The sequence below is a fragment of the Eubalaena glacialis genome, chromosome 10 (assembly GCF_028564815.1).
Source record: "Eubalaena glacialis isolate mEubGla1 chromosome 10, mEubGla1.1.hap2.+ XY, whole genome shotgun sequence".
Lineage (NCBI taxonomy): Eukaryota > Metazoa > Chordata > Mammalia > Artiodactyla > Balaenidae > Eubalaena > Eubalaena glacialis.
Window position 1 is genome coordinate 83755285 of NC_083725.1, and position 71167 is coordinate 83826451.

Consider the following 71167-nt stretch of genomic DNA (forward strand, 5'->3'; position numbering starts at 1 on the left):
TGTGTGTGTGTGTGTGTGTGTGGTGCTAGGGATCTCGAGGGCCAGGGGGTGTGTGTGTATGTGTGGCGCTAGGGATCTCGAGGGCCAGGGTGTGTGTGTGTGTGTGTGTGTGTCGCTAGGGATCTCGGGGGCCAGGGTGTGTGTGTGTGTGTGCGTGGTGCTAGGGATCTTGAGGGTCAGGGTGTGTGTGTGTGTGTGTGTGTGTGTGTACAAAGACGGGGGTACAGGGAGTGGAGGGGAGAGGCAATCACACAGACCCAGTTTTGCTCAAAATGCTCCATTTATTGCTCTATTCAATGACCATGAGCAAATTATAAAAAGACACCAAATGTCTCTGTCTGCCGTGGAATAAATATTTAAAGTCAGCAATAAAAACACGTGGCTCCAAGATAACACATGTTGCCAAAGAGTCATGCACGCCCTGCTGACGGGCTCTCAACACACGCATGGACATGGGACACACGCAGAGCTACACGCGGTGAGACTTCTGGGAGGGATTTCCCACAGTGACACCGAAAAATGTTTCACACATATCTGGGGCCGAGTCCCCACCCCACCCTCGGAGCTCCCCCTCTCCCACCGTGGCCCAGGTCCTCTAGGTTCACTGTCCCCATCTGTCCCCTTCCTCCCTGATGCCTCGCGAGTTGCTCGCTGCCTCCTGCGGGCATCTGACACCCAGAGGCCACCCTGGCTGCGATACTTCTCCCCCCACCACCACCCAGAGACCTCTCCCCCAGCTGAGATCTTTCTGCCACCCGCTCAGGAGCTCCCTGTGCCTGACCTCCAGGTCCTCAGGCCCCCCGTCCTTATCCTGGTCCCAGTAACTAGGGGCAAAGTGCAATCTGCCTGTTGGGAGAAGTGGGGCTGGGGGCCGGGGGCAGGCACCTCTGCCGGGGCCACTTGGGGGCTGGAGCTCATTACCCCTCTCCTGGGTTGAGGAGACACAGTGTCCGGTACAGACAGCAGAGATGGATGGACAGACACAACACGCTGCGGCAGGACACGTGGAGTGCGGCACGGAAATGTTTTGGATCAAGTAGCAATGGAACCATCATTAAAAACTGAGGCCCCAGGTCGCGCAGCGTGGGTCAGGCCCTGGGGCCCTAGGCCTGGCCTGGCACACCCCTCCCCCACCCTCCCCCACTCCCCAATATGTACAGTAGGAAGAGCTACGTTGGGGGGGGGGCAGGGGCCAGGCCCAGGCTGGGGGGAGCAGACTGAGGAGAAGGAAGCGGGAGGGGCAGGGAGCAGGCTGGACCCGAGGCAGGGCCCTGGGTGTGGCTGGGATGAGGGCCCAGACTCAGGCTGGGTGGTACCCAGAGGACCTCGGGGAGGAGTGTGGTCACTCGGGGGACGGGCGGGACAGCTGCTTCTCGTAGAGGCTCATGACGTGGTGCACGAACTGGTACTGCTCACACGTCTGGATCATGCCGCCCCTGCCCGGCAGACGCACAGTGGGGACGGGGTCATGGAGGGACCTGCCCCCAGACCCCCAGAGTGCCAGTCATCTGAGGCTCATCAGGGACTCTGCCTTTGTGCAGCTTAGAGAGGCCAACCCTGGACAGCCACTCCCCCTCCCCCTTCCTGTCCCTCCCAGCTCTGGCATAGACAGCGGGGACACAGGTGACATGTCCCACCACTCTCGGCCCCTGCCCCTGTGTCCACCAGCTCTGTTTCTCTCCCCTCTTCATCCAGCCACCAACTGTCTGGACCCGGTTCCTCTACCCATCTGTCCTCCCCACTTCCTGTCCGCCGGTCAGTCCCCGCGGGGTGTGTCCCCCTAACCCTCACCCTATGCACACGTCAGTCTCTCTCTGCTGCCCCCAGGGCTCTAGCTCCCCACGTGCTCAGCCCCCTGCCCATGGGCTGACCTGTCCTGACGGAGCTGGCACGTGGTCTTCAGGATGTCCACCACGCCCTCGTGCCGCAGCTGCTGGCAGCAGATGCTAGTGGCGATGAAGCAGCCCGTCCTCCCAATCCCTGCACTGAGGGCCGAGGGCGTGGGTGGGTGAGGGGCAGGGCAGCCTAGGGGTGGGGGAAGCTGCCCTGCCCTCGTGGGTGTCTGGGGAGGACCCACCTGCAGTGGACGACGATGGGGGCGCAGCGGGGCCCCTCCTGCTGGGCTGCCTCCTCCACCTCCTGCACCAGGTGCAGGAGTGGGGGGGCCCGGTCTGGGGTCTTCTGGTCGGGCCAGGATGTGAACCAGTAATGCTTCAGGCCTCGCTCTTCTGTCCCACTCTGTCCAGGACACAGAGGCCCACCCCAGATACACGTGAACTCTTTGAGCCCACAGATCAGCCCAGAGATGGAGATGGGAGGGAAGGAGGAAACACACAGGAGGGAGGCCACAGGGAGTGGGGCCTCGGGCCTCTGCCATCTATACCGCATCACCCAGCGGCACCAGACAGAGACCCGAAGCTAGGTGGGCAGCAGGGGCTGGTCAGCAGCGACAGCACTGGTCTTCACGTGGGTTCTGCCCCAGCAACTCCAAGATCATCCAAGAGAGGTGAAGAGTCCCTTCTCCAATTCACTCCTGTCTCCTGGTCACCCCTTAACAGCCCAGTCACCTCCCAAGAGCCCTGGGACCCTTCCTCTTGCCTCAGTATACTTCCCTGCCCACCTCCAACCCCAGCAAGTGTTCCCCTCTCCGTGCTATCCTCTCCACCACCACCGCCTCCACTTTGGTCTTTATCATCTCTCGACTGTGTGAGACCCTCCCTCCTCCTCCCTGACGGCCCCAGCTCCATAGTGTCAAAACGGTCTGTCTACAGCACAGGCTGCTCTCCTGCTCAGAACCCTTTGATGGCTCTCATTGCTCTTAGAATCAAACCCACCCTCCCCAGTCTTCAGCCAGGCAAATAAGACACATGGTTCAGTATCTACCCTCCAGGCCCAGCTCCTGCTCCTGTGAACTTGCACTTGATTCTCTTGCACTCCAAATGGTTTGCAGATCAAACCTCTGCTTCCCCCACCTCCTCCACGTATACACACATAGAGCTATTCTATCTTCCACGCCCTTACTTTTACTTTCTCTCTGCCTGGAATGCTCTCTCCACTTCTTTGCCCCCTAGCCAACTCTTACTCATCCTTCAGAACCCCATTCAGCACCACCATTTCCAGGAAGCCCTCCCTAAGCACCCTAGCTGACAAAGGGTCCTTCTTCTGGGCTCTTACCTATTTCTATGTCAGTACTTACCATTTTATAGGTGCTCCTTGAGGAGAGAGTCCAGGCTTTGGACAGCTCTGTGTTCCCAGTACCCAACCCAGAACCAGGCTCAGAGCAGGTGCTTGTAAAGGTTTATGGACAGAAGTAAATACCCCCAAGCCCCAAGCTGTCCCAATTCTTCCCTAACCAGTCCGGCAGCACTGAGAAGATGAGACAGCCCCAGCATATCTTCCCGGGGGAAAAAAGAAGCTGGTTCCTTGCACTCCTGCGTTATCTGGCTGTGGCAGCTACCATGGCCTCTGCCCTCTACCTCCTGGCCCCTTTCTGCCCGCAAGCAAGCCTATATCTTGGAGATGCTTAGTTGGGCACTGTCCTCCAGGGGCTGAGTTCTCCTTGACACCCCCTCTTTCACCTTCTCCAGTGGGAGGGGGCAGCTCAGAGGAACAAGTCTCAGGCCCTTGACATCCTATCCAGACCCTGTGGCTGCCAGCATCAGTGGACCTCCTAGGCTGTTTCTGGATAGGATGTCAGCTTCCTGGCATCCAGCTCACTTCTTACAGACTTTGGGTTATTACAGTGGCACCACTTTCCCCAAACATGGGTCATAAGATTTCTCAAAAACAGAACGCACTAATTCTCCTGACTCCAAAGGAACAATCTCTTCTCTTATGCTGAGCCTGGAAGAAGCACAACTTCAGGGTGGGAGGATACCTCCCCCAACTCTTCTGGGCTGTTCTGTAATTGCTCATATTTTGTATGTCTTCTTCTCTCTCTCTTTTTTTTTTTTTCCTTTTTCTGTGCAACCACAACCTCCCTGTGCAACCCAAGTGCAGCAAGGAGTGCCTGCCCTCTGGTGGACGGTGTCATACTACAGGCTGGAAGCTCAGGTAAAGGGATGTTTCTAGGCAGGATCTCAAAGTTCAGTTATAAGGACAGTGCTGGAAGCTGCTGAAGCCCCCTTTTCCAGACAGTCCTGGCCTTGGGTACATTTGAAGCAGAGCTGGAAGACATTATGAATGACAGTGTGGATGGAGAGAACCTAACAATACGAAATGCACTGAGGGTTTGGTCCTTCTTCTGGCCTCCAAGTCTATTCACCACTCTCTCCCTCGTCCCTGCTCATCAGTAAATCCTGGGAGTGACACACGCCTTAATTTCAGCTATCATGGCCTCTGGGACCCTGTTGGCTGTGGAGTCCCCCATCTGCCCAGCCCAGTCCAATCCCAGGCCTCACCCTGAGAGCAATGAGTCGGAGCCGGTAATCCTCAGTGTGGATGACTTTCTGCACAGTGATCTCCACGCCGTCGTACACCACCTGCTCCTCCGGCCAATACTCGGTGCACTTCTGCAGGGGCCCAGATCAGGCTGTGATACTCCCAGCACCCCAGCCATACTCTCCCCAATACCCCTCCCAGGCCAGCGGGAAGAGAGGTAACAGGGCAGTAGGTTTGCAGTTAGAGAGTTCAAATCTCAGCTTCATAACCTGTAAGTTACTTCCCTTTTCTGAGCCTGAGTTTCCTCATCTGGAACATGGAAATAATACCCATTTTGAAGGACTTTTATGGGAGTTCAATTAAATGGGCCGTGATGAGTACAGAAGTAGCCAGCCTCAGGCCTGGCAGGCTAAGCAGCAGCAGAGCATCGTGTTTTAGATCCTGAGCCCTGGAGGTGGAGAGGCCAGCTCCAGCCTCTGCCTCTGACTCTCTGTGTGGCTCTGAGCAACTGACTTAACTTCGCTGAGCCTCACATTTCCTCCCCTTGGCAGGCAGTGAGGTGAACATACCAACCTCACAAAACTGCTGTAAGGATTAATATGGAAACAAGACGCTTAGCTCAGGGCACAAAGCAGCAGACATCTGGTAAGGTACAGGGGTGCCTACCTCGTTCATCTCCTCGATGTTGGTGATCATGACAATGATGGGCGTGTGCTCCTGCCACACCATGCGCCAGAAGTCGCCAACTGTGCTGACGATGGGTCCCTGAGTGGCGATATACACCTTCTCTTCCCCACCATAGCCCTGCGGCCAGCCAAGGCCAGGCCATCAGGGTCAGACGCCGTGCTCCTGGGGCCCAGTCCCCACACTCAGGCTCTTCCCGGGGGCTGGCAGGAGCCACATGGGCTTAGGGACAAGCCTAGAGGATGGATCCCATTGACTCGGGCCTTCCTTTCAGGGAGAGGCCATCGGGATGGGGCTACATACCCGGATGTAGTTGGCGTTGATGTAGGAACTCAGAGGGTCGTCAGGGTCTGGTGAGGTCAGACACACTCTGCTGTGAGGGTCTGGGGTGGGGGAGACAGGTGAGGCTGGGATTTAACGTATGCAGTCCCCCTGGTGCAGAGCCCACTTTATCTGGCCCATTTCAGGGCACCCACATTTCTTCTGGAACTTGAAGTTCCTTCTTCCCTTGCCCAGAAGCAAAACACTGACCCATCCCTGTGGCCCACTCAGGCAGGTGAGGCCCAGGCTGAAGAGGACAGTACAGAGAGGGGCCTTAGGTCTCTCCCTCTGTAGGATCCATGCCGCCCCTTGCCATGTGTCCCTTAAGCTGCCCTGTCCTCACTGTGCCTCATGTTCTGGGGAGGAGAAAGCTAAATCAGTAAGAAATTCCCTAGAGGATGCATCCTGGACAGCAGGGCTGAGTTTGAGTATACACTGTCCCCAACGTGCCGTGTAAGCTTGTAAAGCACATGGCCTTTCTAAGCCTCAGTTTTCTGATCTGTAATATGGGGGTAAAGATGCCTACTTCCTAGGATTGTTGGGAAGATAAATGAGAAAACAGATGTGAAAGTGCAATGTTAAACTGTAAAGCACTTTATAGCTAAGATTTGGGTAGGACGCTGAGGGAGAATATTACTATGAAAGGAGTAAAGTCTTCCACGTCTGAGATGAGATGGCACACACGTGCACAAGGGTTCCCCCCCACCCCCATCTATTCACATGTCAAATCCCATAGCAGCAGATTCTCACAACGTCCTGCTCTTCTTCCTGGGTTTGTTTTGTTCCAGCTAGAGCCTCCCTGTATTGACTAGTCTGCTCTGTGAGCCTACAGAAGCTGGGATTGAGCCGGCAGGTTGTGGGGTGGGCAGGAAGCTGGGGCCCGGGGCTCTGGTCTGACTTTGTCACCAATTGGCTGTCTTCTCCCTTCTCTGGGCCCCAGGTTCTCTTCTGTGGAGGGAGGTCTGGACTAAAGGCCCTGCCAGTGTGCCCCATATGGGGCTCTCAAAGGCTGTGTGAGGAGCGGTCAGGAGCCTACACCACTGACCAGTAAGGCTGGGTTCAAGTCCTGGCAGTGTCAGTGTAGGCCATTTACTTAGTTCCCCTGTGCCTTCTCTGTAAACTAGGGACATTCCTTCCATCACAACCTCACTCATCTTGTAAACGTTCAAGAGTAGATGTTAATGAGTCCTCAGACCCATAACTCGGCCCAGCATATGGTGAACACTATAGGGCACGTGTCTGCTGTTATTACTGCCATCATTACAAGTTCCACTATAAGCTAACAGCTCAAAAGAAGGATCCCACGAAGTGAGGCAGTGGCATGGACATATATACACTACCAAATGTAAAATAGATTGCTAGTGGGAAGCAGCCGCATAGCACAGGGAGATAAGCTCGGTGCTCTGTGACCACCTAGAGGGGTGGGATAGGGAGGGTGGGAGGGAGACGCAAGAGGGAGGGGATATGGGGATATATGTATATGTATAGCTGATTCACTTTGTTATACAGCAGAAACTAACACACCATTGTAAAGCAATTATACTCCAATAAAGACGTTAAAAAAAAAAAAAAAAAAAGAAGGATCCCAAACCCGGTAGATGAAGTGGGACATGACACCCACAAAGCCTCCCCTCTCTGGCCCTTTCATGCCCCGGCCCCAGTGCTTGAGGTTTGGGCAGGTGATTGGGCGGGGAGGTGGGGACAGGGCAGCTCCTGTGGAGGAGGGAGTGGAGGGGTGTCAGGTATGGGGAAGAGCGAGGGTAAATGGAAGGAGGCTCTGGGTGACCAGCGGGAGAGAGGCGCGGGCAGCACTGTGTGGGCCACCTCCCTTCTCCTCGTGGTGCCTGCCCAGATTAGGACTCAGAAGTGGGCACTAGACCCCCTGGCTAGACACCAGGGCCTTTGATATTAAAGAACCACCGTGAGAATGGTGATGGTTCTATTGACCCTACCGAGCGTGGACTCTGAGACTGACATTGTGCCTGAGCATGGGGGCTCCTAGATCAGCCAGGCCCGGTCCCTGTCCCCTACTGCTGGGCAGGCGGTCGAGCAGTGTATGGCCTGTGAGCACTGGGGACGAGGGAACAGAGGGGACTTGACTTGGCTCAGATGGAAGAGGGGGCACCTGGGTTGGGTTTGAAGGACCAGTAGAAAGCGGAGTAGGGAGCACCGCTCTGTCCAGTTCAAGTGTACAGGGCCAGGTGGGAGCTGGGGAGAGATGAGGCTGGAGAGGAACCAGCTGGCAAAGGGTCCAATAAACCATGCTTATAAGGCTGGACCTCAACCCGAGGATTATGGGGTAACAGTGACAGTGTTTAAAGAGGAGAATGACATGATTAGTTTTCTGTTTTGCATCATTTTGGTGACAATGGTAGAAGATGGACAGAAGGAGAGAATGTGGGACTCAGGAGACTACTTACATTACTGTAATGATCCACATAAGAAGTGTCAGGGTCAGAGGGCTGCCCTGCCCAGCACAACTCCAGGGGGCACTATGTCCATGCAGTCCATGTAAATGGCACCCCTGGAATTGCGCAACATGCAAGTCCGACCCCCCAAAATCACTGGGCAACATGGAAGCCCTCACCCCAAAAAAGTAATTTGGCAGTGAAGTTGGAGAGGGGGAGCTAGATTTGAGGGATATTCATTCATTCATTCATATAGGTGCAGCTCCCCTGCATCTTGTCCTCAATGCTGCCTGCTGGGTCACTCTGTACTGGAACTGTCCATGGATCTGTCTCTCTCACTAGACTGTGAGCTCCCTGTGCACAGAGTCTGTGTCTCATTCATGTCTGAATTCTCAGGCCCTGGTCATGGTGTAGAATGAATGAGAAAGCAAACCTTCGGGTGTCCTGGATCTGAGAGGGGGCTTTGCCATCCACCCCAGCCCGGTCTCTGAAGGCACAGGGTCAATTCTTGCTGGCCACAGAGAAGGTTCTCTGTTGGGTTTGGGGACCTGGAGGCTCAGGGCATGGCTGGAGGCTGGATTCTTCTCAGGAATCCAGTGGGGACCAAATGGAGTGATGGCCTGGCTCCCATACTCCCCCAGTGGCTATTCTGAGTGGCCAGCAAAGCCCTAGATTGTGGGGTACCCAAACCCCTCCCTCCAGGTTGGGCTGGGTGGGTGGAGGGCAGCAAGAGGAGGGAAGAGGTGAGCAGCCCTGAATATTGCATCCTGGCCTTAAATGGTGCTTTGTTTAACCGGAACTACCTAGACACTGTGTAACCATAGCAACCACAAGTCGATATTTTAAAAGTTAAAAATAAGTCATGACATCTTACATGTTGTTGGAGATGCTAATGGCAAAACTGCTTTTTTAAAGCTTCGTTACTCCATAAACTGAGTGGAATAGGTTTGTGGATTTGCTTTCAATATATCACCCCCTAAGCTAGCCCTGGGGCCTGGGGCCAGAACTTGGCAGGGGTGACAGGCAGATAGGGGCTTGACGAAAGTTACCTGAAAATGACACTCCAGGGCTAAAAGAGGAATATCAGGTCGCCTGGTCTAACTGCCCCCAAAGGGGGAAAATCCCTATCAGACCTTCCAGGGGACTGCTCATGCAGTCTAGCTTGAATACCCTGACTGATGGGGAGCTTACTACCAGACAGGCAGCTCATTCCCTTATGGGGTGACTCTGCCTGTTAGAGGACTCACAATCTGGCCAAACTGAACTCAAGGTAGACAAAAGAGCCCAATTCTGGGGTCACAGGCCCAGTTTGAAACTCAGTTCTGTATGTCTTAGTTGTGTGACAGTGGATGAGCCACTTATCCTCTCTGAGCCTTAATGTCCTCTCTTTAAAACCTGCCCATTCTGAAGAGACCAAGGATGTGAAAAGACTGTTCAGCCACCATGAACTGTCTAGGAGCTGCTGTTATTGTTCCTCTTTCTCTCTGGGCTTCCACAGGGCAAGGGTCTGGAAAGTGCTGTGTGAAGGAACAAGGAGCCCTCTACCCTCTAAAGGGGGTGTTTCCCTTCACTGGGTACCTGCACCCTCTGTCCCCTCTCCTCGTGACCGTGGAGGCCCACTCTGGGGTTAAGGCCTTCCTCAGGGTGAAGAGGCACCCAGGTGAGGGGGAGCCTGCCCCCACCCCCTGGGGCAGTGAGTACTCACTGGGAAGGATGGTTTTGTACCGGTTCTTCCGCACCAGCCCAGGGATGTCATACTCTTTCGGATCCACAAAGTTCATGGGAATTTCCTGCAGGAGGACATGGGGGTGTGAGCAGAGGTGGGTTGACTTAAGTGCATGCATTCATTCAACAAATATTGACTATTAAATGAGTTAGTGCACATAAAAAGCATCTAGAACAGACCTGGCACACGCTGAGTGCATAATAAATGTTATTATCACCATTGTTTATTGGGGGCCAGCCTGGCACATAGTAGACACTCAAAGAAGAACAGAAGAAAAAGTGACCTGGCAAATCACTGCCTTCTTCTGCACCCTGTGCTGCAGCCACACTGAGTGGTTTTACTGACCCGTGTTCCTACCCTGCGTGTCTCTACCTCAGGACCCTGGATAGTGCTGCTCACTCTGCAGTAACATCCACCCCATCCTCATCTTCTCATGTCCTCCTGTCCATCATAAATGCCACCTCCTCCAAGAAGCCTTCCCTGATTCTCCAGCAGGAAAGGAGCCTCCTTCTGGGCCTCCCAGAGTTGTATTTGCACCTCCCAATCACTCTCTATGTCAAGAGTTCCAAGTTGGAACTTCTCTGCCTGGAATGTGAGGTCTTTTCCAATCTGGCCTTTCTTCACCACCAGCTGCTCTGAAGAGACCCACCCTCCAGTTGTGCCCACCTCTTCCTGTGGCTAATTTGTCAGTATCCAGCTAGCCTCCAGGTCTGAGCTCACGGCACCCAGCTTGTGGGGAGCACCAGTCCCACCCCTCTTCATCACCCCAAATCCTTCCCAGCCTTTAAGGTTCACCTCTTCCCCCCCACCCATGTTCTCTGGGATGACTCCCCAGTGTCTGTCTTCTCTTCACGCCCCTTCCCTCTGTCCACACGCTTTAGCACCTGACTTCACATGGTTTACGGTGTTCATTGTTTGTGGACACACTAAGTGTGTGCTTTGTACGATGAGGATCATAATACTTACCTTCTAGGGTGGTTGTGAGAATCAAAAGAATAAAAAGCATGTGCAGAAGCGCCCATGGAGTGGGTGTGTGGGCACCCCCTCTTTCTTACTCTCTGAGCAAAACTGACAATGATCTACTGAACCGGAGATGACAAGGGGATGCAAGCCCTTTCCTCAAGGGGAGGTGTGGCCATGGGAATGGCAGCTGAGGCTGGGTGGTCGAGGAAGGCTTCCTAGGGGCCTCCAGGGTCGGGGATGATGACAGGGAAGGCACCGGGGCAGCGGTGGGGGGTGGTGCGGGACCCAGTTTGAAGTGGACAGTCCCTGCAGGGATGGGGATATAAGTCCGGAAAAGGAGTCGTTCAGCTCAGGTAAGGCAGGCTGTGCCACATTCTGGAGAATCTGGAGCAACGGGTCAGAGGGTGATGGAGGGCTTCTCAGAGGGGAGAGCCATCCGGTCCAGGTAGGGAGCAGGGTGGCCTGGGGCGAGGGGAGCTGTAAGGGAGGCACACGGGTTCTCCATCCCTCTGGCTTCTCCCAAGAGGGACACTCCCCAAATGCTCATGGCCTCTTGCCCGTTCCTACCCACAGAGGTGGGTGAGTTACCCAATGAGTGTGTTTGACTGAGGAACCGGGCTTTCGGGCCCCAGCCCCTTCCTTCCTCCTTCTTTCCCGGCCCTCCTGCCAAGAAAGAATTATAGGGCACCCCTATGAGGTGAGGCCGGCGATGTGCCAGCACCGCCCGGGGTGGGTGGAAAGTTTGTTCACTCTGGTGGTTGGTATTAGGAAGTTCCCTACTGCTACCTACCTAATCCTCATGTTAAACCTAGCCTTTATCTGCAAAAATAAAGGTGATTTTGTGATTTTCCATGTCTTGGCTCTTAACTGGTTGAGTGCTCAGGCAGGTAAAACAGGGGTGTCATTTATGGGCCCCTTAAAGTCCAACAGGAGGCAGCTGGAGGCTGTTGCATAAGTCTAGAGGGCAGGTGATCAGGACCACCCTAAGCCTGCATCACAGAACTGGAGAGATTTCAAAGGAGGACGAACAATGTTAGGTGATGTCAGGCAGGGGGAGGGTGGGAAAACGGGAGAGTCAGAAGAGAAGGCTTTCAGGAATTCCCTGGCAGTCCAGTGGTTAGGAGTCAGTGTTTTCACTGCTGGGGCCCAGGTTCAATACCTGGTGCCTCGCGGAGTGGCCAAAGAAAAAAAAAAAAGAAGAGAAAGCTTTCTAAGGCTTTCTCAGGCTTTCAGAGCACAGTCCTGGATGATAAAGACTTGGGAACGCCACAAACACCAATCACCCCATGGGCGCTTTGCACACGTTCTGCATCTCTTGAATCCTTGCAACACCCCTGTTATTTTTACTCCCATTTTCGGGATGAGAAACTGAGGCCCAGAGCGAAAACAAGACAGTAGGAGAGGTGAGAATGAAATGATGCTCATCCATCAGATGCTGACTTTGGGGTACCCCGCTCCAAAGTCTTGCTGGGGGGATCAACATGAGTAGAATGGGCTGCCCCCTGCAGGGTAGCCAGCTCAAGGGGACTCACAAAGAATTCTGCCTGAAGCAGGAAGGGGTCCAGGGCCTTCTCGTGAAGCTCTTCGGCCTGGAGGACGCGGGAGGCGCTGAGCAGGTACTCGCGGGCCGACTCCTCGCGTGGGGACATGAGATAGCCGAACCCCTCCTCATTGCAGCCCGGGGTGCACATGTCCAGGGTCAGGGAGACGTTGGAGCCCCTCCTGGAAGGACCGGATAAGGAGGGGTGAGTATCAGGGTCACGGAGGGCCATCAGCTGGGGGCCTTGGAGCAGGAGGATGAGGGAGGGAGGGAGAGATGGGGGTGGGAACCAGGTGGGCTCCAGAGAGAGGAGTGGGTGTGACATCACCCCTGACACAGGGGGCGTGAGGCTCAGCCCCGAGGCTTAGGCTGCCTGCGGTGGAGTAGCTGAGTGTGGCCTCAGCGCGGTTCCCAAGGTTCAATGCAAGGCCCCTGAGCACGGTCCTTCCCTGCACTCGCCTCTGCCACTGCTGGAGGCAGTTCCCAGCCCTGTGGCCCCAGGAAGCTCACACAGAGGGTGCCTGTCTGGAGCAGAGAAGCAGGGCTCGACCTTCTGTATACCAGCCCCGGACCGGCAGTCTGCAAGGACGCAGAATCCAGGAGAGGCCCCGGGAAAGATGGGGTCCCAAGGGCAGCACAGCGGCAGCGAAGATGAGCAGACAGAGCAAACCCTACTGTGTTCAGGGCACAGAACAGCAAAGCCCTCGTGACATAGAAAGGGAATCTGAGTCCCACAGCGGGGACAAGCATGGCCCAAGCACACAGTGAGGGGGTGGCAGAGCTGAAACAAGAAGCTAGGTTTTCCGAGTCCTCGTCCAGTGCTCTTTCCATGACATCATGTGGGCAACTCAACCGTGGTGTGATCTGGTTTACCCAGCCAGGCCCCGAAAAGAGAGTGTTGACACCTCCCAACGTGTGCTCTGCGGAACACTATGAGACACTATAAAAGAGAGCTAGTGGGAACCTGTACAGCACAGGGAGCTCAGCTCGGTGCTCTGTGAGGACCTAGATGGGTGGGATGGGGGTGGGGTGGGAGGGAGGTCCAAGAGGGAGGGGTTATAGGTATACATATAGCTGATTCACTTTGTTGTACAGCAGAAACTAACACAACATTGTAAAGCAACTATACTCCAATAAAATATTAAAAAAAAAATTGAGTTCAAACAAACAAACAAAAAAAGTTGGGTTCTGTGGTCAGATGACTTTGAGGAATGCCACACACTCCCCTTAGTCAATCTACAATGACTACAAGCATGTTAAAGGTCCCGACAAGTCCTGCAGTAAAGAAACCTATCCAAACCACAAGTGTACATGTGAGCGTGCACGTATGTACACTTGTGTATGCCCATGTGTTTGTGTGTAGTAACAGCATTTCTTAGCGTTCACCTTGGGGCATCCTGATCTATGTGAATCAAACCTGGAGAGGATGTGTCTCCACTGGTGGGCTTATGAGCTCAGCTCCTCCCTGGGCACTGGGAGGCAGAGTCAGGCATCTGCCCTTCCGATCGGGAGCTGAGAGCTCCAGGGCCCACAGAGCCCACCTCTCCACTGCACCCACCTCTCCTGCAGACCCATGGCCTTGACAGTCAGTGAGGCAGGGTCGGCCTCAAGCTTGATGTCCATCACGCAGTCAAACACAGGTGTCTCAGGGACAGGGTCCAGGTCCAGGAAGTCATCCTCGACCTTCTCCTCCATCCACTCAGAGTAGGTGAAAGAGGGCTGACGGCTCACCGACTGGCGCCTGTCCTCGGGGGGCAGCGGGGTGGGTGGCTCTGGGGGAGTTCTCAGGAGGTGCCACACCTAGTTGGGGGCATATGGCATCATGGACTGAGGACCATTCTGGCAGCCCCCCTGGGTGAGGGGGTGCCCATGGAGTTGAGCCCCCTGCTCCTCCATGTGTCTGGAGCAGCCCTACTCTCCTGGGAGCTGTCTGCATCGCACCACCCCTCACCTAGATGGGAGGCTCCACCCCCACCATGTCCTCCTGGCCCTCTCCATCCCCAACCCTCAGGTTCTTGTGGATTGAAGCCTTCTTCGTGGGGTTGGGGTAGGGTTCCTACTCCAGTCTTCTCCCTGCCTCAGCCCCTTTCCCCAGCCAAGAACACTGCAAACCAATTTTGAGAAAGACGGCACCTCTCCCCCCAGGCTGGGCACATTGGTGGAAGGAGACGGGTACCCCATCCTCAGCCCTACCCAGAATGTCTAGTCTGTAGGCCAAATGGGAGAAGGTGGGGATCGGGCCTCAGGGTCACGGGAGGGGAGCACGGAGGTTGGTTCAGGAGGAGCCTTACCAAGGTGGTGACGAGGACCACGGACAGAGAGACCAGCAGAAGATTAGGGACGTCCCAGGTCCCAACAGCCAGCCAGGCCTGGGGAACATCAGACAAACAGGTCAGGGTGATGGGGGGGTGGGCAGAGTTCTCATGTTTCAACAGGGATAAAATCAAGGCTCTGAAAACTTTGGACCCGGTCTGGGTAGGAGACAGGGAGAAGCACTTCAGGGGCCAGTAAATATCTCCTGAACTCAAAGAAGCCCCAGGCAGGGGTTGGTGGGACTGGAGGCCCCCAAGCATTCCCTCCTACCCTGGGGCTCCCTGGAGCTTACTCACCGAGGGTCCCAGCTGCTCCAGGAGTGCTAGCACGGAGGAGATGAGGTCTGTGGCATTTTGCGACCAGATGGGGCCGTAGCCGCTGAGCCAGAGCATCCCGCAGGCGAGCTGGGGCGGCCGGGGGCAGCACACTGAGTCTGGAGCCTGGGCTCCTTGCTCCCACATACCCCCATCTCCCCACGCTCGAGAGCTCCCCTTCAGCCTCAACCTGGCCCCCCAAGGTCCAGACTGCACAGCTGGGGCAAGGGCCCGGGACTTTTCCCTGGAGAAAAGCTGACTCAAGGGAGCCAAGGGAAAGCCCTTCCCAGAGGGGACCTTCCCACCCCACCAGGTACACACTTAACAAGGACAGTCTCCCAGAGATGCCTCCAGAGACAGGAAGTCCTCAGAAGGACCCCTGTGGGGCCAGGGGCTTGGGAGTGGGCCTGTGGTCCTGCTTCTGAGTTCAGGGCGTGAGGGGCTTATCCATCAAGGCTGTGGCTCAGAACTCCAGCCTTCTCCTCACACCAGCCCGAGGGCTGGAGTCACGAGGGACACCACAGAGGCCCCTCATCTTTCTGTGTCCCCAAGCGGCCATCTCGGGGAGGAAGTGGAGGCCGTCCCTCAACCCGCCCTCCCTCCAGGCCCCGCAAGGCCTGTGATGTCCTTACCAGGAACTGGGAGGCAGCCAACAGGCACAGGCTGCTCCTGACGGTGAGGGAGTGGCTCCTGGCGCCTCGAGGTGGTGGCTTCTGAGCCGGCTCTGAGGGCGGTGAAGGAGGCGGGGGCAGCGGCATCTCTCTCTGCAAGGCCGTGGGCCCCTCGGCCTGGTCCAGCGCCTCCATCCCTACCGGCTGGGGGACACCTGCGGAAGGTGGACACACGGCCGGTGATCCGGGCCCTGGCGACCCCGGCGGACCACTCCTTCTGGGGTTGCCGTGGCTTCCTCTCAATCCGGGATCAGTCAGCCTGGCTCCGCTTCCAGCAGTCACCCTCGATTAGCAAAGCAATATTCACCTACCTTCGTCAGAAAGAGCTAAGTGTGGGTGGACAAATTATTTCTCTTTGATTTCTCCAGTAACAGAGTTAAAATGGCAGGAGGTTTTTCAGGGAGTTAACGTCGTGGTGTTTACACAGCTTCATTCTTTTCCCTTCCTTAAGGAAACAAAAAACCACCACCTCAAACTCAATTAAAAGAGAGAGGGAAAAAAAGGTACAGCATAACCAGGCCGTGACCCTGAACAGCCCACCCACGCCTGCCCTCTGGGTTTTTGTCTCTCATGCTCTGCGCCGACTCGGTGTGTGTGCAGGGGGGGAGACGCTGGACACTTGACAAGGTCACAGCCCCGTGCCCCTTCCCCACCTCAAGACCCCACACTGAGGGGGGATGGGGGTGGTCAGGATGGTGTGGAGGAAAATCTCGGTGTAGCAGAATTGATGTCAAACGTCTAAGATCCAGTTCTGGGTCTATCCCTGGTTGTGTGACCTTGGGAAAGTCACCCCCTCCTTTCTGGACCTCAATTTCCACACCTCGAAAATGGGGGTTGGGGGTCTTCCCTTGGTTTTCTTTTTTAAAGTTGTTTTTTTTTTTTTTTTTGATGTGGACCATTTAAAAAATCTTTATTGAATGTTTTACAACATTGCTTCTGTTTTACGTTTTGGTTTTTTTGGCTCAAGGCATGTGGGGTCTTGCTTCCCGACCAGGGATCGAACCCGCGGCCCCTGCATTGGAAGGTGAAGTCTTAACCACTGGACCGCCAGGGAAGTCCCCTGGTTTTCTAACTGTGCTTTAAGGAGCCCTGGTGTTTTCTCAGGTGCACCAGCTATGACCAAGTGCTCTGGGTGCCTATGCCTGGGCCTCAGCCGTGGAAGCTGTTCAATACCGTTCCATATACTGGGCTTCCTCTAAGATGATTTCAACACAAGGTTCCACTACTAAACAAGTCTGAACAGCACTGGCTTGGATCTGATGCCCTGGTGGAGTGTGGGGATTCCAGCAGCACCACCTCGGTGAGCCCCAGAGGTTGGAGCTCCCCATCTAAACCCACACCGTCCAATCTATTGCCAAGAAGAGAGGGACCATCAAGACGGATGTATACGGCTTGATGGTGGGGATGGGACGGTCCACATATCACTGTGTATATGGGACAATGGACTCCTTTTCTAGTTGGGAGACAACGGAACACCCACAGCCAAGACCATGTGAGGCCAACATAGTTGTCTGCATGCTCGCTTGGTTACGTGACAAGTATTTGCTGAGCATCTCGCATGGCCTGGATCAACAATGCGGTGATCCTGGGGATACCTGTATTTCTCTCCCAGGCTCCTCCTTCCCAGACCTGACCCTGTATAGCTCCCTACCTGCTGTGGTCCAGCCACACTCTTTGGCAGTTCCTCGGGTGAGCCCACACCCCATGTTTTGCATATCCTGTCCCCTCTGCCAGGAACATCCCCCCAACATCCTGCTCCCCTCAACTGTCCCCAAAACACTTTGCCAAGTTGACTCCTATTCATCTTGTAGAACTCAATCATCTGTCTCCTAAAGTAGGGGCTCCCCTATCACACACACCCAGCAACCCACATCTCTCCTTCATACGACCAGCAGCAACAATACACCTGGTGAGCACACAGCCCTGCTTTGCTTTGAGTGCTTTGCACGTGTTAATCTATTCACTCTTCATGGTACCCTATGAAGTTGGCACTACCATTATCCTCATTTTACAGAAGAGGAAGATGAGGTGCAGAGAGGCTAATAAGTGGTTGAGGTGGGTTTGAACTGAGGCACTTGGACAGGCTCTGAGCTACAGTACACTCACTCCAGTCTGTCAAAATTATTTGCTGAATATCATCTCCCCCAGTCTCTGTAAGTTCCATGAGGGCAGGAGCAGTATTGGTTTTGCTCATCCTGATTGTCCACAACATGTGGCGCTAGTCCTGGCATGTAAGTCTACAATCAATATTTCCTAAATGAGTGAATGATGATGGGTAAGTGATAAACAAGGATAATAATACATTCTTTGAAAAGCTGCGATGAAGACGGTAGATCCTATAGATGAAACATCCAACTTGGCACTTGGCATCTAGTAGCTGCTCAAGAAACATCAGATTATAATAATAATGACAACACGTAACTCCTGCCTTCAAAAAGCTCAAGTCAGCTGGGTAAAACAGACCAGTGGATGCGTGTTTACAATACAGTGCATTAAGTGAAAAAATCTAAGTGCTGGTGGAGCCTAAGGGCCTCTACCTTTGCCCAGGGAGGCTATAGTTACTAACCACAAGAGCAGATACCTCAGATCCAGCTGCTGCTAAGAGATGGATCACGTAGGAAGCCAAGAGTTTTCACTATTGATAAGCAGAGGGTTGATTACCCAAGTGGCAAGTTCTCCACCCACACCTTCAGAAAAAGCAGTCGATGTGTTACGGCAAATATGGACAGGTAGGAGGGGTACAGCTCAGGGGCCACCTGGCTTGGCTCGTAACACACACTGTGGACTTTGGGCAATCCTTCCTCCCCCCTTGGTCTCAGTTTCCTTATCTGTAAGAAGAGGGAGAACACAGTGCTTCTTAGATGTTTCTCCCATCCTTAGAGCAGAGGGGACATGGGTCTTTGGGGAAAAACAGCAAGTCACATGATCCTGGACTTTGCTGCTTTGTTTTAAAATTCATGGGTGTTCTTTATTCTATTCTATGGCATATCTGTGCTTGTTTTGATCTTAAAATAATGTGTTTTTTTTCCCTCCCAAAGCTTGGAATCAAATTTATGCTTCAGGAAAATGTTCTACATTTATCCTGTGGCTTTGCCCTCAGGGGTACATGCACCCCAGTCTGAGAAGCCTGGAACCTGCCTGCAATAAAACGTCTTCAAGCTGCCGTTAGTAATGACTCTGTAGATGAATATTTAATAATGGGGAAAGATTTTCGATGGTGTGGAGTGAGAAAGGCAAGGTTACAAAACAGTCTGCTCTCCTTGGCCTTAAAAATTAAGAAAGTATATAAAAAGGTGGAGAATCCCCGAAGAAAGATGAGAGGCTAACTCAAGCGGTGCTTGGAGAGCGTGCAGCACAGTGGACGCCGGGCACACAGGAAGTGTTTAATGAACATCATACACGGTAAATGGGAAGAACAGAAGACAGGTAGTAGTAACAATAGTTCTTTGGAGGAGGGTGAGAGTAGAGTGATTTTTTTCATTGTTTACATATTCTTTATTTTTATTTTTATTTTTGGCTGCGTTGGGTCTTCACTGCTGTGCACAGGCTTTCTCTAGTTGCCGCGAGTGGGGGCTACTCTTTGTTGCCGTGCACGGGCTTCTCACTGCAGTGGCTCCTCTTGTTGAGGAGCACGGGCTCTAGGCACGCAGGCTTCAGTAGTTGCAGCACATGGGCTCAGTAGTTGCGGCACGCGGGCCCCAGAGCGCACGGGCTTCAGTAGTCGTGGTGCGCAGGCTCAGTAGTTGTGGCTCGTAGGCTCTAGAGCGCAGGCGCAGTAGTTGTGGCGCACGGGCTTAGTTGCTCCACAGCATGTGGGATCTTCCCGGACCAGGGATCGAACCTATGTCCCCTGCATTGGCAGGCGGATTCTTAAACACTGTACCACCAGAGAAGTCCCTGTTTATGTATTCTAAATTTCCTCCAATAAGTAAATAGGCACATACCTATAGAGATAAATATATATGTATATACATATATATTTATTTGTAGTGAGGAAAATTATTTTTAAAAAGAGGGCACTGTTCTAAGTTCAGATATTATGAGGCCTGGTTAATATTCCCAGGTTCAGGACCCCGACTTTCACCTGTCACACCTAAACGGCACATGGGGGGACTGGGAGAGATTGAGAGTGAGTGCAAGTCTCTGTGAGACCCACCCAGCCGGAGAGCAGCCACTCAGAAGACAGGCCCCCTGACATCACTTTTGCATATGAAAGATGGCAGGTTAACAGCCTGGCACCTTAAGGGGGTAGAAGAAAAACTGCAGGCTGGCGGGGCCCTGTATGCACGTCTCAGAGACGAGGGTGGAAGCCGTGTTTTGTTTTTAAACCCACAGGGTACCTGGCAGCCCTGGAGGCTGGATGAATCCAACTGAGTGCCTGGTAGATGCCTACCTTTCAGAGCAGGGTTTCTTTAAAAGCTTTTCTGGGCAGAAATCTAACATTTCTTTACTCAGGAAGATACATCTTCACACACACACTATATTCTGCATGTAATTCTGGAGGGGATCCACGGACCTCAGGTTAAGAACCCCTGATCTCAGGGGTGGGGAGCAGAGGTCTGTGATCAGGTGGTAGAAGTGGGGAGGTAGAGAACTGGGCTGATTTTAGTCTCTGCTCATTCATGTGTGAGTCCGACACACATTTATTGAGCACCAATTATATATCAATACTTTGCCAAGCACCAGGCTAGGCTCTGTGGATACAGCAGTGAACAACACAGTGCCCGCCCTCGTGGACCACAGAGGTCCTGGGCTCCTTTGTCCTTTGGCCTCCAGGTCCTGCTCCTAGAGATCACGCCAGCCCTTCTCCTTGCCCTGTCCACTCTTCCACTCACTGTCTCGCTCCGGAATGAGAATGCCAGATATCCTGGGTAGGCTCTATGCAGCTCCCAAAGAGCTTGTGCGCACGCAGTTCCTTTTGCTTCTCTGTGAGGTAGACATTGGCATCATCAGCCCCGTTTTGCCGGTGAGAGGCGGCTGCTTGTGTCAAGGACTGGCTTTTCAATAGTTCACAGCACGGTAGCTGCTCTGCCATGCACGAAGCCCTGACTGAGAGGCAGCTTGCTGACAGTGACAGAACACTGGGCTCCTCTCGGGCCTGCTTCCTGCATGGGGTGAAAGGGATTTTCCAGGCATGGAAATCGGGCTGAGCGAGGTTAAGTGGCTTGCCCAAGTACGTGCAGACCCGAGATGCAAACCCAGCCCTTCCTGACGCCAAGTGATCTTTCCGCTTTGCCAAACTGCTTCTCAGGAGAGGTCACTGCAGCAAAGGCAGGGAGATGATGAGAACCTGGGAGATGATGAGAACCTGGGAGGGAGGGAGTCCCTGTGTCTGGGGATCCTTGAACCCTAACCAGCTGCATGGGGGTGGCGGTGCAGCTTCTGTGCCAGATCCCGGCTCCTCAAAGGCCGTATCTTATGAAAGGATGGCGCACTGGAAGGCAGGAGCTCTGCATCCTGGGCCAAAGCTCTAGGGTCCCTGGGTAAGGCACGCAGGCAAATGGCCTTGAGAGTTTACCTTGGGCATGTGGAAACACCATGATCCCTCTCCTGTCACCTGGCACCCAAATCCCACCATTAAACTCTGCAGCCATGGTGTGCCCCGGGGCTGGCCCCGCCCGAGCCCCAGAACGTGGCTGCTCCTGTTGGTGACTCATCCTTGGAGCTGCCGGCTGCCAGCCGCGGAACTGGAGCCGAAGGCTGGCTCGGCCTGTTTCTGTTTACATGAGGAGGGAGCTCTTGTCCCATTCAGTTTTTCTTCTCTTCCCAAACGTGGCTAGGAGGGACCCCCCCCCCACCATGCCCACACAGTCATGGGGGCGCTGACCAACAGAACATCACACTCAGCCCTGCGCGGGCTTCTAGAACCACTGATGGGCAGAGCCAGACCAGCCTTGAGGGGCATCTGGTCTAGTCTGCTAGTTTCTCAGATGGGGAAACTGAGGCCGAGAGGGAAAGTGGCTTGCTGTAGGTCAACAGTCAGCCAAATGTAGAGCCAGGACCACTGAGGGCTAACACTTACTGAGCACTCACCACACGCTGGTGCTGCTCTAAGTGCTTCACGTATATTAACCCATTTAATCCTCACAACAATGCTAGAAGGTACTGCTCTTACTCCCATTTTACAGATGAGGAAACTGAGGCACACGGGCGTTAAGTCACTTGGCCAAGTCAGCTAACAATAGGCAGAAGCTAAGACTAGAACCCAGGCAGCCTGCGGCCACAGCCCATACCGTTAACCAACCCACCAGATGAGACTAGCTCAGGTGATCCGCTCTCCACACCACAGCATCTTGAAGAAATCTCCAACACTCCTAACCCTCCATGTGTTTCCAAGTACAGCCTCATCTCTGTGGGAGATGGTGCTGGGCTCCACAGCCCATCACTGTGTCTGAAACCCCACCCTTAGACACGGACACTTGTTTATAGGATTACTGCTCTTACCTCACTGTGGGGATGGAGGGGAGTGGAGGCGGCGGGGTCCTGTCTGCAGACACCTGAGGGGGCTGTGCTAGGGAAGGGGGCACGTCAAGAGGTGAGAATGGGACCAGTGTGTGGATGCTCTTGGGAGGCAGATTTCCAAGTACCTCAGAGACACTATTGGTTTGGTTCCAGGCCGCTGCAATAAAGCAAATACTGCAATAAAGCAAGTCACACGAATTTTTTGGTTTCCCAGTCCATACAAAAGTCACGTCTGTACTCTACTGTAGTCTATTAAGTATGCAGTAGCATTATGTCGAAAAGAACAATGTACACACCTGAATTAAAAAAAACACTATTGGAAAAATGGTGCCGACAGACTTGCTCAACGCAGGGTTGCCACAAACCTTCAGTTTGTGAAAACCGCAGTATCTGTGAAGCGCAATCAAGCGAAGCGCAATAAAAGGAGGTACATCTGTAACAAGAACTATCTCTAGGACCTGGCCCTATCCAGTCAGCACTGCAGCTCTTGCTGTCCCTACAAGTGCCTTGTTTCTGGGGAGGAAGCTCCTTGGGGGGGCTTCTAGCCAAAACCCTGGAGTCACCCAGACTTAGCTTTGAAGCCCGACTGCGCCATTTACTACCTGTGTGACCTTGGGGAAGTGACTCAATCTCTCCTCTGGACAACAGATCCACTAAGCCTTGCTGGCTGGGGTCTGAGGATGCCATAAGGTAAAAAATGCCCAGTGCTTAGCCTGGTGCCTGGCACACGGTGAACGCTCAGTAAACAGCAGCAGAATTTAGAGAGGAAGGGGAAAAGGGGAGGGGAGGGGAGCATGAGGGACAGGCAACAGGACCTCCCTTTCATCTGCCAGGTGAGCCCCTCAGGAGGACAGTGGGTGCCCTGCCCCCACGTGGGCGGGGGCTTTGAGGCTGCCGACTGGCACCTGGGGTCGGTGGATGGAGTGGGCATGGGCTGGGGGTGGTGGAAGTGGGGCAGCTTTGCTCTGTCAGTTAATTAAATCTGAAATGCTAACAGGCTTTCAAAACAAAAGGCAACTCAAGTACTCTTTGGATGGGATATAATAAAATGGTTCTATATGAAATTGCAAACAGCTTTGTTGCTGCAAACAAAGGCTCAGTTCTTTGTGCCTCTCTGGAGCGGAGGCCCAGAAGTACAAGGGTGAAAAGGGTCAATGAAACTCTGAGGGTGCAGCTACCCCCTCCCTCCAGTCCACGGTGAGCACTAAAATAACCAACGGAGAGGCCCTGGGCAGTGGGTACCAGAGGTCCCTAGTGCCTGAGACTTAAGCCCAAACATGTGGGGAGGGAGGGACAGAATTGGGAGAGCCTCTTGCTCCACCCTCCCATTTTACATATGAGGAAACTGAGGTCCAGAGAGTAAGAGGCAGAATCAGGACTGGCACGCATGTCTTTAACCCTCTGGTTCAGTTTTCACTCATTAAGCCAGCATAGGATGTTTCACAGGGGCTGCCTGTGGGTATCTGAAGGTCTGAGGCCTCCCTCCCTGACAGCAGAAGGCTGGGTCCTGGTTTGGGTTTCCTTGGTAGGTCCTGGTAAATGCTCTCAGAGGTCTAGGAAAGTCCAGGGGATAGGAGGTGAGCAAGAGCCACCCAAGACCCACCAGGGACAGATGTGCTGACAAATTCCAACCCTCCAGGGGCTGCTGCCCTCAGTAACTGGGGAGGCTCACAACATTGGCAGTGTCAAGAGGCCTGGGTAGCAGTTCTAGCTCTGTGAGGAGTGGGCTGTGTGACCCTGGGCATCTCACTGCCTTGCGGGCCTCAGAGGCCTTCTGTAAACTCAAAGAGTGTGCCTAGGGATCTTTAAGGGCCCTTCTAGTGCTAAAGATCCACAGTTGCCTTTTTAAAAAAAACAAATCTGAGCCCCTGCTTTAGTTTCGTTCAATGGCTTCCCCTTGTTCTTAGAATAAAGACCAAAATCCCTGCCATGGCCATCAATAAAGGCCCAGCATGCTCTGTCCCCTGCGTATCTCCCCAGCTACCACCCACACCATTTCCTCCTGGTTCTCTGTGTTCCAGATCCTCTGTTGGAACCAATCTGGGAAGTAGAAAACTCTGGAAATGCGTGCTTCTGCTCCAAAAAATTCTTACCTAGTCCTAGGAAACACATAAGCCGTACGCCGAAGCTCCCTCCTGTGCTATCTGCGGTGGGGTGGGAGGAGTGGGGCACCTACATTCCCATCACTTGGGGAAGCTGGTAGGCCGTGTCCAGGGACACACTGGGGAATACTCTGCAGCCCTTAGAAGCAAAGGATCAGAGGACATATGGCACCATGGAAGGACCTCAGAAACACGGCTGAGCGAAAAGAATGAGACCGAACACAACACAATAGACACAAATTTTAAAAATATATCTACACGACATATTGCCACTCATTCTGCAAGAGCACACAGAAACGCACAAAATACGCCTTCAACACGTTAGAACACACGAACTGTGGGGAGAAGGGACCTGGCGGTGGGAGACAAAAGAGAAAAAATCAGTGAATGAAACCAGAGAGGGGCATTGCGGGGACCCGTGAAGAAAGCAGGGCCACAGAGGAGTATGACTGACAGCTCTGAACCTACCACCAGTCACTAACCTCTCCTCCCCCAGGTAAAAACAAAACCAGTTGAGTTGGAAGGGGGGCCAAGGTCCAATGGGGAAAGAATGAACGAAAGCAGAGGGCCCTTCATCCCGTCTGTGTCCTGGAACTGGGAGGATTACAGAGCGAGAACTTTCTTCTCCTGCCCTGGGAACGGACACCCCCTGAAGGACTCAGGGACTTAGTGAAACAGAGCTGCCTGTCAAGGACCCCTGAGTCTCCCCTCCTCTGAACTGGTTCACCAACATGACATGACGTGAGTCATTTCGTTGGCTTTCTATGGGGTGGGGGGAGGGATTCCATGCCTTGGTGACTGTCTCCACCGCTGCCCCCAAAGGATTAACCAGCCCCCATTAAGATCCCTGGGGTTGGGTCAGCCCCCGACTCTGCGCCTGCCAGGCTGAGCAACCCAACCTGGAGGGAGGTGACTCACCCCAGGGGGCCCCCATGATCCCCAGCTACCACTCTTGCCTGGCGAGGATTAATAAATATTTTCCGGTGGCCAATCTTTTTTTTTTTGGCCACGCTGCGCAGCATGCAGGATCTTAGTTCCCCGACTAGGGATCGAACCCACACCCCTGCAGTGGAAGTGCAGAGTCTTAACCACCAGATCGCCAGGGAAGTCCCAGGTGGCCAATCTTTTAAAAATGATTTTGGAAAATATGAGGGAAAAAACCCCATGAAAGCATAAATGAACCCCAAGTCATCCATGATCCTACCACACTGAGAAAGGCACTGGTTTCCTTTAGATATATTTTCTGGTATTTTTTTCTCTCTTTGGGGGTGGATTTTTTTCCCCACCATTCTGTATACAGTTGGCTCTCTGCATCTGCGGGTTCCACAGCTGTGGATATGGAGGGCCAACTGTACTATGCCATTTCATATAAGGGACTTGAGCATCGGTGGATTTTAGTATCCGTGGGGAATCCTGCAATTAATCCCCTGCAGATACAGAGGGACAACTGTACAGGCATATCCTGAGAATATGCCTTTTCGAATTTCAAGGATTCAACTCTTAAGCAGTATGGTAGACAGCCTCCAAGGTGCCCTAGTGATCCCCCCTTTCCTGGTATTCACACCAAGGTGCCAGACGTAAGAAAAGTTTTCTTGGACCTTCTATTCCAGCCCAGCACCAGCTGAATACAGCTGAGTGAATGACCTCAGTTGAAGCCACAGGGAACAGAACCCCCTAGCTGAGCCCCTCATGACCCTCTGAATCATAAACAAATAAAATGGTGGTTGTTTTAAGTCAGTAAGTTTTGAGACAGTTAGGCAGCAATAGATAAACAAAGCACATCCTGAGACTTGAAAAGAAGAAATGAGCGTAAATGGAAGGAAAGAGGTTGTTGTTTTTGTTTGTTTGTTTTTAAGGTATAAAGAAGTTCCTGGGAGTTGGGGTATTTAGTCCCTGGGCCAAGTCAAGGAGAAAGGTGACAGCATCTGTCACTGCATATCTTAGTTATACAATGATGCCCATTTGTCTAAAAGGGCTTGAGCATCCACCTGGGTGGAGGCACGGGACTGAACCAGATGGTCTCTTTTTTCCAGTTGCAAAGACTCTCTTTGTAGTTTCATCATACATCCAGGCAACTCCCAGGAAATGTCAGAACTGTTTCTATACAGGAAAATGGATGATTGGCCTCTCCAGCAAGTCTGGCTCCTCTTTCCACCTGACTTTGCAAGTAAACAACACTCCTCTATGTGTCTGCTGGTTCTGTGAGGTCCCAGGCATGTGGTGGGGAGTCATGAAAGATCCACAGACCCATATTAACCACTCCACGCCTGAAGGTCTGGCCTGGGACTTGATGCCTGGGCCCTTGATGCCTGGGAACACGCACAGGTTTTTGTTGTTGTTGTTTATACTCCATATCTTGGCAAAATCATCACCATCATTATTAGCTACCATTTATGGAGCACTGTGTAATAAGCATTTCACACACATCAACTTATTTACACCTCCCAAAATGTCTGTTAAGATCTTATTATCACCCTCATTTTGGAGTGAAGAATTTGGAGCTCAAAGTGGTCAGATTATTTACCTGAGATCAAGCTGCTGGTCAGCAGCAGAGCTGAGATTGGAACCCAGGTCTGACTGCCCCCCCAGGACCCCAAGACCCAGCTATATGGGCTCCTGCCTCCATATCTGTCCTGGTGTCTGAGAATAGTTAACCTCTACCATCACTGATCAGTGAGTACCTGGGTTGGTACCTTTCTTCTCAATACAGTGGTATCGTTACAGACTACTCTCTAAATTAGGGTTCTCAGCACATCTGGATGGTGTTGTTTGTCTTTCTTTAATTTCTATCCTAAAGTCTCAAAGACAATTCATAGTACCATTGGCCACATAAACACCCCTAAATGCATTAAAAGTCCCGAATGAAAACAGAGCCATCAATTAAAGAACTAAAAGTCAACAGCACCTAAGCTGCTGAGCGTTGATGGGCACAAGTGACATCTCAGTAATGATACTATATCCAAGTCTGTCTTCCCTACGTTTGTCCATCTGGGCTCCTGCACCTGCTCCCAGACCATTTGAACCAGTACCAGGCACCAGATCAGGGGGCTCTGTGAGAACAAGCATTAGCAGGTAGGGGATAAGGCCCATTCTGAGGTTAACCTGTTCCTTAAGATGCTTTGATAGCTGGTTCCTCAAGACATGAACCAGGACCCTATTCATCCTTTAGGTCACAGTTTAAAGGCCACTTCTTCCAGGAAGCCTTCCCTGACCGCCTCCCCACCCCCCCAAGATAAGGTAATATTATTGTTGTACACTTCCATGGTATCCTGTCCTCCTGAGAGCAGGGACCAGGGCTCTCTTGCTCTTCATTGTATCACCAGTACCTGGTACAGCACTGGGCACAAAGTGGACGTTCAATAAACGCTTGCTGAGTCAATAACAGGGTCAGGCTGCCTTTTCAATCAGCCCTTGTTGGCTTCTGGCAAAGACCTCATCTATGTCAGGGTGGGATGGCTGTGAAAGCTATGGCCTGACTCTCCCTGATGACCAGGGGTAGTCACTGCATGATTAGGATAACAAAGATTTCCTCAATACAGGCCTTCCCTTTACTTTATAAAAGACCACCCAGGATGGACAGTGGTCTCTTGCTGAGACCTAGACTTTGACCTCCTCAGAGGAGGGTCCATCTGATATCCATGATGGTACAGAGCCTAGGGCTGGGCTGGGGGTAGCCTTCAAAGCACCAGGACTTAAGGTGTGGAGAAGTCAGCTGTTCCTACCAAAGGGGCAATGACCTACTCAGGCCTTCAGTGGCTACTCACAGCCTTGCATAGACCCAGCTGATCATGACACACTTAAATCTCAGGGTGGCGGGGACTGCCATGGCTCCAACCAGCTGCTGGCTGTAGGAGGCCTTTGGGAGCACCTTGTTCCCCAAAGCAGTGTGGTCCTTAGATCTGGCCCCTGGTCTCCCTCTCCTCTGGCCATGCCACTCCCCACGGAGCAAGAGGTCCACAGGGCCCAGGAGGTGTGCCCATGTCCCGCTTTCCAGGCCATGCTCTGGCTACAAGGACTCCAGAATTCTCTGCCCGAATGGCCTGAAGCCTTCATGAATGCACGTACACCCTTCTGAGCAGGGACATGGCCTTCCCCGGGGGGTATCTTTAGGTCTGAGGGGTGGCCAAGTGTCAGCTAGCAGGGTGGAGTGTGAACCATACTTGCACGCACAGACTGACGTGCCCCCATGCATTCAGATGAGGGCCCTCCCAGTGCAGGACTGAGCAGGGGGTGGTGCCCCACGAGGGGCCCCAACCGCCGTCTGACCTTGGTCCCTGCAAACATTAGGAGCAGGCCTGCTCATGAACCTGCCCGCTGGAGACGCTGTGAGCAACATGTGGTGACGTCATGCCATCACCAGCACCTACTGTTGCCTTATTCACCTCCTTCCCCTGCCCTGTATCCCTGAGGAAGCTGCTGGTCCCAGGCTAGGCCTGCACTGGTGCTATTCAGGCAGGAGCAGAGGCCCCAGCACCAGCAGGGTTGCCTGCTTTCTTGCAAATGTGAACACCTACACACAGAAGGGGAGAGAGTGTGAGTTTGAATGTTTAAATGTGTTTGGGTGACTGTGAGCAAGAAAATGAGGGAGGAAGTGAGCAAGTGAGGGGGAGTGCAAGAGAAAAGAAGGAGGGTGAGCACGTGAAAACGAGCGTGTGCACGCGAGAGAGGAGAAACCTATGTATGCCCGTGCACGGACCTGGAGATACACCGGTGCCCACCACAGTACCTAGGGACTGCGTGCATTGAGGGAGGGCTGGGTTAAGGGGCTGGGGACAGGACAGAGAACCGGAGGGCAGGAATGTGCCTGCTTATCTGCATGTGCAGGAGAAGGGGGCGTCGTTGCAGGAAAGAATGAGACCTAACGAGGAGACAGAGAACAAGCAAGTGTGTCCATCTCTAAGAAGCATCTCTAGCGGAAAGGGGTGGATGACAGGGCGATGGAGTTAAGAGGTCCGGGGTGTGCAAGAGGAAGAAGACTCAGAGGTGCGGGAGCTGCACGTGCCCAGGGGACTGCGTGTGGGTATGTGCACGTGCATACGTGAGCATGAGGCTGTGACAAGTGACAGCAAACATGAGCGTGTGTGCGCCTGCGTGGAACGCCTCCGGGGGTGCGAGTGAGCGTGCCTGTCCCGGGGGCAGCTGTGGGCTGCCTGCAGGTGTCGGCGATGCCTGAGGATGTTTTCACCCAGAAATCTCAATCTGGGAGGACCGGATGACCTGCTTGGCGCTGGTTAGGGTCTGGGTGACCGCGGCCGCGGGAGTGTTGGCCATGTCGCCCCCGCCTGGCAGCTCGTGTGGGAATGAGTGAGTCACCCAGGCATGGCTGGTCCTCACTCTGCCTTGCCTCTTAGTCTTGCCCAGCGGGGAAGACAGCTGGGAGGGGGAGAGATTACTCGAGGGCTGTATTTTTACATCATCATTATGCAACTGCTTGCAGTGTCCATGGGCTCATTCTAAAGGCCCAACGCCCCAAGTCTCTGGGCCTGTATGCCTCCATCTCCTTTTATGTCCAAGGTGCAGCTTAGGTTGGTGGTTTTGGCTGACGAACACTGTGGAAGTCTACTCCTTACCAGGTTCCAGGACCACCCTATTTACAATGCCAACCATCCCCCCGCCCCCCGCACCCGGCCACCGAGTCCCGGTCCTTTCCCACCCCTCCCTTTTTGGCTTTAATTTTCTCCACAGCACTTATCACCAACTGCTGTACTATATATTTTACTTATTTATTGTCTATCTTTCCCTTAATAGCAAATGCCTATGTGTCACTTGCCACATTCCAGGCATTGTCCTGAGCTCCATTTAATCCTCCAACAACTCTACATGGTAGTGAATGTTATTCTTGCCATTTTGTAAATGGAAGGCAGAGAGGTTAAGTAGCTTGCCCAGGATCACCCCAATGGTAAATGGTGGAGCTACGCCTGGGTCCAGAATGCCTGCTCTTAACTAGGGCACAATACTGTCCTGTGAGGGTGGGAAATTTTCTCAGGTTGCTTCATTGTTGAAACTCCAGTGCTTACAGAGTGCCCAACACATGGAAGTGGTCAGTGAATACTGAGTAAATGGATGAAGAAATGAGTGAATGAATGTTGCCATGGAGGATGGAATAGAGAGGTAGTTGCCTTCAAAGAGCTCATGGTCCCATGGAGGAAACAGACAAAAAGTTACTTCAATATCATATGAAGATGGCGTCATGGGTGTCTAGAAGGGCATATAACTTGCCTGGCCCCTGGAAGGCAGGCTTTCCAGAGGAAGGACACAGATAGGGACAGGCACAGTGACATCGCCCAACTCCTCCAAACTCCTCCCTGGGGACAGACATACCTTAGTTCTTCCTGCCTCAGTCCACAGGGTGCCAGAAGATCATGATGGCTCAATGGCGACAAAGAAGGAAGAATGGGGTAGTGGCCAGGAGCCTGGGCTCTGGAAGGAAACTGCCTGGAGGGACTCCTCACTCTACTAAACACTGGATGAACCTGGACAGACCCTCTAACCTCCCTGGACCTTGGTCCTTTCTTCTATGAGATGGTGATAGCAAATAATACCGACTTCCTAGGGTAGCAGGGGGGATTGCATGAGATATAGGTTGTGATATTATGATTTATCAGAAACATATAATTTGTCATTCAGATGACCAAAATATATATTTCTCATATATATTTGGTCTTCCGTCACAGTTCCTAACTCACAGCTCCCAAAGCCTTTGGAATTTCCTGAGCTATTAGAGCAGTGGGATATTTGGTCTCTTGTCCTTAGTTCCTGAAAATGCTTCAGGGAAGGTGACTTTTGGATCCCACCCAAGGGTGGGGGCTGGTTGCCAGGAGAACCAACCATGTGATTAGAGCACTGGAACTTTCCAGTCCCAGACCTGACCTCCAGGGAGAGGGGCTGGGGGTTGAATCATTCGCCAATGGCCAATGATTTAATCAATGATGTTTATGTAATAAAGCCTCCAGAAACATCCAAAAGGACAGGACCTGGAGAGCTTCCGGGTGAGCACATGGAGAGGTGGGGAGAGTGGTGCTGGGAGAGGGTATGGGAGCTCCGTGCCCTTTCCCCATGCCTTGCCCTACGCATCTCTTCCATCTGGATGGTCATCTATATCCTTTAATATCCTTTTACAGTAAACTGGTAATCTAGTAACTAAAATGTTTCTCTGAGTTTTGTGAGCCTTTCCAGCACATAAATTGAACCTGAGGAGAGGGTTGTGGGAGCCTCTGATATAGAGCCAGTCGGTCAGAACTACAGGTAACAACCTGGGCTTGCAACTGGCGTCTGAAGTAGAGGGCTGACTTGTGGGATTGAGCCCTTTACCTGTGGAATCTGATGCTATCTCCTGGTAGACAGTGTCAGAAATGAGCTGAATTCTCAGAAAACCTGCTGGTGCTCCTGCACCTTTGCATACATGTGAAAGCACTTAGTACAGTGCCTGGCACAAGGTAGGCAATGTGCCAGGTCCAGTGGAGATGACCAATAGTCCTCTTTGATTCTATGCTGGTTGTTGGCTTTTGGGGAGGAATGGGAGAGAGGGTTGGAATTAAACATATCACGCTTATTACTGTAGCCTCTCTGCGGTGGCTTCATCCCATTTTCCAGAAGCAGCTCAAAGCAGGGCAGGGGCCTTGTCTGTTATACTCACCACTATATCCCTAGCACCTAGTACAGCACCTGACACATAGTACATGCTCAATAAGTATTTGTTGAATGAACGCTTGTGTGATTACATTTATTTTCATTGTGAGGATAAATGTTCATATTGTTGTTGTTTCCATTTGCAAATAAAGGACTGGAGGACCAGCAGGTTACATGACTTGTCCATAAACACACAGCCTGTGTGCAGAACAGCCAGACTCCAAGACCAGACCCCATGCTCTTGCCTCCACACCATGCTACTCTCTGGATTCCTACACATGGTGTCCTATTTTCTATGGATTTTTTTCTAGCCACTGGGGCCATCCCTGGTTGTAGAATCATCTCTGAATTCTATGACTCATATCTGAATCACAGAACTGTTTAATAGTTGAAAGGGACTTGTGATGTCACCTCGACCTCCCACCCATTGTGGAAATTTCCTCTCCAATGTCTATCCAGACAATACTTGAATACCTCCAGTGACGGAACACTCATTTTCTCCTGCATTATCAAGTTCAATGACTGGACTATTTTTAGAGTCAGAAAGAAAGTTCAGCATCCCGTGGGCCAACAGGCCTCTTTTAAATTTCTATGTATTGGATTTATGCCCTCTTCATAAGACACACACAGAATGAATATGCTGTCCCCTTCACAAGACAGCCTTTCAGATGTTTGCAGACAGCTCTCACATCCCTTTGGAGAAGTCTAGTCCTCAAGCTAGCTGTTTTGGGTCCCGCAACGACTCTGGTGCAATGGCATGCATCCTAGCCCATCTCAACAGGCCGTCCGAAGTGTTTTGAGCAATGGCACCCCCTACTGGGTAAGGTGAGAATTACATTGAAGGGCTCAATGCTCAGTGGGAGGCTGGAGGAACTTCATCCGTAGCTGGGGCAACTGCTCATGGGGTGAAAAAACAGCCACTTATTTTAAAGAGTCATGGCTTTAGAGTCACACCGAGTTGTTTTCCATGTCTATCTTAAAGAGGGTCACTGAAGACTCGACACTCTAAGGTTCCTTGCCAATCATGAGGTTTCTGACAAGCTACAGGTTTGAGAGTTCAAAATTAGAATTCAGAATCGGTTATGTCTTAACAAAAAGGTTTGGAAAGGGAGATGTGAAAATGTGTGTAGTGTTACAGGATTACGGTGATTTTTCTTTTCTTTTTCTCTTGTCTTTATTTTCTAACATTTCTACAATGGATATTTGTTATAAGGAGGAAAAAAAAACAATAAAAACTTTTATAAAAGGAAAAAACACAAAAAAATTTCCCCCACCGTCCTTCCTTCATTCCTTCCAAGGCTGTTAATCATGACTTGGGTATTTGGTCTACAACTGGACGTGCTGCTTCTCCATGGGCAGGAGTGCCTTGGTAATGTTTCTGTTGCGACAGCAATGGCCCGTGGTTCAAGTGTGGTCAACCAGACTCAAGCAGCACAATCCGACATTCACAGCCAGGCTTCTCCTCAGGGCTATCAGGGATTTTCGCCACTTCATCCCCCCCCACCCTTGGCTCATGCCACGGTCAGGCTATGTTTCCTAATCTTACCTTTTGAAACCTGCCCGGCACACCAGCAGCCAGTGGTCACGTCCTGATCAAGCCTGGACTCCCCAGCTCTTCACCCTTCTCTCCACCCTCCCCGCACACCCTCAGCTGCCTCTTCTTCCCTCCAGCTGAGTCTAGAGCAGCTCCAAATGATAACAGGTCAGAAAGACATCAGGGATTAGAAAAACAAATCCTCATTGAAAACGAAGACCTACAGACCAGCTGAGTCACTCCTCTAAAGCAAATTCACAGCCACCCAGGCTTTCCTCCAGCCCCAGTGCCATCCGGAGCTCTCTTCCTCCATTTGGAGCTCTGGGGGACCTGGTGCTGGGAAGACTCACCCGGCAGCCTCTCGCTGCAGCACATGTCCAGGGCCCCTCCCTCGGAGTCATCAGCAGTGTGGTTCTCTCTCCTTCTCACTCCTGCAGCAGAATGAAAAATGTGAGATGAGGCTGTTGAGCTGGATCAAGACAAAACCCTGAGCAAAGAGAAAAAGCCTTCCTTTCTTGCACTGTGTCCCTTGGAGTAACCCTACCCCATTAGGGGGACCGGAGGAAAAGACCAACCTACAGAGGGGTCAAGCTGCAGAGGCAGAAGCAGAATTTTACAGGTGTCTTCCAGGTGGAATAACCACCAGCAGCATCTCTAAAACCACCATAAGCACCATCATCTCTGCCACAGAAGGAGGGCTTACTCCGTTCAAAGCACTTTACAAACTTTATCACACTGACTCTTCATCAGGACCCCATGAATTAGGGATCATTCCACTGGCTCAGAGAAGTCAAGTAACCTGCCTCAGGTCACACAGCTCATTAGGGTAGAGCTGGGTATGAAATTACTGTCTAGGACTCCAGGCTCACACTTTCACTGCTGTGCCATTCTGCCTCCTAGTTCCTGTGGGTTTGAACCATGGGTGAGCAAGAGGGATCTGGGTAACATACAGTGTGTGTCCAGCTCCCCACATCTGCACATTCCCTGTGCCTCAGGCAGTAAAAAGTGGTATGCAAAACTCTTCTCTGGAAATAGCTAGAAAAAGTAGCTGTATATGTATGTGCATATTCTAAATGTTCTATTTCTTTTTGAACTCAGAAAACCCTCTTTCTAGCTCATCAGGGCACCTTCCAGGACTATGCTGGGGTCTAGCTTTTCTCCTTTACCCAGTAAGCTGGGAAAAAGGTTGCTGGAGATTAGCCAGACCCCAGACAGTGTCTGCGCTTTGACATATCCTGAGGGTAACTGCGTTGCTCTCAGGGCTTCCCCTGCTTTGGGAATAGCCTGCTGTGCAGGTGCGGGCTCCAGTGGCTCTGCCTGCCCTTCGTGTCTGACCCCTGGCAGTAGCTGACTGATCCAGGGCTGGACAAACCAACTAGGTTGGGCCAATCAGATCCTCTCCTCTGCACTTTTCAAATGCATTCTGGGGGCTGAATCACGGTAGCCACAGTGTCCTGAAGAGAAGGTCCAAAAACACCTGCTGCCAAGGGTCTTGGAGCTACTTCATTCTGGCCCATCTTGAGTCTTGATTGGGCAACATGTCTGTTAAGACCATAAGATGCCCCAGGGTCCTTCCAATAAATTCCAACATTTTAGCTCAAGCCAGTGGAATTTGATTTCTGAAATTGGCAACCAGAAGGAACTTTAATACAGCCTTGCTAGCATAATACTTCCAAGAAGTTCAAGAGGTCAGCTGCCTCTCCACCCACTAGTCCTGCAATCCTGCCCCTCGGACTGGTCCTGAGGCCGATTTCAGGCCCAGCTGCAGATCGGAATCAATGAAGGGCAGACAGGCCAGTTTAAGGATGGTGACCATTTTCATTCTGACATCTTCTGCTCTCAACTGGCAATTGTTTTATTTTTTCCTCACTCCAATTGGCAGGGTCTCTGAGAATCCCAAATCCCAGGGCCCAGCTCTCCTATGGAGAGAGGGCTGCTATCTTCAAGGTCCTTTAAATGTCTCCTGAGTCTCTCTACTTTTCTCGCACTTCACTACCTACATTTTGGCCCAGGGCAGCATCTCTTGCTTAGATTACTGTGGCAGTCTTTTAACTGGTCTCTGGCATCCACTCAGCCTGGCCTCCAAAACATTCTCCATATGGCTCCAATACATACGGCTTCATAGGTTGTGCAGTTTACAACCTGTACATCTGGATGGGGCAGGCCTGAGCTAGAATCAACTTTTTCACAACTCAACATTTATCACATAACTTTCCTTAAAAAAATACTTGAATGGCATCCTATTACACTTGGAACAAAGGCAACGACAACCTTTGACATGGTTTATCAGATCTTGAATGGTCTAACCCTTGTTCATCCCTCCAACTGTATTTCTTGCCCCTTTCCCCTTTAACCTCTGCACTCTAGGTACACTGGGACAGGCTCTTTCCTTCATGATGCCTTTGCACATGTTTTTCTCCCTGCCTGGAGAGCCCCCCACCGCTCCCCGAGCTGTACTTCTCAGTACGTTTTTTTTTTTTTAAACATCTTTATTGGAGTATGATTGCTTTACAATGGTGTGTTAGTTTCTGCTTTATAACAAAGTGAATCAGCTATACATATACATACATCCCCAAATCTCCTCCCTCTTGCGTCTCCCTCCCACCCTTCCTATCCCACCCCTCTAGGTGGTCACAAAGCATCAAGCTGATCTCCCTGTGCTATGCGGCTGCTTCCCACTAGCTATCTATTTTCTTCCCAGTACTTTTTACTCACAGCACTTGACAGAGTTTGAAATTTCATTTTAACTCAGGCCATTATTTGACTAACATTAGATTATAAGCGACATGAGGGCAGGGACCATCATTTCTGTTTCATTTACCATTGTATCTTGAAAGCCTCGCATAGTGCCTGGTTCACAGCAGGTGTCCAACAAATAAACAAACACTTGTTGAATAAGTGAATGTTGCCCTGACCTTCTTGGAAAAACATCAGGAACCTCAAACATGGCCGTTATCTGAGCTGCCTTTGTGAAGGCAGTCTTTGTGAAGTCACTTGGAACCTTCCTCCACAGCTGCTGTCCACAGCAGGCCCAGAATCACACCTTGGGAAGGGCCCTCATTTAGCAGGGGAGGAAACGGAGGCACAGAACAGAGGTCTGACTTGCCCCAGGTGATATATCGAGTGGGTGGCCATGTGGATTGGGATGAAGAACACCTACCCCCTACCTCCTGATCTGAAGCTTTTTCTTTACTTATCTTGAAGAGCGCCCCAGCTGGAGGGCAGCCCTAAAGGCCTGGCCCCTGGCTCAGTGCAAAAAGGTAACTGAGGTATCCAGATACCTCTGGAGGGGGACCCATGTGTGACTCACAGCTGCTTTCACACCTTAAGCCTCCCAGGCCCCAAGCCGTGTTCAGAATAGCTCAGCGCTGCATGTGTGCAGCGGACTCTATAAATAAGCTTCCTAGAAAATGACTAATTTCATAATCAGGAAAGCGGAAAGAGTAGCACCTCTCGTCTGTGGAGGAAAATGGAGCAAGAGCCTGCTCTCGGCCCTGCAGATGAAGGACTCCAGGCAACCTCGCCAAAACCTGCATGTCTAGGCTGTTCAGGGGAGGGTTTTAATTAGATTTCCAAAGAGAAGAGCTGGTCCATTCAGGCTGAATGGAGAAGCCCAGTCTCTGGGAACTGCCCTCCTTCCTCCCTGCCAAGAGCAGAAATAGCTGCTTGCAGTGGATTACTGCAGGCTCCTTCTCTCCCCTTCTCCACTTCTACCAGCCGGGCAACAGGAGCAGAAAACTGGCCTGTGACGACAGGCAGCAACTTGCTGGGCTGGCCCCTCACTGCTGCTCTTAGAACCAGAGAACCCCAGACATAAAGGGACTTGGAGATCACCCTGCCTGTCCTTCCCTCACCGATGGAGAATGTCTGGGAGGGAAGAGAACTTTGCCAAAGCCATTGCCCCATTCAACAAGCGTTTACTGAGCACCTCCTGTGAGCAAGGCACCAGGGCTATCCTAGGAACACAGTGGTGAACAAGCCAGGCCCTCCCCCACTGAAGCTCCCAGTCTTCCAGGGGGGAGACACAGGCAAACACGATCGTTCCCACACCTGCTTTAATAGGCTGTATGCACGTGATACCTTGGAGAGCTCAGCTTGGCTCGTGGTGAGGGGGCGGAGGGTGGATGTCTTCTGCAAGGGGAAGATAGAACCTGGTTCTTAAAGGATGTTTCTAGGTGGATGAGAGGGTCACAAAGGAAAGAACTTCCTTCACAGTGCAAACAGCAGGAGCAAGAGCAGAGCATCTCGGAGGCCTGAGATGTATGGAATATTTGGCATTAACTGGAAGCAGGTTGGTCAGTGGGATGGGGAAGTGATGGAGGCCGGGCCCCAGCAGAGGCACCTGAGCAGGAATCCTGTCCTCTTCCACTTGACCCTGGGGCTTCCTCTGAACCAAGATGTGCCACAGGCTCCCCCATCCCTGGGCTGAGGAGGTCTGTCATAGGAAGGGCAATCAGTGGCATGTGTTTGAGGAATAAACATTAGGCCCAGCTGGTGGCATCTGATCTGGTCCCAATCTACTCCTTTTTTGAAACTGGGGTGAAATTCACATAACCTAAAATTCACCATTTTAACCATTTTAAAACACACAATACATTCACAACGCTGTGCAACCACCACCATTATCTAGTTCCAGAAGTTTCATCACCCCAAAAGGAAACCCCGTACCCACTAAGGAGTCACTCCCATTCTCCCCTCCCTCAGCCTCTGGCAACCACTAATCTGCTTCCTGTCTCTCATAGATTTGCCTATTCTGCATATTTCATATAAATGGAATCATACAATATGTGGCCTTTTGTGTCTGGCTCCTTTCACTTAGCATAACATTTTCTAGGTTCATGCCAGTTGTACCACGTATCAGTACTTAATTCTTTTTAATGGCTGGAAAATATTCTACTCCATGAATAAACTATATTTCATCCATTCATCAGCTGATGGACATCTGGGTTGTTCCCACCTTTTGGCTACTGTGAGTAGAAATGCTATGAACCAAACTTCTCTTTTAAACTCTGCTCCCAACATGCTTACGACTTTGGGCAATCCTCTCTCACCCTGGGCCCCTGAGGCTTCATCTATAAAATCAGGTGGTAAGGTCCTCCTTGAAGCTTGAACGTCATCACTGTCATTTGTCCATTCGTGTGTGAAGGTAATGTGTACCTGGCTGGGTACTGGAGACCTGGCCTGGACCAGCCCACCTACCTTCCTGGAGCTCATGGCTGGTGGGGGAGACAGGACAGCTAACGCTGTGGCCTGGGAGAAGCGTGCTAACAGAGGCCTGTCTGGGATGGGCTGGGAGCACCTCACCTCTGCCTGGGGGGTGGGATGGTAGATGGGTGGGTGCTGTCAGGAGGCATCCTGGAGTGGATGCCAGCTTTGCCCAGGTCGTACGCAGAGAAATAGCTGACAGGTTTGGGGAGGGAGGCAGAGGAGCTTGCGCCCTCTTCCCAGGTGGGTGAGGGGTGAGGAGGAACTGGGATGCTGAAGCCAGATTCCTGGGTGGGAGGCTGAGCCCCCAGGAACCTCCTGACCCAACCCCAGGCAGACATGCCCTCTACCTTGGGCTTCATGCTCCTGGGGCTCCCGGGGCCCTCTAGACACCCCGAACTGTCAACTCAGAGCCTCTGCCACCCTCCTGAAGCTCCAATCCCACCAGACATCCCTATTCTCTGTATCAAACCTGTCCACTCCCACTTCTAGGCCTCTGTTTGTGCTGTTACCTCAGCCTGATGTTTCCTTTCCTCCTCCTGTCAAATCTTACTCATTTGCAGCGTTACCTCTTCCACGAAGCACCCCGATCTCCCGGGAAGAATCACGCTCTCCCATCTCTGGGCCACGCCCCCGCACCCCTGGCTCACACTCCTCTCTGCATCTGACTTTGTTCTGCTGCTTAGTTAGCTGTCTGTGTACCTGTCTCCCCCACCAGGCAGCCAGTGACTTAGGAGCATCCCTACCCCCTCAGCCACCCCCTGCATCCCAGGTGTTCAGGGCCCGAGCCTGTTGATGTACATGTTAAAGGTCAAATGGAGGGCAGTGGCAGGGTCTTAGGGTTACTGGTTTTGGGGTTCTGGGAGGGCAGAATCTAGCCAGGAGCTTCCCAACCTGGAGAAGATGGCCAGACCATGGCCGGAAAGAGACCCATAATGCCATCCAGATTTTCATCAGCACGTTCAGTGTACAGGGGCAGAGGACATTCTGGCTTCATGGAAAACCAGCTGACCACCTCATGCAAATGAGTCACGTGTCCCAAAGCAGGCAGGTGGAGAGGCCTCACCCCTCCTCCCTGGGGCGGCAGCAGGGAAGCACACATACGCTTGCTCACCGCGCTCACTCATCATCATCCTTAAGGTGTCTGGATGGGGAAAGGCACCATCTGGGGCCAGGGCAGGAAGCCTTCTCAGCACAAAGCACACTGGAGATGTGAATGGAGGAGAGAGGCTGGCTTTAGAACATCCAAATAGGGAAACTGAGGCAAGAGAGGTTAAGTGACTTGCCTCAGGTCACACAAGGTGTGAACAATTGTTTTCAGGTGGTTAAAAATCCAGATTCCCTTTTCGGAGTTACCTCTCTCTTCCCCGGGTGCTCTGCTTGTCCCTTGCTACAGGGAGGGTCCAAGACCACAGGTCATTCTGTGTCACACCCCAAAGCCTTCTAACAAGCAGCTTTCCTGCCTAAGTTACTCAGTTTCTGTTGCTGGCAACCACAGAGCTTAGACTGATGCATGCCGCAAACTCGTGGAACAAATAGGCTCCGAGCCCAGGACTCCCAATGCTTAGTTCACTGCTATTTCCATCCTGCCAAGCTGCCTACCCTCCCTGCCCACCTGTCCACTGTCCAGCCATCTGTCCCCACGTCTGAGCAGACTGCAAACTCAGAGTGTTCTGGATCCCAAACACAGGGTCTGAGTGTTCTCTGCTTGGGACGTGCCCAGATGAATGATGACTTCTCCAACTTGCTCTGTTGGTGGGAGACTGGGGTGTGGGGCTGGCAGGCACCCCAGGGAAGGGAAGATGGAAGGGTGCTGGAGAGGCCCAGCTTGCAAAGAGGTGGGGGGGGTGCTCGGCAACAGAGTTTTCCATCTTTCTTGTGAGTCCAATTCAGGGACTGGAACATTCATGTGTTCACCTAGTGTTTACCAAACACCTACTATGTGCAGGCCACGGGGTGAGGCCCTGGGGATATAATGAAGTACACGCTCTCACGGCACAGTGGGGGAGTGCAGGTAAGCAAAAGGCAATGGAACACAGGTGGCCCGTTTGATGGGAGACGTGCAGGGTGCTGTGGGGATGCTGGTGAGGCCCCCAGTGAGGCAGAGGAGTCAGGGAAGATTCCCAGGAAGGGATCTCTGATGAGACATGAAGGAGGAGTGGGGGGTCAGAAGCTGTGGAGTGAGAGAGGAGCAGCTGGGGTGCTCCAGGCAGAAGGAGGCCCGTGAATGGGCCTGAAGTTGAGAGGAAGCAGGGCACACTCAAGGAATGGAAAGAAATTCAGTGTGACAAGGGCATGTGGGAAGGGAGTACAGACAGGGAGATTTACCAAGGTGCTCATTTGTGATGTTCTTTCTCCGTGTCTTCCTCCTCTCTCCCCTTTTTCCCAGAGACATAAGGCAGACCTTAATTCTCACAACAGCCCTAGAAGGAACATACTATCATTACCTGTAGTTTCTAGATGAGAAAATAGAGATCCAGAGAAGTGCAGTGACCTGCCCAAGGCCACAAAGCTAGTAATGACAGATCTGCTTCTCGCCGCCCATATTCCTCAGCTCTCTTCTCTTCTGGCTTTCAGCCTTCGTTGAAAACAACACTCTGAAAATAGGAAGAGAGTGAACACGAACGTAACAGCAGACTACAGCAGTTGCGTTATAGATGTTCTTTGAAAAATCCTCACCATAGGTCTTTGGGGCATCATCCCCATTTTACAGATGAAGAAACTGAGGCTCAGGGGGTGAAGTGACTGTGCTAGACTCTCACAGTGGGTGAGTCAGTGAAGGAGCCTGAGGGAGACTCCAGTCCCCAGGGCTCTGAAGGAGCTCACTGCTGCGGGGCCATTACCTTGTGTGTCCTCCCCAGGAACAGAACGACAGGAAGTGCTGCCCTGGACCCCGACCTCTGGTTTCTCCACCTGAAGCAGCGGCCCCGGAAGCCCTCCTTGGGAGACTGGCTGGAGCAGAGAGTGTGCATGATGGTGGCAGCTGTGCTCCATTACTGGAGGAACAAATGTGCTCCATGGCCAAGGACCCAGCAGCCCTGGGCTCTAGTCCTAGGCCACTGTAGGACCTTGGTCCAGTCATTTCCTCTAATCTGAGTGTCAGTAGCCACAAATGAAAATCAAAGGAATTGAATTTAATGACTTTTAAGGGCCTTTCCTTAAGGTCAAGTTTCAATTCTGGGGCTATCAAGGTTTGATGAGGCGGAGGTGGTGGCGTGGCAGGGAAGCAGCAGAGGGTGCTCCCAGCACCAGGGAAACAAGCCCTTGGTCCATGCAGCCTGGGGCAGAGGCTGCCCAACCTTCAAGTGGGGAAGGTGTTCCCACCCCAGCCAGTTACTCATGGAGGCCCAGCTCAGCTGTGTGGATCAGTATGTACTGAGGACAGTCCTATCCGTGTGGTGGACAGGAGCCCAGAGATGATCAATCGAACAGCGGGATTTCAGAGTTCAAAGGTCATCTGGTTTAACCATCTGCTCTCCAAGATTCTGAAAACACCCCCCCTCTGCTCCCTCTTTCTACACCCCCCATGCTCCAGGTATACAGTTTAATTTACAAGGAGGAAACAGTTACAAATGTGAAGGCGTGATCACACCTCTCGGGAGGGGGGTGTTCTGGTATTTCCATTCTGTTAGATGCTTGCTCCTACTTATGATGCCTTGGAATGCACTTTTCCCTTCAGGGAAAAGCCCCCTTTTCCCTTCTCTGCTTGGAAAACTCTTTAAGACTCTTTCAAGACCCTGTTCAAATGTGACCCCCTCAGCAGAACCCTCCCTGTCTCCCTTAGGAAGAACTGGGTACCCGCCTTCTGTTCTCACGCTCTATTCGGTGATCATCTATTGTTTTAAAAACTTATTTTAGTTTTTCATTTTATTTTTGGCCATGCCACGTGGCATGCGGGATCTTAGTTCCCCGACCAGGGATCGAACCCATGCCCCCTGCAATGGAAGTGCAGAGTCTTAACCACTGGACTGCCAGGGAAGTCCCTCGGTGAATCTTTGATGCCTGTATCCCCACCTCACACGGAGCTACCGGAACACAAACCTGTGGATTATAATCATGGCAGCCTCCTTTTATTGAGTGCTTACTAAGTGCTGGATACCTTGCCAAGTGCTGTACATGTATTACATCACTCATCCTTCACCATAACCCTATGAACTAAAACACCGTTAGCCGCCTCCTACACATGTGCGGATGAGGACTTGGAGAGACTGAGTCACTTGCTCAAGGTCACCCAGTTGGTAGGCTGCAGAAGCAGGCTTCAAACTCCATTTGCCTCAACCCCAGGCCCAGGCTTTATTGAAACCACTAGGTGTACGGCCTCTGACGTGGATGTTCCTGTTTGCTGTATTTAATACCCTATCTGGCAGCAGGCAGATATTCAAGAGCTATTCTTGAAAAAATAAATGAAAAGTAAGCTAGGGTTTGAGCATTTATAAATGGCTCATTAAAAACGCCACAAAGCACAGGCTTTGGGATTGGGCTGCCCGAGTCTGAATCAAGGCTCCCTCACTGGCTGCCTGATCTTGGGCAAGATACTTGACTTCTCCGTGCCTCAGGTTCCTCATCTGTGAAATGAGGAAAGCAGTGTCTACACTTCAGAGGGTTCTTAGGGAGATTAAATGAATTTTGATCCTCACATGAAGTTTTTATATGAGATGCATGCAAAATGCTTAGATAGGGCCCAGTAAGCTCCTAAAAATGCTGTCGTCTAGTGTGTCAGGCGTTGCCTGCTTCTCAATTAATACAGGACTTCTCTCCCATAGGTGAGGTCCGCAGAGGCTCTGGGATGAGTCTGGTGGTGTGCTAGTAAACTGGTTCTCAGAAAAAAAAATTTTTTTAAATAAAAAATTAAAAAGCCATGATTTGTGGCATTTGCTGATTTCCCAGGTGTAAATGCTCCCACCATGGCTGATTTCAATCTATCAATGTGAAGGGTCATGCTGCCAGTCTTGGAGGAGATCAGGAGTTTTGCTCAAACTCTCTGTGCCTCAGTTTTCTCATCTGTAAAATGGACCTAACTCAAAATATTATAGGTACACAGTAGTAGTACCTAACTCAAAATATTATTGAGATGAGAAAACATAAAACTCTTATAAGAGTTCCTAGCACAGAGTGCACCATGTAAGTGGTAACTAATATTACTGTTAAAGAGTTTTCACAACACTCAGTCTCACTGCTGCTTGTCTGGCTCAGACACTGGCCCCATCCCAGCGCCTGGCTTTCCACCTGATGCTCTGGCAGGCAGAGTCTCTGTCTCAGTCATCTGCCTTCTAGGACTGAGGCCTTGTCCACTCTTACAGCTCTGCCCCCTCCACTTGGGAGGGGGAAGTGCTGGTTATATACCCACCCTGATCACAAATGATCTTGTGCTTCTGGTCTCTACCTGTCTCTGGTTTCAGCCCTAGACGTCCCTGATGCCAACCCTGGGCCTGGATGCCAGGGCTGCCTGTGCCTTGGTCTGGATCATCCATGAAGATCCTGTCTGGCATCTGCTCTGCTCTTCGTCGCTTACAAAACCACTTCTCATAGGGCTTGTATGCACTTACAGAGGGGAGAGCTGGGGTACAGAGCTAGGTCTGCTCCCACCTGCAGCTAGGGAAACCTCTAGCTCCTGCTATACCTCACTGGGGGGTCTAGTCCTCTATCAGGGCCCTCACACTCAGCCTCTGATTTAACCCTTCTGTGCTCAGGTTGGGAAGATCCTGGCACTTCAGGGTTTGGTAAAAGAATCAGGCAAACAGTCAGAGGCAGGGCCTGGGAGGCAGAGGCTGTTCGGAAACCTTAGCTAGGTCTGAGGCACCTTTGCCAGGAGAGAGAATAGAGTGTGAGCCAGGAAGCTGAATGGAATGGGAAAGAGGAAAAAAAAAAAAAAAAAGCAGAGGGGACCAGGAATCAAGGTTGAAAAGGGTCTGGAAACCTGGGGCCTGGGGTGGGCTGTCAACAGACTCTTCCGTCATTGGTGGAATGCCTCGAAACACAACAGACTGGCCATTCTGAGGCTGCATACCTTAAGGCAGCCACGGCCCTCTGCAAAAAGCATGGATTTGGAGGCCAAGAGACACGGCTGAAACGCTGTGCTCTGCCACCCTCTCCCCACGGGGCCCTGGACCAGTGTCCTAACTTCTCTGAGCCTCGGTTTCTTCCTCTGGGCCATGGAAGCAATAGGAGCTGCTGGCCGCAGGGTGGTGGTAATGACCAAGGAAGTGACTGAAGCGCAGAAAGTACGAAGCGACCCAGGGCTGACATCCTCCTTGTCACCACAGCTGACCTGGCTTAAAGCTGCATCTCCTGGCGCCCTCTAAGTCAACACGGCACGGGAGCCACTCCTGCCCTTTGTACCAGGCAGTGCCATCAGCTACAAAGCTCTGTTTCCTTTTTCCTCAGGCTCTGCCAGGTGTCCTGGAGCTAATGAGAACGACGCAGGAGAGACTAGCTTGAGGATGAGCGGGGCCTCTCCGGGAGAACCATCCCCTCCTCTCTGGAGAGCCCCGGGCTGTTTCCAGGTCCCCTGGGTCAGACCCAGAGCCCTCAGGAAGGTGGGGCGCAAAGAACTGAAACCAGACTTGTAGGATTCCCCAAATCCTCCTCCGCCATGCATACTGCCCTGCCTCCCAGCCACGCTCACTCCTGCTTCTCAGCTCTTGTTTCCCCCATTCCTCCTTCCTGGACAGGGCTCCCTGCTCCTCTCCTCCGAGCTGTGGCCCCTTGCTCCTCCAGGGCCTGCCTCAGCTCATGCCGCCTCCAGGAAGCCTCCCCAGGGAGTCTAGTGCATGTTGACCTCTCTTCTGGCTGAATTCTTCCCCCACCTTTTTGATTTGTAACTCGGCACCTCAAAATGGACCACACTCCACCCTGGGCTGCTCCTCCCTCTCCTGTCCATAAACTTGGCTTCTGTGAGCTGCCCAGGCTGGGAGGGGGCAAGGGATGAGCCTCCTTCTATAACCCCCAAGACAGGGAGTCCAGTGCAGAGAAGGAGGGATGGAAGGCTGGGCAATGTACATCCAGCTCTTTCTGCACATTCAAGTTTGGAAGGAAGATGGGAAGGAGCGACTAAACAGAAGGAAAGAAGGAAGGAAGAAGTGAGTTAAAAGGAGTGAAAGGGGAGGGAAGGGCAGCTACGTGAGACTCAGGACCACAGTCACAAGAGGACAGATCAGACCATGATCCAGGCTGCCTTGGATCATGCTTTAAGGCTCTCTATAGATTTCCCGATTATGTAACTCTCTGGCTCAACAGACTCCTCTTTGAAAAACCCTTGGAACTCACCTCCTCCAGGCAGCCTCCCATGACTGACTCTACTCTTTTGCCCATCCCCTTGGCTCCCTGAGCTGTACTACTTTGCACTCATCAATGCCCATCCATTTCCCATGATGCCAGGTCCTCTGGGGTAAGGGCTGGAGGTCTCTGCCTCACTGGCAGTGAGTTTAACGCTACATTTATCATCTGTAGTCAAAGATTACACTGTCTTTTTTCATCACCTTTCTTTGAACAATTTCAGAGAGTGGTTTGGGGATATATTTTGCACAGTTATCTTAGACCCAATCTGCCTCTAAGTAATCTTGAGACAAGACCTGCTGTAATCTTAGATCCGTGTCTTTACTATCAGGCTCTGTATGTTGGGCCTGTGAGGATCCCCAGATGACTAAGCCCCAGTCCCTGCCCTCAACCAGCTTGCAGTCTTGTGAGCAGAGTCAAATATGTGCTAACTGTCAACAGAGGCTGTGTAACGTGAGTGCCTGGGAGGGCAAAAGGGAGAGTCCGGGAAGCTGCACAGGGAGGTGATGTCTGAGCATCTCAAGGACAAGCAGAGTTCACCAGACAGTGGGGAGGATGCTCCAGGCAGAGAACACTGCAGGGGCAAAGGCCAGGAGAGGTGAGAGGGCAAGGCGAGCTGGGAGAAGGCGGGCACCTCAGTGTGACTGGACAGAGGGCAGGTGAGGGGCCTCACATTACACGGCAGAGGGCTTCGCGCATCTGGCGAACACACACTGACTTTAACTCACAGCCCACTTTTCCTCAGTTAGATTAAGGCAGGGACCGCCATTCTAGTTGGCATTTAGAGATCTGTGTGTGTGTCAGGGAGGGTGAGGGTGTAACAACACAGATGAATCTCAAAAACTACTTTATGACACAAAAGACCGCATGCCACATGAGTCCACTTATACCAAGATCGAGAACAGACAAAACTCATCTTCAGTGACAGAAACAGCAACAACGGTTACCTCTGAGGGCAGGTACTGACTGGGAAGGAGAAAGAAGGAACTTTGCGGGATGATGGAAATGTTCCACATCTCAAGCCCGGTGATGGTTCTTCAACTTCATACAATCGTTGAAACTCACTGAATGGAACGCTGAAGGTCTGCACATCTTTTCATTCGTAAAAACAGACCTTAAAAATGCGTGTGAGCATTCTTGCTTGTCACAATGACTGAAGGGTCCTCCTGGGAAATATTCAGGGGAGTGGCCAGGGATGCTGTCATAACAAAGAACTCCCCCACCCAAAGGCCCGCAGGGTCCATGTTGAGAAACATTGCTGTAGGCCACCGGGAGCTACAAGGGGTTCAAAGGGCAGAAAGAACTGGCTACATCTGGGTTCTGGGAAGACGGGGCTTTTGAGGTGATGGGAGCCCACAAGGTCCAGGTATCTTAGGTGTGAAGTGACACAGAGGTGGACATATGACCTCCACTGCCACTCCTGGGCCTTATATTTGGCCAACTCCAGCCCACTGGCCCGAAGCTGCCCAGGCCCAGGAGGTGCCCTGGGATGTCCCTCTAAGGCATCCCAGAAGGAGGCCAGCTAAGGAAGTCAGAGGCGGCAAATGTAAGAGGGAAAAGGACACATCCCACCTCTGGCCTCCCTGTCTCACGATAAGCACCAGGGATGCTGACTGTGACCGCCTTCCTGTGAAATGCAGTCTCAGTGAGGCGGGGCGCCCTGGGAGGCCGGAGTCACGGGAAGCAGGGCTGGATATTGCTGCTGCTGCCACCAAAAGCCATGTTCTGAAATCATGGGCAAAAGAAGAACACTGCCAACTTACACGAAAACGCTTGCCTGACCCCTTCCTTCAGGAAGCCTTCCCTGACCACCACGCTGGGCAGGTGCCTCTCCTGTGTCCCCACAGCCCTCAGTTCATCACCAAAGCATAATTACTACCTAGGTGTGAATTCTGGCTCTGCCACTTACTTGCTGTGTGCTCCTGGCAAGTTACTTAAGCTCTCTGAGTCTATTTCCTTATCTATAAGCTGAGGATAATAAAAACCTTGTGCAGTGAACTGTGATAAAGATTAGGTGAGATAACGTAGTAAGCACTCAGAAAAGTTAGTATTTCGGATTACTGTAGCGAGCATCAGTACAGACCACTGTTGCCCGGTTACTCTCTGGTGCTCCCAACGGACATACACAAGCTCCTTGTGGGCAAGGTCCTCATGGCGTGTCGATTTCCTGGCACAGTGAATACCTGCATGCATGAATGAATTCCATCCCTAAGATCTCTCCTGAGAGCTTTCTTTTCCCACTCACGATGCCTCTAAATCACAATAATTCTTCAGAAATGGAGGGTGGATTCATTTGTATTCTGTTCGCTTGTCTGTCTTCTCCCTCATGCCATGCAGAAACCTACACAAAATTTGCTTAAAAAAATTAATGGTTTCTTCCTGGACCCTCCAGTCCTAAGACTTCACTTAGTGGTCTTTTTTGATGAGTACACAAAAATCCTTAATAAAAAGCACCCCGTGGTTCCTCAAAAAATTAAATACAGATTTATCATTTGATCCAGCAATTCCACTTCTAGGTATATACCCCAAATAACTGGAAGCAGGGGCTCAAGCAGATACCTGTATATCAACGTTCATAACAGCATTATTCCATTATTCACAATAGTCAAAAGGTGGAAGCAACCCAAGTGTCCATCAACAGATGAACGGATAAGCAAATGTGTTATATATGTACAACGGACTATTATTCAGCCTTAAAAAGGAAGGAAATTCTGACACACGCTACAACATGGATGACCCTTGAAAACATTATGCTAAGTGAAATAAGCTAGACACAAAAGGACAAATGGTATATGATTCCACTTACATGAGGTACCTAGAACACGTGAATTCATAGACAGAAAGTAGAATAGAGGTTACCAGAGACTGGGGGGAGGGGAGAATGAGGAGTTATTGTTTAATGGGTACAGAGTTTCAGTTCTGCAAGATGAAAAGAGTTCTATGGGTAGATGGTGATGACAGTTGCACAACAATGTGAATGTATTTAGTGCTACAGAACTATATACTTAAAATGGCTAAAATAGTAAATTTTATGTATTGCACCATAATTTTTAAAAGGCACCCCAAAACAAATCAATAAAATGTTGGAGGGACTCCATCTGAAATCTGACATCACACCCTCAGTGCTCTGTGACTTTGGCCTCCTGGCCCATAATGTCCCTCTCCATCCTCTCCATGGCTCCAGCTCTGGTGTCCATTGTTTTCTTTCTACCCCAGGACCCAGGACCACGTCATTTGTATCCATGAAATCAACCTGCATCTGTCCACAGACGACATGTACTTTAACCTTGTGCTCTTCTTTCCCCCTCCCCCGGGTCCTGTCATACCCTATTGGGGATGCTTAAATCAGATGCCTTGAGAATCTGAGATGGAAAAGCTGTGTGCTTGAAGATGTTCACTGCTGACTATGTCCACCAATTAAGAAATGATTAAGTAAAGTATGGAAGCCATTGAGGATAGAAGAAGGTCATGTATGAGAACAGAAGTTACGAGAAAATGTTAAGTGAAAAATGCTGGGTACAAAACTAGATGTGGACTCATGTCAACTATAAAAGATACAGACCTACAGAAGAAACAGAATGGGACATATAAAATCATGGTTTATCTTACAGTTGTTCTATAGTAGGTTGTGTTATTTTTACAATGTAATTTATTTTTCAAAGGCTGGGTCACACTCTTAGGCAGACAATGAAATATACAATCTTTGGAATCCACTTCAGACAGCCACATGCCACCCACCACTGAAGTCCACTGAATCCCTCCTGAGTGGCTTCCAGAGAGTTGGGGGAGAAAGGGAACATTTCCACTTTTAAGAAAGACATATCAAAGCTTGCTATGTCTCTCTAATGACATCAACCAACCACCTCACCATGCAAAGGAAGGGCAATTTAGGGTCTGTATTCTGCTATCACAGTAACAGTAACCAGACTTGGCCAAGAACAGTTTATCCTCTACATTAGCTCAAACTTAGGAATTCTCACCAAGATGCTTGCTCGCTTACAAATTGTGGATCCCCTGCATCTAGCTCGAGGAGATCCCTTCCCAACTCAGCATGCCGCACCCCAGGTATGGAAACTTGCGTCAAGGCTGCTTCAAGGGGGACACAGGAAGGAGGGTGGCTTTTATTCTATGTGCCGCAGCTGAGTGGGAAAAGCTTTCTTCTAAGAGTCTGGGAATTCTGGAGCTTTGCCAGATATTGGTGGCCAAGGTGCTTGTCCCACATCTCACCAGATGCAAAAAAGATGGGGATGATATTGAAGAATGGGGGAAGACCTTATTTTCCATAATGCCATGGTTTAAGGTAAGGAAGAGCTTTTTGGTGATGGTACTATTCAAAAACTAAAAGGGTTTTTAGTTTTCTTCTTCAGCTGACCTGAGTTTCCAGTTCCTAGAGGTGACAAGACATGCAGAATCAGATGGAATTTGGACCAGGGCACCTAAAGAGACTATGATTCTAAGAAGACTTAGACTACCTGTCAACCTGCCCTCTCAAAAGGTCCAGCCTAGTATGTGGCTCTGTCTGCTTGATGGAAGCATCCCGTCTCCTCTGTGACAGGACTGCCTGTCTACCTCCCATCCACCAGAACATGAGTGCCACAGGGAGCCACAGCCCCACACTGTGACAGTCGTCACTGTCCTCCAGGAAGACAACAGTGTGGGCCTACAGATATCACAGACCACAGTGCTTAGTGCCATAGGGGCCCTAGAAACCCAAGCCCTACCTCCTAGAGATGGGGAAACAGTTTGGGAGAGGGGAAGGACCTTGCCCCAGGTCACTTAATCATGAGTAAACTTCGGACTGAACACAGGTACTTACACACAGATAGCTGCGCTGACCCACACTGGTAAGAACATATTTCCTGGTGTGTGAGTTAAATTTTTGGTAAAGGGTGGCCATATATTTTGAAATGTTCACACATACCCTGTGTTCAACTGAATGCAGACAAAAAGCTTTAAACGATTAACCATCTTCTGGAGTTTTTCCATTCGCACTCATAGATCCATTTTAACAATTAATTGGGTGCTTAAAGAATTTATACTTCTATAAATAGTTTCTCTTTCCCCACTGCCCTCTCTGCCTTTTTTGGGAATCTGTCAATTTATTGAAGATGATAATTCCTTGTCCTGCAAATATGGGCCTTTGTGCTAGAGATGAGTTTCTTTAAAATCTCTACAAGGGAAATGGCTGAGGGCATAAGAGTTGCACAAGGGAAACTTTGAAATGAAGCCAAAAGGTTGTATATTTGCACTGGAAAGGGGATGAAGGAAGACCAAAAAATGTTACCATTTTAATTGTTTTACAGTCATTTCAGGTATGTTTTACTATTTCGCCTTAGTCAACAGCCATACTGAATATACAGACGTGACTCAAATTTTCATGCTTGAATGACACCACAGATATTCAAATCATCTGAGCTTTATCATTTTGATCATACATAGCTTACTATGCCCTTACTATGCTACAACATCTTTATTTAGTCCAAGATATGAGGCTTCGTACATAAATGGTGGTTTCCAACATTCATTCATTAGACAACTATTTAGTGAGCCACTGCTGAGTGTCAGGCTTGGTTTTCTAGGCATGACGAACACAAGGAGAATAGGACTCCAGTTCTCTTGTACTCATTAACATCATATGATCTCTTATTCCTCAGGCCTGTAAGCACCTATGTGATCTGGGCCTGCCCCTCTCTCCTACTGTTTTCCTTTCCACCCTCCCTCTTGACCTATGTTTTACGGCCACACTTGCTGTTCCCTGAAAACACCAAGCTATTCTTACCCCCAGGGCCTTTGCACTTGCGGTCTCCTTTTCCCAGAATGCTCTTCCCCAAGGTCACTTCCTCACTTCATTCAGGTCCTTGTTCAAATACCACTTCCTTGAAGACAATTCTTTTTAAAGGTAAATCTCTTCCCCCAAGTCACCCCTCATCCTGCTTCATTTGTCTCCAGAGCATTGCTCACCTCTTGAAATGTTATACTTTGCTTACGTTTTCTTTTCTGTCTCCCTTGGTAGAGCTCGGACAGGAAGTTCATCTTTTTCAGCAATGTATCCCTAGAGCCTAGAACAACCTCACACCTAACAGATGTTTCTATGTATTTGGATAATAAATAAATGAATGAATGAAGGAGGAAGGAAGCAACTGGCTCTGGACACTTTGGGGTGCTCGGTGAGCCAGCTTTGCAGGAGTCATTCTGGTACCCTGTCAGATCATGGCCCCCACTCCTGAGCCTCCCCTTCCCCCTCCTGCTGGGCTCTGTCTGTGAATGGATGCCCAGCCACTCAGGCTCCAAACCTTGCCATCTCTTGTCATTACTCCCTCCCTCTACTCCCACATCCAATCCGCTGCCAGTTCTGGTGACACTGTGGCCTCCTGCATCAACTCCTCTTTCTCTTCATTCTTACAACCCCTCGCCCCCCACCTCCCCTATCCAAACCCTCCTTAACTCTGACCTATACCACTGTCACTGTTTCCTACCTGGGCTCCCTGCCAGCAGGCTCTCCCCCTCCAATCTGTTCTCCATGGGGCAGCCAGAGTGAGCTTCCTAATGGCCACGTTTGATCATGTCTCTCCCCCACTCAAAAACTAAAGGCCGACGATCACGTGGCTTGGCACTCAGTGCTCCCAGCAACTGCCTCCACCTTCCTACCCAGCTTTCCTTCTCATGGCTCCTCTTTTATCCTTTTTGCCCAGTTGGAATGAATTGCTTTCCAGTTTCTACACACGTCCTAGAAGCCCCCACCGCCGGCTCTCTGCTCATGTTGTTTCCACTACTTATAATATTTTCCTCCTTCCTTCCGTTGTACAAATCATTTAGACCCAGCTCAAACGCTACCTCGCTTCTCCAAGAAAGCCATTCCTCGTCTTCCAGAAGAATAAACCCCTCCTTCTCAATTCTATCCAAGGGGTCATCTATCTCTCTTTTTGGACAGGTTTCAGGAAAGGACAGGCAACGTGACATAGAAGAAAGAGTTCAGAATCTGGGGTCAAATGCTCTCAGCTGGAGACACAGCTATCTGGCTCTGAGACTTTTACAGTACAAATCCTTAGATAAGTTAAACTCTGAGTCGTAACTTCCCCATCTATAAAATGGGAATAATAACGCTATTGATATCATGGGTGTGTTATGAGGATTAAATATAAGTGACAGCGTGTAAGAAAAGCTTTGACTGTATGTAAACTATCAAATTCAATCACCCTTAGGTGAGAAATAACTGATAAACAAAAGTGCGACTTCTCCCAGGGAACTTCATGGATGTCCTATGCTGGCTGAGCCCTAAGTCCAGGAATAGATCAGTGGAGGAGGGATTTTTTTGAGGGAGAGGGACTTTCAGGATTCAAAATCTCATGTCCTTGGGCAATCTGAAGAAGGGAAGAAGTGGAGGGTGGACTTCCCTGGTAGCGCAGTGGTTAAGAACCCGCCTGCCAATGCAGGCAACACGGGTTCGAGCCCTGGTCCACGAAGATCCCACATGCCGCGGAGCAACTAAGCCCGTGCGCCACAACTACTGAGCCTGCGCTCTAGAGCCTGCAAGCCACAACTACTGAGCCCGCATGCCACAACTACTGAGCCTGCGTGCCACAACTACTGAGCCTGTGCTCTAGAGCCCGTGCTCTGCAACAAGAGAAGCCACCGCAATGAGAAGCCCGTGCACCACAACGAAGAGTAGCCCCCGCTCGCTGCAACTAGAGAAAGCCCGCGCAGCAACGAAGACCCAACACAGCCAAAATAAATACGTAAATAAATAAATATAAATTAAAAAAAAAAAAAGAAGTGGAGGGTATATCCATAAGGCTGGGGCCTTAATGGTATTAACAGCTACCTATTTGGAGCTTTTTCTATGCCCCAGGCCCTGTGCTAAGTACCCTACATAAATGATTTCATCACAGAGTAATAGAAGAGGAAAACTATAAGTGCTCCCCTCCCTTCCCCAATGCCCCCCAACAGTTCAGACCTGAAAGATATCCTGACACCAATCCAATGATCTTATTTTTTGGATGGAGAAATTGAGACCCAGAAAGGTTATAAGCATTCACTGCAACTGTCCAGCCAGATCTCTTCACTCTGAGGGTGAGAGCCATGGCACTGCAATAACCCACGGGCCACTGCTCCTTATGAAGTCTATGTAAATGGTGCTTCTGGAGCACAACGCCATTTACAGGCACAACAATGTGAGTGGTGGCCCCTGGAGTTATGCCAGCTGGTCACCCTGTCTCTGCTCCATGCCAGGTTGCTCACCCAAGAAGGAAGCTCTTGAGACAAGAGCCTCAGGCCCCTAGAGACGGAACACTGTCCTCCTTGCCAACTCCCCCATCCAACAGAGTCTTCTCAAAGATGACTGACTTTATCCATTCACCACCCAGCTGGCACTCCATCAACATACCTCTTGGGGCACCCTCTCTGCACCAGGCATCGGGTTCAGCTCTGGGGAGACCCAGCTGCCTTTGAGGGAGCCTTGCCTGAGCCATCACCCGAGCCTGGTGAGTCTGTAACTCAAGCTTCCCCAGCAGCTCTGTCAGCAACACCAAGAGGCCGCACTCAACAAACATCAAGGAGGGAGAGCTGGCCGGACAGGAAAGACTCAGAGACCTCTACAAAGGGATGATGAAGGGAGCCTGGTTGGATTAGAAGACCTAGGCACTTAAGGAGGGGGGGAGAGTGAGGGGGAAGGCACACAGTCAGGTCAAGGTGGGGGGAAGGGGGATGACTCCTTGACCATGACATTACCTGGTCCAACTAAGGACACTGGTTCAGTGACTCCTGGGAGAACCAGGACTAACACCCTGGAATCTGATCTCCTGTCCAGGACTGCTTCATTCTCCCAAACTAAATCTCAAGATCTCCTTTGAGGCTGAAAGAGGCCAATTAAAGGCCAGCCTTTTTTTTTTTTTTTAAACAGTAAGTATGGTAGCGAATGAATGGCACCTGACGCTCCAAAAGGGGGCAGGGCTGGAATTACAAAGACTTTCCTGATACACTCAGGTAAATTTTTGGGATCTGGGGCTTCAACAAGGATAGGGATGGAATTGTATAGGAGAGGACATGAGTATGAAAGCCAGGGACACTAGATTCTAATGCAGGCTTTGCCACTAACTCTCCCGTGACCTTGGTCAAGCCACCTCACTGGGCCTCAGTTTCTCCGTCTGTAGAATGAGGGCGTTGAATGAGTTCCCAAGATTCACCTGGTCTTGACCCTCTAAGGTACATGATACTTGGTAAGGTAAACCCCTCAGAAGTCTGACCCGAGCAATCTCCAGGTTTTGCAGGAGCCTGGGCCTCATCCAGGAAAAAGGGGCATGCTGGGGGAGGGGAACACGCTGGGTTTTTATTTTGGGGGCGGGTGGGGAACTGGTGGTTTAAGCTACACGGTCCGGGGGAGGCGAAGCGAAGCGAAGCGAAGGCTGGGAGCCCCGGTTTACAGGCCAGCAGGCTAGAGGCGATCTCCAACCTTCCTCCGGAGCTTCAGACCCTGGAGAGGTAGGTAATGCAGCCAAGAGCCGCGCACCAGCCACGGCAGCAGAGAGGCTCGCACCCCGGACCACCTTCCCGATCCCTCCCCTCCCTCTCCGGAACCGCGCACGAGCTTCGTGGGGAGTGGCTGCTGCTCTCTCCCCTCTACCCAGCGCCGGGTCCCCTCCCAGGCGTGGGGGACCCCTCCCCCAGTCCCGGGGCGCCGGGAGCCCCATGGGGGCGTGGCGGGGGCGGGCGCCGGTTTCTCCGCCTGGGGGTCTGGAGGACGTCTCAGTTGCCGGGGCTCCCTGGGAGGGACCCCGCGCCCTCCACCTTCCAGCTCCCCACACAAAGGCGCCGACGGAGGCGCCGCACTTACCGGCCAGAGAGGGCTCCGGGCGCCGACGAGCGGGCGGGCAGGCTGGCGGGAGGATGTGCGCGCGCGAGTGTGCGTGTGTCCCTGTGTGTGTCTGCGCGAGTGTGTGTGTGCGTGTGTGTGAGGGGGACCTCGCCGAGCTCTGTGCGTCTGCGTGTGCGGGGGCGTCCGTCCGTCGGTCCGTCTGGCCGGCGCTCAGTCCCGCGCTCCGTGCGCGCTCCCTCTTCAGATCGCCTCACCAAATGCGCTTCGGCTGCAGAGTCTCGGGCGCAGCCGCCAGGTCGGCTCCTCGCCCTTAGTCCCGGCTCCGCCCCGCCCCCGGGCGGGCTTGCGCCGCTTCCCGGGAATTGCGCAGGGCCCGCGGGGCTGGCGAGCGCGGGGGCGGGGAGCTCCGGCGGCGCCCAGAGCCCAGGTGGGGCCGGGTCGCGGACCCTTAATCCCCGACCCGGATCTCGGGCGCCCCCACCCCGCAGTTCCGCTCGGAGTCCCCGCAGGCGCCGCCCCCACGCCGAGGTTGCCTGGACCGGGAGGGCGGGGGAGCGGGAGCACCGCATCTGTTTCATTCATGATTTTCTCCTCTCCGGAGCCCCAGGCCCGGGTTGCGCTGCTACGGCGGCCGCCAGAGGGACCCCGGCGGGGCCGTGCGCGCCGAACCCGGTGCAGGACCGCCAGGCAGGCAGCTGGGGGTAGGGGAAAGTGAGACAAATGGGTCATAGCTGGGGGGTGGGGGGGAATTTCATGGAGGGGGTGCTGTGGCGCTCCCCGCATGATGCCCTCACGATGCCGTTGCCGCACCTGCACAAGCAGAGTGGTTGCATACAGCGGCGCGCACAGTGCCGGATGCCCAGGACCCGCTCCAGGACTCGGGAGAGGCACTCGCCTTCCCACCCTTCCCTGTTCAGTCTCTGAGGAGCAAGACCTTCCTCCGCCAGGTCTCACCCTCCTGACGCGCATCACGGGGCGTGTACCTGTCTAGGCTTTCTCGTGGGCACCGGAGGCCTGGACGCGCAAGGAGCTGCCCACGCGCCCCACAGTCCCACTTTACCCAGGCTGGCACCCCGCTGGCCGGAGGTTCCTGGCATTCCATCCCGATGGGGGCTTTTTGAGACGTTGGGAGGCATACAGGGCCGGCATTCCTAAGCTTCGTTTTCGCATGGGGAAACCGAGGCGCACCATCACAGGGCTACCACCCTGGTTCCAGCCGCCGTCCTCTTTCGCCTGGATCTCTGCAATAGCCTCCTTACTGGTCTCCCCGTTGCCACCCTTGGCCCCCTGCAGCTGATTCTCTACGAAGCAGTCAGAGCTATCCTTTTAAAACGTAAGTCAGATCGCGTTGCTCCTTTACTGGAAATCCTACAATGGCTCTCCATTCGTTCAAGTGAAAGCTAAAGCCCCTGTAATGGCTTGCAAGGCCTCTCATGAGCTGGCTCCCTTTTATTTAACTCTGTAACCTCTCTTCCTACCACTCCAGTCACACGGGCCTTTTTAGTGCATCACCAACATGGCAGCCACCCTGTGGCCTCAGGACCTTTGCACTGCTATTTTCTCTGCCTGGAAACTTCCCCCAGATAGTCAAATGGCTTGCTCCTTTACTTCTTAAGTGTGTCACCTCAAAGAGGCCTTCTGTGACCACCCTATTTTAAATGCAGACCCACTCCCCCATTTTCTCCATGGTAGTCATGACCTTTATTTTGTGTTCCTTGCCCATAAGGTTCACTGACCCTTCACTTCCAGCTCTCACCTTAGTCCTTTGGCATCCTAGTTCTTCAGCCTTACCATACTACTCTGTTCTCTAAACAAACTGCATTTTCCCATTTCTAGCCTTTGTTCATGCTGTGCTTTCAGCCTGGGATACCATCCCCCGCCATGTCTTACCTAATTTTTAAGTTCCAGTTCAAATACCTCCTTCTCCATGGAGGCTTCTCTCATATTCCCAAGGACACTCAGCCCTCATTCCTTTCTGTTTGCTATAGTAACGGTTCCTTGTCTTTTACCCCCAAGTGCCCTATGAAGTCCTGAGTCTCCTCTCTCTCCAGTTCCCAGCACAGAAGGGACCATCAGTTCATGTTGGTGGATCAAGGACAATGAATGGGAGGCCCTGGGCTGGGCCTTGATTCATCTTTTTTTTTTCCTCGGAGGGGCACAGAGCCCAGCTGGGTCTTGTTATCCTCAAGTTGTTTCTTGTGGAACAAGGGGAAGGGTCAAATGTCAGATAATGGGGGAAGTGTGGGTAGATGTGTCAGCCAGTGCTCAAGGGCCCACTCTCCCTCCCTGAAAGCATCATCTCCGTCATTCAGCATAAGGCTGATTTTCCCCAGACAGTGTCAGTGTAACAATAGCAGCTACCATAAATGAGCGTTTGGTATGTGCCGGACCCTGTTTTGTATGTTTTCAATGCTCTATTTAATCTTCATGGCAATTTTGCGAGGCAGGCATTTTGATGTCACCATTTTCAGAAGAGGAACCAGAAAGAAGAAGTGACTTATTTACGGCCCTACAGTTGATATGTGAGGGGTACGTGTTTCAAATTAAGATCTAGCTAATTCCAAAGCCCAAGCTCATAGGGCAGAGACCCTGGTGGCTGATGAAGTGAGGGAGCCTCAGCAAGGTCACCCTGGCCCAGATTTTTTTTTTTTTAATTTATTTATTTTTGGCCGTGTTGGGTCCTCGTTGCTGCATGTGGGCTCTTCCTAGTTGCGGCGAGTGGGGGCTACTCTTCGTTGTGTTCAGGCTTCTCATTGCGGTGGCTTCTCTTGTTGCGGAGTATGGGCTCTAGGCGCGCAGGCTTCAGTAGCTGTGGCTCGTGGGCTTTAGAGCGCAGGCTCGGTAGTTGTGGCGCATGGGCTTAGTTGCTCCGCGGCACGTGGGGTCTTCCCGGCCCAGGGCTCAAACCCGTGTCCCCTGCGTTGGCAGTCGGATTCTTAACCACTGCGCCACCAGGGAAGCCCTGGCCCAGATTTTTGCTGAAGCCAGCTTGGGAGTCAGAGGGGCATGGCTCTTCAGGGAGGGTGGGAGCTGGCAGATTTCTGTCAGTGGTGCCTGTGATGTCCTATGGTGGAGGCTAGTTGCTGTCCTTCATAAAGTCAACTTTGGAAGGCCAGCACTGCCTCCTAAGCATTCCTACCTGTGTGCTCTGGGTTCAAAGCCCAGCCCCAGCTGTCAGGTGTGGATAACAATGGCCATCTCAAAGGGTTATGGTGAGGAAGGAGCATGATAATATACCTAGAAAATAGTAGGGGATCAAAAATGATCTTTCTCCTTTGCTTCTTGTAGGGAGTTTCTATCACATAGAGATATACCCACACTTGTCTTCTCATCCCGTTTCTGCCCTGTACACCCTCTTATTTAAATGTCCCAGACTCCTATAGTCCATTGAGTGTTGCCCTCGGGTACAGATAAGGAAAGAAAGTCTGACATTTATTGAGGGCTTTACAAATAAGCTATTCACGTTGCTTCCATGGACTCTCTTCTTTCTTCTTCACAAGCCCCTTAAAAGGGAGGTTCTGTTATTACTGATGAGGAAGCTGAGGCACAGAGAGGGCAAGGGACTTCCCTATGGCCACAGCGCTCACTAATTAATAGCAGTAATGAGATTCTAACCTACGTCTGACTCTGCACTCAGCAAGCACCCCTCTTCCTTAACCCTATCACCATGGAAAGCAACCCCATCGATTTCCTTTCTCTTCTCTGATGGGGAAGAAGGAGTGTTCTGTGAGGTCCATGGCAATGAAGTAATTGTGAGGTTGGGAGGATTTAGGCTTCTTGAGTCATTTTGTGTGACTCATTTACCCTCTCTTGATGAAGGGAGGAAGAGGGCTTTGGGAGAGAGAAAGATGGTCTGAGTAACCAGAGAGTGTCTTGCTGGTGGTTTCTGATGCACTGTTGAAGTCAATATTTCTTGCTTATGACCTCATTTGCAATTCACTCTATCAGTAATGAAATGTTTTGCTTCAGTGAAAATGTCCCCCATCTAGATTTTTATTTATTTACTTACTTATTTATAACCCACCCCAATCAACAAAGGATTTGAGGTTGCTTACCACAGGAGTAGAAACCATAAAACAGTGTTAAAATATCAATAAAGACAGAGAATCAGGACCAAGGAAAATGTAAATAAACTTTGAGAGACAAGACCAAGGCTTAATCATTACAGCCAGTGTTTATTGAGTTCTTCCGGCATGCAAAGGAATTTGTGTACATTATTTCATTTAATCCTTAAAAGAGTCCTACGAGGTGGGTGCTATTATTAGCTTTATTTTGGGATATAGGGAACCAAGGCTCAGAGAGATTAAATACGATGCCCAAAGTCATGTAACTAGTCAGTGGTAGAGCCAGTATTTAAATCTAGTTTGATTTTGGAACTCATGCCCTTAACCACTGTCCCGTCCTGCCTCTCCAGGGGACAAAAGACCACACGTTTGCAGACCACAGGGGCCTCTAGAGTACTGGGTATGAGTCTCAAATTCGGTTCTAATTTTCTTGGATATCAAAAAGGAAGGCAACAGCAAGTTACATAGAACTAATGCCCTCACACCCTTCAAGTCTTTGCTCAATGTCACTTACTCAATGAGATCTACCCTGACCACTCTTCTTAACTGATACTGGAAACTGCCTCTTCAGCAGTTCCAATCTCCCTTTGTCTTTGCTTTTATGATGGCACATTTTACCTTCCGACATACTGGATGATTTATAAACTATGTTATATATTTCAAATATGTTATATGCTTTATATAACACATAAGAGGTTCTATTATATATTTTATAGTAATAAATATACTTATGAATTACAAATTAGATACTTCATCTGTTTAATATGTTCACTATTTTGTTGTCTGTCTTCTTCCACTAGAATACCAGGCCGCTTGGGGGAGCATCATTGTCTCTTTGGATTGCTGTTGGATCCCAAGTGTCACGGACAATGCCTGGTATATAGCAGGTATTCAATACATTTTTGCTGAATACTTGAATGATAATTTCAGAGAGGAAGGACAGAACAATATATCTAAAGTGGCAAAGTAAGTCATTTTTTTTTTGCTAGCTCATATTTTCCTTCCCTTCCCACTTTCTTTTCTCCTTTTCTTTTTCTCTACTCATTTCCTTGATGAATTTAGGCAGCTCTAGCACTTAGCTCTCAGAGCAAGTCTTCTGAGGGTTTTCTGATGGTAGACCCTGAGGGTCCCTATGGCTAGTGACCTTTGTGTCATTGTTACAGCAAATGCATAAATGGGATTCATGATGCTGATTTTGGTGGAGTCTCTCAATGAAAGCTGGACATTATCCCCACACTTAAATCGGCAAAGGTAATCCTTTTAGTGGTATAAGAATAGTGTCCAAGTACCATTCCCAACGATTTGGGTTTTATAACAGATGCTATAGGGATGGAGACGGGAAAACAAAAAAGCAGAGCTTTTGTGTGAAACAATTGATTTAAAGGGAGGACATCCTTGTGTTCCTAAGAGCTCACCTCCAGAGTTGTGTTTCCTGGCTGCAAACCTGAAGATTGAAAAGCCAAGGTCGTTAGCGAGGTTTATCAGAGGAGAGCCTGAGCTGAGACCAATTGCTGGGGTGTGTGTGGGTGTGGGTGTGATGTGAGCTTGCTTAGGAGCTGGGCACAGATCCTGGCCAAGCCTCCGGGAGCCGCAGACGCCAGCCTGTCAGCTCAAGGTGAAGGCCAAGGGCACGTGGCTGCCAATCCCAGGAAGAAACATCAGAAACACTTGTCTCAGGAGGAGTGGGAGTCAGAACTTGGTCTCTCCCGTGGTCAATGCTCTGGGCTCCTGCAAAGCAGATTTATTCAACGAGTATTTTATGGAGCACCTACTCTGAGTTAGCCATTGTTCCAGAAGCTGAGTACATGTTAGAGAACAGGATAGTCAGCTTCTCTGCTCTTATGGAACTTACATTCTAGTGGGAACACACTGCCAATGAACTGGGTGAAAACAATGAATAAAAGGATCATTTCAGACAGTGGTAAGTTCAATGAAGAAAAAGAAAAGAGAGTGTGGGTGATGGGGAGTGTAGGTGGAGAGGAGACGCTTTGGATTGGGCGTTCAGGGAAGGCCTCTCAGAGGAGATAACATTTGAACAGGACTTGAGTTACAAGAAAGAGCTGATCTCAGGCGGCCTCAACCTGCAGTGGCTTGAAGCAGGATTTTGGTTCCCTGGCCAGAGATTGAAGTCAGGCTGCGGCAGTGAGTGTGCTGAATCCTAGCCACTAGACCATCAGGGCCAGTGGCCAGTGACAAGGCCCTGGCCCATCGGCTTTGTAGAAGTGAATTTCCACAAAGAGACAGAAAGTAGTGAAACAAGTAAAGTGTTTATTAGGAGGAAAAAGGATACATGTGGATAGACACACGGGCGGACTCAGAGAGAGAGTCGTACCCTCGTGGTCATTTGAATCACTTATATGGGGCATTTCTTCCAGGTTTCTCTTGGCCAGTCATCTTGCTTTGCCTGGTTCTGAGTCCAGATTTGCTTTATCTCAGGGTCCTTCCCTGTGTGCACGTGCATCTCTTAGCCAAGATGGATTCTAGCGAAGAGGCCTATGGGTAGGTTGACATCACTTACTATGGAGTGACGCCCCCTCCCTTTTGACCTCCAAGGAGCCTTTCTGCGCACGTGTAGTCGGGAAGGTCTCCTTGACCTTGAGAATGAGAAATAGGTGGTCTGTATCTTTTATCTGGGCAGGGCTCAGCTCCTCTCTTGCTCCTGCTATTTTGGAGCATCTGTCCACAGGGGACAAACTCCAGTTGCTCAGCCTGGGGCCCATCTATCTCCTGCCTCAGAGCCAGCTGAGCAGAGTAGGGGAAGAGCTTCCCAAGCAGAACTTTCTCTTCTGGGCACAGCAGGAAGGCCAGAGAGAGAGATGAGGTGGGAGAGGAGGGCAGGAGCCAGGCTGCAGGGGGTCTTGAAGGCTGTGGGAGGAGTTTGGGTTTTATTCTGATGTGCCAGGAAGCTACGGGAGGTTTCTAAGTGGGGAGATTGATGAGACCTGGATCTGAACCGTGAGTGTCCCGGAGACATCACAGAAGCACCAAGAATCCCATCCCTTCTGCTCTCAGAGGGCCCTCAGAGGCTGTGTGGCCCCGTGCTTCCCAAGCTGGCTGTGTCTCAGAATCATTTGGGGGAACTGCTTAAAAAATATGGATTCTCAGGCCTCCCCCTGGAAAATCTGGTTCAGTAGGATGGAGGTGAGGCTTAGTCTTAAGGAAGTTCCCCCAAATGATTCTGCTAATTGGCCAGGGTTGGGAACAACCAGCCTGGTCAAGGCCCCCATGTTAGGAGGGGTGTACTGAGGTCCAGGGAGGAGAAATGCCTTGCCTGAGGGAACACAGTGAGTTAATGGCCGACTAGTGTCCTGACCCCAGAGCAGTGTGTGGCCAGGGGTCTCTGGAAACAAGTCACAGTAGTGACCGTTGGCTAACCTAAGCAAAGGGGAATTGATTGGAAGGCCATGGGGAAGCTCATGGATGGAAGGGAAGGCTGAAGGACCATGCTTGGAAAGGTGGTGTTCAGGAAGCTCCAGAAGTTTTCAGGGTTGGGAACATCTCCACAGTCACACCTAGGTGTCACCACAAGGATACATGAGCACCTTTCCTGCCACTCGAAGTCCTGGGAGAGTGAGAGTCCGATTGGCTGAGTTCTGGTTGTGGGCTCACCCCACTGGCTAGGGGAGGGCACACCTTGATTGACAGTCCCATCATACTTCACCCAAGATTTCATCCAAAAGGAAATCAGAAGGCTGTTACCAAAAGAGCAGCCAAAAATGTCCTCTGCATCTGGCACCTCAGAGGGTTGTAAAGATCTGTCATCATTGTCATCATTGCCATGATCATAGTAATACTTATTTGTTTACTACGTACAATGTGCCAGGTACTATTCAAAGCATGCTACATATATTAACTCATTTAACTCATACTTTAAGGCTATGGGGAGGATACTGAGATAGATACTGAGCAAGGAAACTGGAGCAGAGAAGGTATGTAGCAACTAACACCTAGATCCTGCTTTTATAGGTTCCAAAGCCCATTTATACCTGTTGTCGAATTTCCTACTCATGACAACCTGTAAGGACAGGCATTTTTTTAAAATTAATTAATTAATTAATTAATTTATTTATTTTTGGCTGTGTTGGGTCTTCGTTTCTGTGCGAGGGCTTTCTCTAGTTGCGGCAAGCGGGGGCCACTCTTCATCGCGGTGCGCGGGCCTCTCACTATCGCGGCCTCTCTTGTTGGGGAGCACAGGCTCCAGACGCGCAGGCTCAGTAATTGTGGCTCACGGGCCCAGCTGCTCCGCGGCATGTGGGATCCTCCCAGACCAGGGCTCGAACCCGTGTCCCCTGCATTGGCAGGCAGATTCTCAACCACTGCGCCACCAGGGAAGCCCAGGACAGGCATTTTTACAGATGGAGAAAGTGTGTGCACATGTTCTAGAGTCACACAGCTACTAAGTGGTGGAGTCTTTGGATTCATATATTCACTCATTCATTCATTCATACACTCATTCGTCAAATAGCAAGTGGCTGTCAGGGGTCAGTACTGTGCTGAGTTCTGGGAGCTCACTAGTTAGCAGCTGTAGTTTCTTCTCTCCAGAAGTTCGCCAAATCCAGGGGCAGGGGCAAGAGAAAAGGCTAGAGCATGAGTGTGGGTCAGGAACCAAACCAAACCAAACCAAACCAGGGGCCTCATGTTAAAGAGTTTGGACTTCATCTTGAGGGCAACCACAGAAGGATTTTAAACTGGGAGCTTGTGTTTTATGAAGACAACTCTGAGTGCAGTATGAAGAATGGACTGGAGGGGGGTAAGAATAAAGGTAGGGAGATAGTTAGGGGGCTGATTCAGTGATTCAGGTGAAAAAATCATGGTTGCCTGGATTAGGATGATGGCCCTTGAGGTGGAAGGAAGTGAACAGAGTCGAGAGAGAAGTGGAATTGACAGGACTTGCTGATTGGATGAGGGTGGAGGGGGAGGGAGGGGTTTAAGATGAGGGCAAGGTTTTTGACCTGGGCAACTAGGTGAGGAGTGGTGCCATATACTGCGGGTAAAGGCTAGCTGAGGGCCCATTTGGGTAGGGAGATGATACGCTCAGTTTTGGACAAGTGGTGTTGGAAGTTCCAGGGGACAAGGACATGGAGAGACAGGCGTTTGTGGGCCTTTTGCCTCCAGTTCCTATGCTCTACCCACAATGCCTTGCTAATTTAGAATCTCAATCTGTCAAGAACACTCAGAAACCACAGACTGTCAGATCTAACTTGAGAGGTCCCCTCACATTTCAGATGAGAAAAGAGACGCCAGAGAAAAGTGGTTTCTGGAAGGTCACAAAGTGAGTAGATGTCTGAGCTGAAGGCCCTCTCCCTACCACCCCCAGTACCCTGGTCCCGAGGGTGCACACAGGAAACTTGCAACTCAGTCTAGACTCCAGAAGGGCTCTGTTTGGCCTACAACTAATTCAAATTAGTTGCCATCGTTAAAAAAAATTAGGACATTGCAAGTACAAATCCATATAAAAATAACAGAAGATCTGGTAACTTCAGGCTCACATGCCTACATGACAGCAACCAATGAATCTGGGTAGCAGTTGCTCCCTTGAGGCAGGCCATGTCCAGTTTGCCATGGTCTCCACTCTTACCCCCTTTACTGAGGGCCTGTGTTATTTGCCATTTGTCAGGATGCTTGCTCTGTTGTTTTTCTTAAAGGGGAAAGTCATATATTTCCTGGAACCTATCTAAGAGACCTCTTATCTGACCCCAGCTTGCTTTCCCTGGTCTCTGTAAGCATTTGAATTATGACCCTATCGCTTCCCCTCTGTGAACCACACGTTCCTCATTTGTAAAGTGAGGTATTTGAATATGATAATTCCAAGATCCTTTCCAGTTCTGGCTTGCAAGGCTCTCCAAGTCTGCACTTCAGAAATGAGTTGTACTATTGACAATGCTTAATTGTTCTGCAGATGGTTTTTGAGAGATTGCTCACCCTTGACTCTTTTGTCCTTGAATTATGATTTATCTAAGCCCTTGGAAGAAAAATGCCTTTTGTTTTGGGAGTTTATCCTTCATCTTTTGATTTTGGAAAAAAAAAAAATGAGTACTTCAAACAATGCAGCATAGCTGCAGTTGCTAGGAAGGGCGAGCAGCCACAGAGGCTGCCTGGAGACAAGGCCATCAGAAAACTCTTGTCTCCCTTCCCTCTTTCCCTTCTCTTTGTCATTTGACCTTGGACAAATAATTTTTTTCTCTGGGCCCCAGCTCCCCGCTCTGTAAAACAGGTTGGAGGAAATGCTTGGATGCTCTTGTAGTTCCTTCTAGCCCTAATATTTTAGAAGGAGACTGCCAGGGATTTAGAGAACAAGGTAGCACCAGCAGGTAATGTCTCTACGACTCTCCTTCCAGGTCAGCAAGGCTCTGGGACCCCTTCACCTTGAAGCCATAATATTCAATTGTAGGTCTTTGGCTTTCTTTCCTCTGGCTATTTAATCAATGGTAAAGGAAGGATTTCTATCCACCCTTCTCAGTAGATGTGACGCGCCCCGGCTGTCAGCATTTTAGCATCGTTCCTTTATTATATAAAGGGCCAGTGACAGGACCTAAATGTCTCTGGCTAATTATTTTCCAAGTCCAGTGTCGCCCTTCAGACTCTGCGAGTCTCCAGCTGCAGGGATGATTAAGTGACGATTTAAGCAACAAGTGCGACCCCTGGTGACCTATGTAAAAATTGCAGAAAGGCTCAGCCATTCAACAAATACTGAACTTAAATCCTGCCTCTGCCTAACCTTCAAGGCAGGATTAAAAAAATGGACATATATGTCCTGTAAAGTAATATATAGTTTACAAATGGGAAGGTTATATATGTGAAGCTTGTATTTACACTCGCAGAACCAACTTTTGCCCATTTGGCCTGTCCAGCCTCCTGTAATTGGGGTAGAGGATATATTGAGTTTGACACAGCCACCCTTTAGTTACACCTGTCTCTCGGTGAAACAATGGAATCAATTATTCCAGGAGAAAATCAGCTTTCTGTTGTTGGAGATATAGAAGCAGATGTTGCAGGCGTCCTTCTTGGGAATGTTAGAAAAGGGTAGGTATAAGTTTAGATTCACTGATTCAAATGAGCAAATATTTATTGAGTACCTACTATATCTCAGAAACTTCCTAAAAGACAGGATGTACAAGTTGTGAACAAAACAAAGTCATTGTTTTATGAGCTTACATTTTATTGGGGGAAATAACCTCCAATGTTATTTTCTAATCAGAGATTCTCAGATTCAGCAATTCCAAGTAATGGTAGTCTTGCTTGGCAAACATTGGTAACAGATTTTGGCCAGGGACTCAGGACCCTAAGGAGATTTTGTATATCAGAGTGAGAGCAGTTGAGACCTCTGGACATCACCCTGACAGACAGGAGCCCAACCACTAGGTGCCGTTCTGAGTCCTGAAAGTGGAGAGGCTGGTTAAAGGCTTTTGTTCTCCAAGGTACAATTAGTCCTGAGTGTAGCCTATGGATGGGAGGAGAGGAGAAAGAGGAACATGTATAGGCATCAGGAGTTGCATATATTCGCAAGTCACCAGAGCTGGAAGGCATCTTCGAGATGATCTCTTCAAACATCCTCACTTTATTTATTTTATTTTATTTTTTAATCTTTTAAATTGAAGTATAGTTGATTTACAGTGTTGTGTTAATTTATGTCTTTTTAAAAATATTCCTTTCCATTATGGTTTATCATAGGATATTGAATATAGTTCCCTGTGCTATACAGTAAGACCTTGTTGTTTATCCATTCTATATATAAAGGCTTACATCTGCTAACCCCAGCCTCCCACTCCATCCCTCCCCCAGCCCCCTCCCCTCTGGCAACCACCAGTCTGTTCTCTATGTCCGTGATTCTGTTTCTGTTTCATAGATAGGTTCATTTGTGTCATATTTTTGATTCCACATATAAGTGATATCATATGGTATTTGTCTTTCTCTTCCTGACTTACTTCACTTAGTATGATAATCTCTAGTTGCATCCATGTCACTGCAAATGGCATTATTTCGTTCTTTTTAATGGCTGAGTAGTATTCCATTGTGTGTGTGTGTGTGTGTGTGTGTGTGTGTGTGTGTGTGTGTGTATATATATATATATATATATATATATATATATATACCACACCTTTTTATCCATTCATCTGTCAATGGGCATTTAGGTTGTTTCTATGTTTTGGCTATTGTGAATAGTGCTGCTTGAACATAGGGGTGCATGTATCTTTTTGAATTATAGTTTTGTCTGGATATATGCCCAGGAGTGGGATTGCTGGATCATATGGTAATTCTATTCTTAGTTTTCTGAGGAACCTCCGTATTGTTTTCCACAGTGGCTGCACCAACTCACATTCCTACCAACAGTGTAGGAGGGATCCCTTTTCTCCACACCCTCTCCAGCATTTGTTATTTGTAGACTTTTTAATGATGGCCATTCTGACCAGTGTGAGTGGTACCTCATTGTAGTTTTGATTTGCATTTCTCAAAACTTTGAGGTCCCTCCCAATACCACATGTCTGTGATTCAGCTAACCATTCATTACAAACCAATATCCCTTAACTGAAAAAAAAAAGTGATCTTGATTTAAAATCAATCTTAGTATGAATTAGCGATAGGTGAATTAGCGATAACACCCTCATTTTAGAGGCGGAGTAACTGAGACCCAGAGAGAAATGCCTTTCCTGAAATCACAATCAATGATCATTAGCAAATGGGAATTAAAAATTGAATTTGTATGTATTGATAGGAGAACAAACATATTACAAATTAGTGTGAATAATGTGATTCTAATTTTGATTAGAAGTCATATGTGACTATCTTTTGGAGATGAGATTGCAAGGGTTTTAAATTTTCTTTGGTATGCATTGATGTATTTAAAAATATTCTACAGTGAGAATGCATAATTGTAAAAAAACCCATTATTCAAAAGAACTTGTATTTTCAGTGACTCAAAGGAGATAAACCAAAACCCAATAGCAGTAATAGAACACACACACACACATTTTTTTTTCCACTTTTGTGAATCTTCCACATTTAAAAAATAACTGTTGTAGAGATTGCTAGTCTTCCCAGTATGCAGTTCTCCTCTCCTCTGGGCATGCAGCAAGCAGGATTACCCTTCCTTGGCTCTTGCACTTATTGTAGGATCATATGACTAATTCTGGCCAATAAGTGGTGACCCATGTGATCAGAGGAAATGGCCAGGATTGCCTCAGGGCCACCACATTTAATTTCCAGTGCGAGTCTTTCTAGCACCAGAGAATTCCAAATCTTGTACTGAGATTGAGGTGTCTTAAGATGGAAGCTTCCCGCACCACTGAGCGGTGGACCAGGAGGACAGCTGCCCTGAAGAGGTGCTCAGACATGCTGTGGACTTTGTATTAAAAGGAAATAAACTTTTCTGGGTTATGCCACTGAGATTTTGGTGGTGTTTGTTGCCCCAGCGTTACCTAGTCTATTCCGACTAATACAATAACATGTATAACTTATATACTATATATAACATATATTAAAAAGAAGTATTACCATTTCATGAAATATAATCAAACCGGTACCATAATCAGAAATGTTTATGTCAAATTTTATATTAAATTATATTTTAAAGACTAATCAATTAAGATTGATTTAAAATCAAGATCATTTTTTTTTTTTTCAGTTAAGGGATATTGGTTTGTAATGAATGGTTAGCTGAATAACAGACATGTGGTATTGGGAGGGACCTCAAAGTTTTATCTTGCACATTTCACAAGTTCATATAAAGAGAGGTATATAGCAACCATCCAATACAAGTTAAGTTGTCTAAACCAGGGGTCCCCAACCACCGGGCCTCGGACCGGTAGTGGTCCGCAGCCTGTTAGGAACCAGGCCGCACAGCAGGAGGTGAGTGGCCGGTGAGTGAGCGAAGCTTCATCTGCCACTTTGCATCCCCCCCATCGGTCGTGTTACCGCCTGAACCACTGGTCGCATTACTGCCTGAACCAACCCTCCATCCCACCCCCCCGTGGGAAAATTGTCTTCCACAAAACCGGTCCCTGGTGCCAAAAAGGTGGGGGACCGCTGGTCTAAACCAATGGGTTCCAAAACTTTGATGAGCTGAAATACCAGGAGAATTTAAAAAAAATTGAGACTCTTAAGTCACACTTCTGGAGTTTTGGTTAAGGAGGTCTAGGATAGGACCTAGAAATGGCATTTTGAGAAATCTGCCATGTGATTTCAGTCACAAGTCTGGGAATCGCTGGTCTAGAGGATGACTTTCAAATTGAATTTGTCATTACTTAAAATTAAGCTTCATTTAAATTTTGTATTCACATGAAAACTGAAATCACTTTTGTAAATTCAGGTCAGGTTCTTTAAAAGCAGGATCCAAGATGGGGATTCATGTGCATGTGATTTATTAAGGTGTGCTCTCAGGAGAAGCCTGTAAGGGAGTGGGGAAAGCCGGGCAGGGGAGGGGAAGAAGCTGAGCAAGAATATGATTTCAGCCAAGTCTAACCTCAGCATGATTTTGCAGATTGCTTGGAAGTGCAAGTTGTACCACAGAGCTTGCCCCATTTGGGATCAAGGAAGCTGGGCTTCTGCATAGCCCCCGCACTGGGCAGTCATTGGCTAGGGGCAGCCTGGGTTGGGGGAAATGTAAACTGTGAGGTGCCTGCAATCACCCAAAGACAATTTTGGGGCAGAGTTTGGTAAGCTCTTAGCAGGAATTCAGTTGGTAGCTGGGGCATAAGTGTACCAAACTGGAAAAGAAGATCTCAGGGACACCAATAACATCTGCTATAGTCTACCTCTGCCACCACTTAGATCCACTTGCATCTCAGATGGAATTCACTTCATCTTGTCTCAGCTTCTCCAGGATTCTGGGTAGCCATAACTTACAGTGAAAGTTACAAGAGAGGAATTGGATGAGTCACAGCCCTCAGTTCTGTAGCTGGCCCTCAGGCTGCCATTGACACTTATCTTCTTTCTCTCCCACCCATTAGAGATTCTCTTCAGCTCCATTTAGCATTTCTGCTGGTCTAGGTGGCTTGACTGGTGGGGTAACCTAGACCCTCAGGGGGTCTGAACCCCTTATTCTCATGTCCTTATCAGGCCATGGTTGCTCTCCTTTGCCCATTTACAGTTAAACTTGGCATGAGAGTAAGAAGAGACGCCCAGTGGCAAACATGTTCCTCCCTGCCCCCACTCTTGTGGCAGCATCCCTACCTTCTTACGGTGGTAAGGGTCGATCACTGCTGGAAGTAAGGTGAGGCCTTGCTTGGACTGGTGGTGTACTGGCACACGGAGCACAAAGTGTCCAGGAGGCAGCCATACTTTTAAGTTCAATGAGACTCTTATTTTGTTCCCTGGTGTAAGCAAGCTTCCTCTGGGGACCAGGACCTCTAGACGCCCAGAGTCCAGAGTTGCAGGCATGGGAAGCACAAATTCCCTAAGGGGGTCACAGGGAATAAAGGTGAGTGGGGGCCTCTCCTATTTCCATCTCTTGGTTCCTAGATGGAATATTCTACCCCTGGAGGACATTCCACTTATACTGGCCATTGGTTTAAGGATACCTGGCACCTTGCATGCATCTTGAAGGGGTCATTTAACCAGCATCAGATTAGCCTCTTTTGGATGATGTGGTATGTGATAAGACCACTGGATTCCATGTGCCCACTGCTTTCTTCTTTGGCCATTGATAGGGTCCCTTGGTCCAAGGCAAAATTGTCTATGGTTTCATGATGGTAAATCAGATACTCTGCAGGAATGGGACTAGAGTGAGGAAAGTGAGGTGCCTAGGGTGCAGACCTTAAGATAGTACC

At 50.4% G+C, this 71167-nt stretch overlaps 1 protein-coding gene across 1 annotated transcript; it reads right to left on the reverse strand.

The window, feature by feature from the left end:
• Nucleotides 1-741: 741 nt before the first annotated feature.
• PTPN5 (protein tyrosine phosphatase non-receptor type 5) lies at nucleotides 742-38614 on the reverse strand. The gene is made up of 15 exons (XM_061203744.1): nucleotides 38352-38614; nucleotides 38247-38263; nucleotides 33398-33478; nucleotides 15282-15475; nucleotides 14632-14739; nucleotides 14314-14391; nucleotides 13581-13822; nucleotides 12015-12204; nucleotides 9499-9583; nucleotides 5368-5447; nucleotides 5047-5184; nucleotides 4401-4511; nucleotides 2078-2238; nucleotides 1872-1985; nucleotides 742-1436 (listed from the first exon to the last, which is right to left on the reverse strand). The coding sequence occupies exons 1-15, from the start codon at nucleotides 38612-38614 to the stop codon at nucleotides 1343-1345; spliced, it is 1956 nt and encodes a 651-aa protein (XP_061059727.1). The 3' UTR covers nucleotides 742-1342.
• Nucleotides 38615-71167: the final 32553 nt, after the last annotated feature.

Coding starts and splice junctions, on each gene's coding strand:
- PTPN5 (XM_061203744.1), bottom strand. CDS start 38,614: ATGAAGCCCAAGGTAGAGGGCATGTCTGCCTGGGGTTGGGTCAGGAGG. Junction 15,476..33,397: donor CTGCAGCGAGAGGCTGCCGG/GTGAGTCTTCCC, acceptor CACCTTCCGCAG/GTGTCCCCCAGCCGGTAGGG. Junction 14,740..15,281: donor TGGCTGCCTCCCAGTTCCTG/GTAAGGACATCA, acceptor CGGCCGCCCCAG/CTCGCCTGCGGGATGCTCTG.